General features: G+C 31.3%; 3 protein-coding genes across 3 annotated transcripts; all 3 read right to left on the reverse strand.

Annotated features, from left to right (window-relative positions):
* Positions 1-12,496: 12,496 nt before the first annotated feature.
* On the reverse strand, positions 12,497-12,976 carry LOC129314126 (uncharacterized). Its single transcript, XM_054957497.1, has one exon. It carries the CDS (start codon positions 12,974-12,976, stop codon positions 12,497-12,499), a length of 480 nt encoding a protein of 159 aa, XP_054813472.1.
* Positions 12,977-13,014: 38 nt separating this feature from the next.
* Positions 13,015-14,539, reverse strand: LOC129314373 (transcription factor MYB83-like). The gene is made up of 2 exons (XM_054957800.1): positions 14,186-14,539; positions 13,015-13,222 (listed from the first exon to the last, which is right to left on the reverse strand). Exons 1-2 carry the CDS (start codon positions 14,470-14,472, stop codon positions 13,018-13,020), a joined length of 492 nt encoding a protein of 163 aa, XP_054813775.1. The 5' UTR covers positions 14,473-14,539; the 3' UTR covers positions 13,015-13,017.
* A 7,007-nt stretch (positions 14,540-21,546) lies between these two features.
* Positions 21,547-26,388, reverse strand: LOC129314127 (ATP synthase subunit O, mitochondrial-like). The gene is given in 7 exon segments (XM_054957498.1): positions 21,547-21,897; positions 21,991-22,013; positions 22,016-22,076; positions 22,713-22,825; positions 24,988-25,231; positions 26,126-26,179; positions 26,182-26,388. Coding segments are annotated over 7 exon segments (696 nt in total). The 5' UTR covers positions 26,254-26,388; the 3' UTR covers positions 21,547-21,768.
* Between the last annotated feature and the right edge of the window lie 45,701 nt (positions 26,389-72,089).

Below are 72,089 nucleotides of genomic sequence, written 5' to 3' on the forward strand. Positions count from 1 at the left end.
GGTTATTCGAGAGTTTATTGTTGGGAAATGAACTGTATCACATGGTATGCTCTCATCTTATCTATGAGTGGCACTTTGTTGCTTAAACTATCTTACCTTTGGCTGAGTGAGTTAGACATCGAGCTTGAACTTCGATCTCAATGAAAGGAGGAGATAAGGTGATAGTCTTACATATTTTATTCAGTTAAATTCAAAATTATTTAGAATTTATTCAGATTAAATTGTTTGGGAATTGTATTGCATGCTCCACTTAGCAATCGCATAACCAATTGCATAGCATGCATTATGACATAATAGTTTTTGGTTATGGGACCTTTATGTTTCATTTCCTGTGGCTAACAATTTTTACAAGAGCAAGTCAAGTGATGGCTAAGGGGCTTGCTTGTAATGGGTATAGTTTTTGGATTAGGTCTGGAGGCAAATTGGGCCATCTGACACTAGTGCAAAAAAAAAATTTCATCACAATTAATAAAAGGTATTTTTCGCGACAAAAGATAGTTTGTAATAAAAGGTTATGTGGTAGTAAATGAAGAATTTTTGCCACAGGTCAATTTGGGAACTGTGGCGAAAAATGAGTCCATACGAGAATAAAGAGACATTTATGAATCGAAATTCCTTAGACACTAAACTCTCCAATTTAACCTATTGGTTTTTAATAAATCGCCAATTTTACTAGATTAAATCCAATGCAAAATATCATCTACTTATCAAATATAATCAACTATACAATTAACAAATAAAAATTATGTTTTAATCAAATAATTAATATATCAATTACAATAAAATTTAGGCTAAGGTATACATTTAGTTCTTTAACTTTACACAATATTTTATTTTAGTCTCTTAACTTTATAAAATATCTTTCTAGTCATTTAACCTTAACACTGTTAGTTTTATCTTAACAAATTTTTACATTGAACTTTTAAATATTAACAAAATATTATCAAATGTTGACATATTAAGTTTAATTTTTTTAAAATAATAATGATTGACACAAAACATATCATTTGAAACTAAAATGTTAGGATTAAAGGATTAAAAAAATACTTTACAAAATTAAAGGACTATCTTAAAACTCTATATAAAGTTAAAGAACTAAAGGTATATTTTAGCCTAAAATTTATCACGAGTTGTATTATTCATAAGTTAAGAATAATACCACACTAATTCTTTAGACTTTATATAATATATGAGAGAATATGCCTATTTTTTCTTAAAAGAATGACAAAAAACCCCATAATTATATGCAAATGTTGTAATTGCTACAAGCCTACAATTAATTACTTTTTTTTTCTAATTGGCCCCTCTCTACAATTAAATGCTATGAGTAATCATCTTTGATTTTGTATTGATGATTCCCTATTTTAAGTTATAATTATGGTTTTTTTTGTTACATTTTGGAGAGTCATCATTGAAAAAGAGAAATATTTTGTTGCTTTCATAAAGACAAATTAACTAAGTGCATCGTGTGAATTTAATATAATATTTTTTAAAAAATGTTTAAAATTATTAAAATTAGAGCAAGCAAAATATTTCACTCATAAATATTGTTCTTTGATAAGTGAACATCAAAAGCTCAAGTGAAAGAGAATAAATTATGGAGGAAGAGATCAAGGATAAGAAGGCTCATTGATGCCATAGCACAAGAGTTTAAGTGCCAAAGCATCGATGTTGAAAGAAGAAAATCAAGTGGATTGTGTCTCCGAAGCCAAGGCACAATAGCTACGGTGCAATGGCATTACTAGAATTAAACTGTAAATACCTCTCGGGTGCCAGCACAATGGAAACACACAGTTTCACTTTTGTGTAGGAAAATCCTACAAGACCCAATTTTCTTTGGTAGAGAATATATATTTCGATTACCGTAGCTGTGGGACTAGGAGAGGAAGTGTTGGAGTTTTGAATCTTGGGAACGAAGAGGGAGTGGAGAAAACGCGCCTAAAATTGTGATTTATCTGTTTTTCTTCCTCCTCCTTTATGCTGTTATAGTGTTTTTATTAGCTATATATATAACTAAATCTCTTTGTTCTAGAGGATTATAAAATTATTTGTGTAAATAACTCTTGATTTATCGATTAGTTGTTGAGAAATGAAGTATTAATTACTAGTTCTTGAACTATTTTGTTCTTGTTTAATGTTTGGCCACTACTAAGTGAAATTTGGGCATTTGGGTTAAATCTTGAAAGAAGAAAATCAAATTGAACCTTAGAATTAATATGATTAGTTTAGCTAATTTTGCCATTAGAATAGGGATGTATTTAATGTAGACATAAATAATCTTCATGGGTTTAGGTCTCTAATTAATGCGATTAAATAAGTAAGGTAATAATTTGCTTTAATTAAGTTAAATATAATTTTTAGTAATCAAAAATGCTTTTGATTATTCCAGACTCTTGAATTATCAAAACTAAATTTCAAAATAATTAAAACAATAATGAGAGAGTGAGGAAGAAATTAGAGAATTAAGACTCTAGGACACTCTCTTTTTAGGTTTGTCGCACAAAGACACAGAAAAATTATAACTTTTTGACATGTTGTATTATTTGCATACACTTTTTGACGATTATATCCACATAATTATAACTTTTTGACATGTTGTATTATTTGCATATATTTTTTGATGATTTTCTTGCATTATGGCATCCTTGGAACTCAATTCTCACATATTTAGGTACTTTTAGGCTTTTGGAATCAACTTGGGTTCATTCATAGCCTAAATGTATTTTGGTCATTTTGACCATTTTTAGGCAATTTTCAGACATTAGCTTATTTTTTATCTTTTATCTTCCTAAAATCAATGGAATAAGTTTGAGATTCAAAATCATTCTAGATTACAAAGAGACATCAAAAGATATAAGTTATAGGATGTTTCAAGATAAAGACATTAATACTCTATTGTCATGTTTTATAATCTAGGAGCTTGTAATTACTCTAAGCATTGGGAATTTTAACCACGTAGCCCTTAATCACCCTTTGATCATCTTTTAAAAGTGTTTAGTGAATTCTAATCAAGTGTGGAGCATCCTATAAAAGCTACATGTACATCCAAGTTAACCTAGCTTGAATGGTGGCCACGTTCATTTTTGAACCTCCTAACCAAGTTGTTAAGTAGTTTCAAATATTTTATGGCTTTAATTACCTAAAACTTATCCTATTCTACTCATTTTATAGCATCACAAGCTGAATATAAGGGTTTTGGGTCTTGCACACACTCATTAACTCATTTTTCACATCACAATTCACACATATTCTCTCTCACTTTTTTAAAATTTTTAGCACCACTTTATCTGAATTTTTTCTCATTTTCCTACACTTTCCTAGCCACATTCCTTCATCTTAAGCAAGTATTGGAACTATAGAAGTCATATCAAGGAGGATTCAAGCTTGGATTCAAAGAGAATTTACCATGAGAGACTAGATTCTCAAAGCAAAGCTAGATTTTCAAAGCTTTTTAAGAAAGATGAAGTCACATCTTGAGTTCTTCTAAACCTTTTCTCTTGCTTTCAATATCTTTGGATTCTTCTCTTCTCCTTATTTAATTCTGTCATTCATGCTCTTGATGATTAATTCTAGGTCTTAGATTAATTATTATGGCTAAAATTCATGTTCTAAAAAGGAGAGGATGTGTATTTAATTTTTGAACTAGTTGTGCACTCTAAGTGTTTATGTTTATGCCTCAAGATTTTAATGAATGAATACATATTTTCATTGCAATCTCTTGCTGTTTAGACATGCATTAGCTATTGTTTAGGACTTAAACTCTAATTAATATCATAATCTTGATTGATTTAAAGTATTAAATATGATCAAGGCAAGAGCTAGAACTAGTTTTAAGGATTGAATCACAAATTGGTGTATCTATTTGGGTGGTTTGTGCATTAGCTTCTAAGTAGTTACTAGGTTCTAATCACAATCACCTAGTCTTAATGGTCATTAAGACATCGTCACACACACCAATTGAAGAAGACAATTGAATCTAAAATAAGGTGAGGAAGAACAAGGATGGAAGTGGTAGAATCTAACCTTAGGAAGCTACTTTGATACTTGGTTGATTTCTACACATTTTTTTCACATTAAAATCAAATATAAACATCTAATTTCATTCTTAAACTCTCAATTCCAACTCTGAATTTTTAACTTGTCATGATCATTGGTTTGATTTGGTTGCAAATTGCTTGCTCCTTGAGGATAGAATGACCTAGGGTGCTTTCACTACTACACCTTAGTTTCTTTGAGAAGCTTAACACGACTTAAGGCTTTTCACTTTTTCAAAGATTTAACTAATGAATTAACTTCTTTTTAACTCTCTTCCTTGATCTTTGTACAGTTAGGTAAATTGAGTTTGATTTTGAATCAAAGGGAGTATAGCTGAAAACATTAACTTCCAAAAATGGTTGAATTTAGTTTAGAATAGTGGAATTTAAGGCTTGTTTGTTTTCTATTTTTAAAATTTTTTTATTTTTAAAAACAAAAAAATTTAAAAACTTGCTTGGTTAAGTGTTTTTGATTTAATTAAGGTACTAAAAACTAAATTGGTCATTGAATTGACTAAGGTCAAGAGTCAAGGGTTAAGGGTTCATATTGGGGGTCAAACCGATCTAATAAAATAATATAATTAAAATAAAAACACATTAATTCTTAATACATTTATCCATATTCAAGACTTAATCTCTCATACAACATACAATAATAATTCTAACAATAATAAAACACAACATTTCAAATATTATTGATCCTCATAATAAAATTAATACATTTTAAATGATATATTAATTATGTTACATAAAAATACAAAAAATAAATAAATTTCAAATAATAACAATATTAAGGTAAAAATATACAAAGTAACATTGTTAACATGTGTGTGTGTAAATACATGCAAGCACAATTATACAAAAAGGAGGAAACGGGTAGTCTTTTTTTTTTTTTTTTTTTTGGGCCAAGGAGGAAACGGTAGTTCAAAATTGAGAAAATGATAATAAAATTCTCTTGGATTATATGAATGATAATTTGGTATTTCCAAATGCCATAATTTTATTAAAATTTTAGAAACTTCTATGTCAATAAATTTTAAAGAGAAAATATCATTTTACCCTTATTGAAAATAACAATCCTCAATTACAATTTTTGCTTCAAAAATAATAACTTTTGTTCCGTGAATCACAAGGGTTGAACAAGAAATGATAACTTATCAAATGTAATTTTTATTATTGCAAACAAGCCCCAATTATAATTTTTGCTTAAGAAATAACAAATTTTGTTTTATGAATGGCAAGACTTAAACAAGAAATCACAACTTGTCAAATGTAATTTTTATTATTAAAAAATAAGTTCTCAAAATAACAAACCCTTAATCATAACTTTTGTTTAAGGAATAACAATTTTTATTCAAAGAATCGTAAGAATTAAATAAAAAAATTACAACTTCTCAATAAGGATACAATAATCTTTTTAATTTAAAATTTAATGACATAAAAGTCCCTAAATACTTCAATAGAATTATAATATTTTGAGAAATTAGATTGTTATTTATATAATTTGAGAGATTTTATCATCATTTTCTCTTAAAAATTAATGCCCTTGCTTGTTATATTATTTTATGACATTTTATATTTAAAAATTTAGACATTTAGTCTACTTCTATTCATCTATACCTAGGCCATCATGTCTGAAAATAAAAGACATAGAGATGAAGAGTGTGATTTAATTGCCTAGAAGACAATGAGTCTATTTCACTGTTGTCCATCTTTTCTCTACTTTTCAAAATTCACACCCAAAGTTAAAAGAAAAGCAACATTTGAAGACTGAAGATAGAACTGATAAACCGGGTAGGCTAAGCTTATTTGGATCAAGCTGGCCTTTAGACTTGACTAAAATTACCAACTCTTTATACATATAAAGCTGAAAATTTTAATAGTCAGGCTTATTCGAGCCAGGTTTAATTTGAGCCAGGCTTATTTAGATCAGACTTAAAGTACCCTACCTTCTTTAAAAAGCTCATATAGTCAAGCCCAACTTTAACTTTTTTCAGGTAAGTTCGAACTGACCTATCAAGGTTGGCTAGACTTACCGGCTCTAACTGAAAAGGTAAGAGAGAATGGTGGAGATAGCAAACCAAGTACCACGGAGATGACAAAAGTGAAGAGGATAAGAGCATGATTGATGACAATAATAGACCCATCACAACGATGGCTGCAGACCCATGATGAAAAACGAGAAAGAAGCTGGGGAAATGGAAAGTTTAAAAATGCCAAGAATTATATGCTAAAATGAAGGGAAGGGATAGAGAAGTATTGCACCCGAAAAATGCGACGTAGACGGCACGAGAGTTGAGGTTCTGGCCTTCAAAAAGAAGACCGAAAAAATGGGAGTCGCCACCAAAATTTTGAGAAAAATCTTGAAAAATCATTTAAAGGTGGATAAGGATGGCCTACGAAATTAGAGAATAGGTTTGGGAGGTTGGTTGAGTATGGGGAAGGTGTTAGGCACCCCACAACACTCATTTGTCAGAACGGTTACCTGAAGTTTGTTGTGCTATATTAATATAGTTTTAAAATTATTTTAATTATCTCTTTTATATTCATATGTTTGATATAAAAATGATAAGAATTAAGTAAGAAATATTTATTTATTTATGAGGGAGGACTTGAATCAGAATATGACTTTAAGGCCTACGTATCCTCTGATGGAGATTAAAGTCCACGTAGTTTGGGCTTGAAAATTGTTGGTGAAAATATTTTTTTGAAGAGAAATTAATTAGAAATAATTTACCATTTTTCAAATAAAACAATTTTTTAAAATTTTGATATGTGTGTTTTAAATTGTAAAAAGTAATTTAATTTTAATTATTTTCTCAATGTTTGAATTTTTTGAAATAAAGAAAAGAATTTTAAAATTATTTTTCATGTTTTATTATTATTTTTTAGAAAATTTAACTGCTATATCTACAGAGCCTTATTAGCTCTTATGATAATATAGTTATTCTAAATATCTATAGAGATTCCAAAATTCTGACGATAAAAGAGTGATTTAATTTCAATATTTTTTTCAATTTTTGAATTTTGAAATAAAGAAAAGAGTTTTAAAATTATTTTTTATGTTTTATTTTTTTAAAAATTTAACTGCTATACCTTCAGAGCCTTATTAGCTCATACAATAATACAGTTATTCTAAATATCTACAGAGACTTTAAAATCTCTCACGATAAAAGAGTGAAATAGTGTAAATATTTTAAGTATATTTTAATGTGTAATTATATAACTTATATTTTTAAATATATAAATCTTAATCGTTATACTTGCGAAGTCTTATTGACTCTCACGGTAGTACAATTATCCTAAAGGTCTTCGAAGTTTCAAAAATCTCACATGACCAAAAGATTTAATTAGACAATATGATTATAATTTAAATTTATTAATTTAATTAATTAATAGTATAAGAAATGTTTATTATTTTTTACAAAATTTATTTATTTATTTACCATATAAATTGCGAATCATGATATCTGTGAGAATTTATTATCCTACACGATAAGGCAATTAATTTAATTCTCTATAAAAAATTCTTAAAATCTCACGTGAAACTTAAATATTTATTATAAAAATAAAATTAATTTTAATGATGGGCCTTTATATGTACAAGATTGATCCTCATACTTGCAGAATCTTATTCATTTACATAGTATGAAATCATTCTAAGTGCCTACAGAGATTCTTAAAATTTTACACAACAAATAGATAATCGAGATATTTACATTTGTAATCAGTGTATAATATAAATTTAGCATTTGAAGAAACAAAGAAAGAACTATTTTGATATTTCACTCCTCTTTTAACTTGAGGATGTGTTCTTCAATATTTTTCAAAGTGGCTTAATGCTCAGATATGGCTTTCAAAAGAAAATAATGAGAGTAGTGGTGATAGCATCTAACAATTACAATAAACACGATTCACATGTCATCTATACCATTAACACCCAATTTATTTATTATGAATTTCTCATATCATATAAATATTGTGATTTCATGGCAGACCTAAAAAGATGTTAAGCTCTCACTATTATTCATAACTAAAGGTGTAATCTGTTTGAGGCTCAAGAAGAATAAATCCTTCCATATTAGATTTCTCCATGAATGCAAATGATAATAATAAGAACAAAACCTTTCCATCCAACCAGATAAATAATCAAAATATTAGACATGATAATAAATAAAGAGAAAGAAGAAATACCTTCAGGGTCTAACTGCAAGACAATGAGAAACAGAGAGTATGCATATTAATACTCGAACCGCGATGGCCAACTATGTCCAGGCTATAGGGATTCAGTCCTCTTGCATGGTTCAAAGGGTACTTCTTTACCACGCTCCTGCTCTTTTTGAACACACGGCAGGAGTTTCCCTTAGTCACCTTGCTTGTTGGATTTAGAGTGAATGCTGTATTCATGCATGACCTTCTCGCCTCTTGGAGCTAGCTCTCTCTCCTCGATTTTCCTCGTTCTCGGTCTCCTTCTTTCTCGCGTTCTCGGTCTCTCTTTCTTCTTCCTTTTCTTCTCGTCTGTTACTCTGTTTTTTGTCTAGCTTTATTTCTCTTCTTCATCTGGTTCTCTTCTCTCTCTCGCATTCTCGATCTCTCTTCTCCTCTCTCCATTTCTTCTCTCTTTTGGTGCTCTATTTTTTTTCTTTTTGTGTTCTGTTTTCCTTGTCCGTTCTCTGTGTCTCCCTCTCAGTTTTTCTGCTCTATTTTGACGTGCATTTTGTATCAATGCTCTCTTCTCTTCCTCTTGCCTTCTTCTTCTCTGCTTCTCCAATTCTTTCAGTTTTGGATCAGCGCTCCTTCTTCCTTGATACTCTGTTCATATTCTCTTTCTCTGTGCCTCTCGTCTCCAGTCTTCCTTTCAGTCTCTCTCTTCTCATTTTTGTTTCTCTTTTTTTCAGTCCCCTATTTTCGATGCTCTCCTCTCCATTTTTATGCATTTTCTCAGTCTCTCCTTCCTCTTGTGCTCTGTTTTTTTCTTCTATTTTTTCGTTCGTCCCCCCTCCAGTTTTTCGATCTCTCTGTTTTTTTATGCATGGCAGAAAGTCTGCTCTCTTCCTCCTCGTGCCTACGTTTTCAGAGAGACCAAGCTTTATGCATGCATGCGTCTCCCTCTGCTCGTTCGCGTGTCTGACTTCATTTCTCTTGCTGCTCTCTACTTTTGCTGTAACGTGCATGCTTTTTTCTCTCCTTCTATTTTTTTTTTTTTTTGTGCTTTCATGTACGTGTGTGCGTGTTCTGCTCAGTGAAGCTTTTGCTCTGCCTCTCTTTTGCTCTTTCATTTGGTCTGGCCGAGAGTCTGCTCTTCCTTCTCTCGTCTGACGTTTTTTGTAATGAAGGACCATAACTGATGGTTAAACACTGAAAAACTAGCATTTAACCTTCAGTTTACATATATATATATATACACACACACAAATGTGCATATATATGTATATTTAACCCCAATTTTTTCAATTGTTTATTTATTTTTATATTTTTGGTTATTTTTGAATGAATTAAAAGAAATAAGATCTTAACTAATAAAAGATTGTCTAGATTAAAATAAAATTAAACCCTATTAATTATTTTCTTGAAAATATAATCCTAAAAAGGATTAAATTTTATTTTTATATTTATATACTTTTTTTAATTATTTATTATTAATTTTATTAAATTAAAAAAAATGTCTGGATAAAATATAGTGTTTACAGAAAGCAAAGATGAAAATGAGTGAAGGAATAAGGAGAAAGACACCATTGGTTAGGCTTAAGGCTTACATCTGATTCTAATCTAATCTTTTAAAAAAATTTTAAAACTCAAAACGACATTGTCTCAGGGTTTTGGAGGAAAAAGTAGTAACCCATTCAACCTGCCCAACTTGTGGCGTTGAATAAATCAATTGAGTTTTCTCGAGGTCATTGGGGGTTGATTAGGATTGATTCCCTCCCTAAAAAGCCAACAAACCAAACCAGACACAAGGCCAATTCTCCGGTCCAGTTTTCCAGACCATAAATTTAATTGTTTTCACAACTATTTTATTTTTTATTTTTAAAATACAAAAATAGAAACATCTTTAAGTTGTTTTTTTTAATATACTATATTTAATTATTGAAAATTACAAGTATCATGATCAATTTCTATTTTAAACCACTACCATAACCACCTATAATCATATTATCAGTCTATCTTTTAATTCTATAACTATTTTTGAATTATATAACCAAACAAATTTTTTTTTGAAAAAATTTTAAAAATTATATTATAAAATATTTTTTAAAAACAAAAAATGAAAATAAAAACGAAATAAGCTCTTAATCTATAATTTCAAAAATTCAAGTGAAAGTAGTTCTTGATACAAATTAGTCTGCTTTCGAAGACCCAAAGTGGCAGTCAACATTTCCCACTATAATAATAATAATAATAATAATTTTATTATTATTTTATAATATTAGCGCAAATTAAATGCTTTTCTCTAGTCTTATTTATAGGATAGTGAAAGTATTTGTTTTAGTCTTATTTATGGCACAACTTTATAATTTTTGTGTTCATTTTGACCATTTTACTCCTATTAAATATTGGGTAGATTATTAAATATTTGAGTATTTTATTTTTTATATATGTATATTTAATAATGGTAAAGTTAAATTTATTAAAATTTTGGACTGAATTGATAAGGTTTAATTTTTTTAATTTTAATAAAATATATTAAAAGTAATTTATAAATAAAATTAAAAATAATACTTAAGACCATTGACAAGTCGTTCTAGTAACAATGTCTGAGTGTGAGGCTCAAGAACCGAACCGGCATTGATATACGTGTGCGTGAGTTGTATTAAATTGACTGCTTAAAAAAATACTTAAAAATGAAACTAATTAATTAATAATTAAGGAAAATATATAATACCTTTTATTTTCTGTATTCTTCTCAATTATTGATTAAATACAATTCAATTCTTATATCTTTTGAATTGAAGTAGTTTAATCATTATAATTTCTTTTTTTTTTTTTTTGCTCAGTACAATCCATTCATTGCAATTTCTTAACTCAATGAAATACGAAAACTAAGTGACATTGAGTTGAAGTTTAATTAAATTGACAATTGAGAGAAATTTTTCGGGACTAAAATTATATTATCTATTAATTAATCAATCCATGCATAGCTGCCTAATTATTGGAACGTGAGAGGATTTATTTATTTATTTGAGTACACAATTTAAATTTAAATTTTATATTCAATGGGCCTATGGTAACATATATTAATTTACTATAATGGGCCTTCGTTCCCTGGGCATTAGTAATACCCAACAACTTCTCACGTTGTTTAACCTTCAGTCCAACAATGGCCTATTATGCTTTTCTTTTCCTTTTTTTTTGGGGTAAAATAACGGCCTGTAAGTGCTTGAAAGGCAACTTAATCCATCTAATATGACCAAAACGAAAAGGGGGAAAAAAATCCCCAGGAGGGAGGGAGAATATGTAGGAACTAATTAGGGAAATAATATAAGGATGTTTTAGTCAAATATAATTAAAATTATGGAAATAGAAGCTTTTTTTTTCAATCTTCAAATATTTCATCAAACAATAGTTCTCCCACTGTCCTTAATTATAAGTCCCAGCTTTTAAATTTATATTTTCTCCAATTATGAGTCTTATAAAAAAACTCTAGGTGTAGTTAGAATAAAATATATTTTTTCTAACTCTTATAAACGGTGAAAATTACCTGTCTTTTGATAATTAATCGGTCTAGATGATTGATTGTATCTGAAACTATGTATGATATATATCGCTTTCTTTCTCGCTTTAAGAACACTTCAATTCAAGAGAAGTCAAATTCAAGAGATCAGAGAGAGAGGACCAAAGTTGCTGCTTATTCGTGGTGTGTGTGTGTGTGTGTGTGTGATCTGATAGACTGATACATCATAGAAAAATTGTACTTTTTTTTTTAAGTAAGCTACCACTACTTGAATAACACCATCTTATTCCTTCAGCCACACACAACACATAAACTAACATTTAAGAAAAATCAACACTACTACTGAACTTCAATATCATACTATAATTCTTCACTTTCCTTAATCATCGCTATTCACATTTCTCTCCTTCATGATTGTTACTGCACCAACCCTACCTATCTATTCCCGAATCTATATATATATATATATATTATTGCTTCCCAAATAAGCCACCTACCACAGACACTAACCATATTGCAATATCACATCTGTCACCTAAAACAAATTTGAATATTTAGTCTCAGACTCGCTCACAGACTATAAAATTTGAAAATGAAGTGAAAAGGGTATGGAGGAATATTTCCTAAGAACTTGGAAAAACTGGTTGATATATATATATAGGCACTGCTTATTATCATTATTATTATTATTTTGGGCAAGCATAAAGAGTAAGCTCTGCCAACAGCAGATACGATCTCTGGCTAAGGTACTGAGGGCAAAGGCAATGATTATTATCATTATTCGACTAACTTAGGAAAAATCATGGAAGGGAAAAGAAGACATGTCTTGCATCAGACCTTCCAAATCACAATGATCTCCCACAATAAGGTTTTCTCCTAAGTGCTCATTAATAATACTATGATTATTGATGATCTTACTATTTGCAAGCCCAAACATGTCCTCTTGATCCTCTTCCTTACTTGAGCTCTGAATTATCTGATGATGATCATTAGTGTATTTGAAGCAAGCATTATTGAAGTTGTTGTAGTGGCTTTTCACACTAACTAGATCATCAAAATTTGGGACACTACTGTCCTCAATGTTACCGCTAGGCTCTAGCAATATTGTCCCATAATCTCCATTACAAAGCCCTTCTTCTATATTGCCACCAACTTCTGAAGGTAAAGGAAAATTACCAGATCCTTCAATATTGTTCATGTCAAGATGATGATTCAATGTGAAAAAGGGTTCAGAAACTAATTGGTCTCCGAAAATGATAGGAACTTGCATGGACGTCAAGGACGATGATGACGTGGAGGAATTAGAATAATTCACGGTGGCATTAATGGGTCGATCATGCTTGTCAAGACATGATTTTTAGGGTCTGATGATGACGTCGACGGGGATGAGTTGTTTGGTGATGAAGTTAAGGAAGTGGTGCTGTTGTTTTTTAGCCTTTTCTTCAATGCGGAGTTCCAGAAATTCTTAATTTCATTGTCTGTTCTTCCAGGAAGACGTGCAGCAATATGTGACCATCTGAACATATATTTGCAGAAAATTAAGAAACAGGTGACAGATCAGTATTAATTAGACATATAGAAGATCAATTCAACATAGAAACAGAAAGTAAACGTACTTGTAATGCAATTAACACAGCCCTATAGAATTTTAAATTATCCCTATCAGAGATTTACAGAAGGTTACAAATTGAAGCAAGACCTATAGCTAAAGCAAAAGTGTAAATATGCTATCTAAAAGGATAAAGTACATTATGAACTGAACGTGGATAGCAGATCAATATGGTTTTTACATGTAAGAAAATGTGAAAGATACTTAATTGCATTACATATTAGTACTAGAGAATAAAAAATCATCAGGGTGTCTCATTTTGGATTTTTTTTTTTTTTTGGGCTGTTGTTAAGAATGGGGAGCGATGCATGGAAGGTAGGGGAGAACAAATGGGCAAAGAGTGATATAAATATACCACATTGTAATCCAAAATCTCAAACTGAAGTTTATTGGTTCTTTCATTTATTATATATTATTTATTAAACTCAATTTTATCTTAAGTTCACCTACATTTGAACAACCTAATAATGTGAAATGTATGTAAATGCTCTTAACAAGAATTCCCAAACAACAGATCAAAGACACAGAAAATTCACATTTCATCTTCAGCTGTTGGTTGTTTTTCATGAGAGACGTTTGTACTTTGATTTCATGTTTGATACACAGAATGTATTTATAAAGAAAAGGGGGATAGGTACATTTATCATTTCCTTTCTAGAAAACACTTTTTTACCTGCCAAAGCATTAGTTCATTGAACAGCTATTATTTACTCTTTATATAGTTTACAATGTGCGGTATCAATAATAAGAAATCAAAACTGTGATGAAACTGAGAATAGGGTTAGGGTTTTTCTTGCAGAACATTTCTGCTCTGCTGTGCGTCACATTCTCTTCAAACCTTGACTTACGATAGTATATATATACATATACCTGTTGCCTAGAAGAGAGTGAAGATGAATGATGAGGTGTTCTTCGTGAGGAGAAAAAGGGCCACGTTTGAGGTCAGGTCTGAGGTAATTGATCCAACGAAGACGACAGCTTTTGCCACACCTAAGGAGTCCAGAGTTTCTGGCAATGTCACTCCAACAACCTTGTCCGTTCGTCAACATGTACCTCATCAGCTTCTCGTCTTCCTCTGGCGACCACAGTCCTTTCCTCAGCTTGCTCTTGTTGACATTGTTGCCCTTCATTTTGTTGTCCTTCCCCATTGTCATCATCAAATCTAGCTCTATATAGCTAGAGACACAGACAAGCAAGCATTAATAAGAAGGCAAGTTTCTTGTTTTTAAGTGATGGATGGCCTTGTGTTCGATTTAAGAGAAAATTACTATATATATGTGAATGTGGGGGGAGAGAGAGAGAGAGAAGGTAACTTCATGGGGTGGGAATGGTGATGATGATGATTCTGATGGTTCCGTGGGGTTTGCTTCAGATATGAATCATATGAATATTATGTGTTTACGTATTGAGGCTTTTGTGTTTGGTTGGTTGATCATGGGTAGAGTACAAAACGGACTCGAGGGGGACCTTCCTTCACAAATTATATACCATATTGCACTTTTATATTATTATGACATTTTTTTTAAAAAAATATCATTTTAGAAAATTAAGGTATTTGGGCTCTTTCCAAGGTGCAATTAATAAGATTTAAAAAAAAAAATACCCTTAACTAGGAGGTGTAATTAATAAATTTTTAAAATTGACATTTAAGTATATTATTTAATAATTATTTTAATCAATATTTGAAATTTTATTTTTCAAAATTTTTTATCAAGAATGTAACTCTTGAGACTTAAGTGTCATTTTTCCTATATTATGTCAGTCTGGATTGTGAATACAGAGGATGCATTTGAAGAAAAATAGAGGAAAAACGTGAATGAATGTTATGAGATATCACTCCATACCATATGCAATTTCATTGTCTTATTATATCATTCTTTTTGAATGCATGATCGCTTCGATTCAATGTACAGAGACACGTACACTTTTGTTGTATATAGCGGAGCATCTAGATTGATTCTTAAGCAAATATTTTAATAACTAAAAGTTGATAAAATAATCATAATAAATAAATAAAGACACAGGATATAAGATATTTTCTTAAAACAATAAATAACTCTCACTTTAGACATATTTTATGCATTATGAGTAAATCAAATTAATTATATTACAATACACTTTATATATAGCATTGATAAAATGATCATTGTAATTGAGAATTTTTTCTGCCATTAATTAATATTAATAATACATAAAGAAGAAAGTAATAAGAGACAGGGAGAGGGACGGTTGATGTTCTTTTCTTTGACTCAATTTCTTGTCCCTTTCCATATAGTTTACTTCACTCACAAGGTAATCCTCTTCTTTCTTTTTTAAAACGTAAGCCCTTTTGCTTCCAATTCACATAATCCCCCCCCCCCCTCTCTCTCTAGGGTTTAGAGACTTCAAACTCACGTGTGTTTGTGTGTAAGATATATATACATACACTTACTTCCTCCATCAATTATAAGATAATTTTAAAAAAATTTTGTTATTTCAAAATATAACACATTTGTGAAAAAATAAAGTTTCATTAATATTTCTTTTCCAATTTACTCTTATCTTCAAGTAGAGAAATTAAAATAATATTATAGTATAATAATAAATGTATATTGGAGTATTTTTAAAAGTTTATAATTTTATTTTAAAAAATAAATTTAGAATTGTCATTACTGTGTTTTATTGGTATGCACAATATTATATCAAATTGTTTTATAATTTGAAACAAAAAGAGTATATAGTATATTATTTCTGGACCATAATTTAAGGTACTTTCTAGAAGTCCTGTATTAAGGCAATCATGTAGAATATTGAATGAGGTATAACTATAAAGATATAAAATTTTTATAAAAGCTTAAGGTTCATCATCTTTTTAGAAAACTATAAAGTATTACTAATGTCCTATATATTGTGGTCTAGGGGAGTGTAAGATAATATATATACTCCCTTTTTGTCTTCAATATAAGGCATACTTTCTTCTAACCATAATATGATACTTTTTAGAAATTCTTTTTGTACAAAATATAGGCATTAGATAGGTTTTATATTTTTTTCTAATTATATTCTTTATTTATTATAGTTTACTCAAGTAATTAATGAGAGTTTTTAAATATGTCAAATGTCATATCTACTCTACTCAAGGGAATGATGATTAAAAAGATGTGAAAATTTTAAAACAAATCAAGATTTTAACAAATTTTTTTAAAATTGTAAATTAGTTAACAATAATTTATATTGTAATCTAGAGAGAGTATGTCTCGAAGAGGAATGGTCATTACTATATAAGTCACTTGATGGAGTAATAATTAAGTATTTTCAAGTTGCCTTACATGAAAATATAATTTCAATTCAAAATTATTTTTATCATCTATTTTTTTGTGCTCTCTCTCATTACTCATGCCATATATTTGACTCAAGCTTCAATATTGTTAAAATTAAATGTAATATATTATGGTATTTTTGAAATTGGAATTTTTTTTCCTACAAAAAAACATCTAAAAGTGTTGCAGGGTTGAGAAGTGTTGTTGATGGGATATGTGTAATTTAAGATAGTGTCTGCGATAGCTTACATTTTTTGCATGTTTTTTCATTAGGGTCTAACTACTTATTTTAACTACCATATACACATCTGAAGCGTTTGATGTCCCCTTCCTAACAGCAATCTCCTTTTCATTCTTTTTTTTTTTTTTCATATCTTGTCAAAATCTTAATTATTTATATAGGTTGCCATAAATTAAAGCATATTAATCACTATAGTTTTAATATATTTATGTATTTTATTTATTTTATTTTAATGTCAACGTGAAACATACATGACAAACAATATTTCATATGTAGGTCGCAAGTCCAATCTAAAGGCTTCACTTTAAATCTGCCGAATTTGTGAATCATCATCAAAGGGATGCCATAGTTTATTATTATTATTGTTATCATCATGAAGTGAGCAGTACATTCAGAGTTTCAGTTGTAACCAATAGGCTCAAACATTAGTAATATTAATCAATATATTAATATAGAATAAGCTAAATTATACATGATGTAACTGAATTTTTTTTGCAAATAACTTTGCTTATCCTTAAAACGTTACATAAACTCCTCCTAAACTTTTAAACAACATATTATTATGCGCAATTAATAAATAAAAAATTAATCTATAGGTTCTTATAATTATTTTTAATTTTAAATTAGGCTGCTATAATATATTTTGTTTGAATTGAATCCTTATAATTTGATCCATTATATTTATTAATTCATAAAAGTTGAACGTCTTGAATTTTTCTTTTGGAAAAAGGTAAAAAGATTTTTTTAATTGAATCCTTATAATTTGATCCCATTATGTTTATTAATTCATAAAAGTTGAACGTCTTGAATTTTTCTTTTTGAAAAAAGTAAAAGAAATAACTTTTATATTTTTATTAAGAAATTATTCTGATATATTTTGTTTTAATTGAATCCAGTTTGATCCATTATATTTATTAATTAATAACGGTTGAAAATCTTGAATTTTCCTTTTAAAAAAAATACATTTTATATTTTTATTAAAAATTATGTAACATCATAATTAAATACATAATATTTATAACTTAAAATTTATATAATTCGGTTGTGTATTCTAAATAATTTTTATACATATAAAATTTTTATAAAAATTAAAAAATGTAACATTGAATTAAATCAATTTTTTTTATTTCTTTGCCAAACGTATTAAATCAAATTTTTTGTAAATTTTTTAAAAGTGTTTTTTTTTGGAAAAATTAGTCATTGATTGAAACTTTTAACTTTCAGGGATTAACATATTTAATAGATCAAACTATAAGGAATTTATTAAAATAAATGAACTACAAAAACCCTAATTTAAAATTGAAAAACAAAGACCTACGAATTAATTTTTTAATGAAATAACAAAAATAATTGATGATAAGAGTTTATCAATCTACACAGACTTAAAAGTTTAGTGAGATTTTTTGTAAAGTTTTTTTGCATAATAAATTAAAACTAATTGAGTCCTAAAAGCTCATCAAGTCAATACATGCATTCAAATTCAAAGAACGCTTAAAAGATAACAACTCTATCAAATCATCTATCAACAAAGTCCATAGGTTATAGGTTAAGTGTTAAATCTATACTAATTAGACCAATTTTTGTAAGCATTTTGTCAAGTTTCAAAAATTAACGAAATAAAAAAAATAAGTTACATTATTATCAAGTTATAAACATAGAAACTCATTCTTTATAAATGAACATGCGACAAGAATATGCCCAAATTAAACACCCTGTTAATCCAAGCTCGATGTTTTTAAAAAAAAAAAATCTATGTTTTCATCTTTTTCCTAATTTTGTTGGTTGTTGCATATGTACGAAGGGAAAAGAATATGGACACATCCATGGATCCTTTTCTTGCTGGCTGCAAAGTTATATTCCCTTTCATTACCTATAATCACTTTTCCCATGCCATTATTTTCCGGGAAAGAAAATCTAATGAATCCCGGAAATGCTGCTATAATCTCTGTGAATTCCCACAATGAGAGTCATCCAATCCAAATCAAACTCATACATTTGAATGTCTCTGTCACTATACTCTCCAAGGGCAGTATAGTTGTTCTCAGCTTCATCACAATCGTCCATCTCTCTATTTTGATAGGGATTTTCATAATTAATTTTCCGGGAAAAGAAAATAAAGAAAAAGAAAGGAAAGTGAGGAAAGAAATATCTGTGAAGCTACTCAAATGTCTCTAAAGCATTGTTTCCGCAAAACTACATTGTCCCTAGCTAGCAACATTCTACTTTGTTATCAAGACAAGAAAATACAACTCATGTACACACATTGTCTTGAGAATATATATACTTTAATTGGTAAAATTAAGGAACAAAATAAATTGTATGGAAATATTTAATTAGTTAATTGATTGCTTAAACTGGTTGATTTGTGGGCTGAAATAAAACATAGATTTAAGAGAGAATGACAATTAGATCCCAGAAATTTGAACTAATAACAGTTAGATTCCCAATAATTTTTTTTAAAAAAAAAATGAGTTGTAAATATTAATTCAAACAATTATCAGTAAAAAATTCATTTTACAGTCTAAGAATTATATTTAATATTTAAATATATATTTTGCTATTGAGACTTCTGAACATGCAATTATTTAAATTAATATTTACAACTCTTTGTTTTATAAAGTTTTGTTAGGAATTTAACTGTCATTAATTGTAATTTCTAAGACCTAATCGTCTTCTCCTTATATTTATTTAATTCTATAAGCAAGCAATTAATTAATTCCTTGAAACTTATCAGCTGGATGCTTGCATACAGTGACCATTATTGGTTAATTGGATCCTCAAATTAATTAATTAGTCTTTGGGAGCCTAAAAATCTTGCACATAATAAAGTTAATTTATGGATATTTTCCTATCTTTTAATTCAATATCCGTGTTTTCAAATTATCATGTTTAAATAAATAATAAAATTTAGAACTTGATTTTTTTTTCCTGGCCTACTAAGCTTAAACTAAGTTCAAAAGGTTCAAAATCTAAATTTAAAGGAATCAATTAACTTTTTAGAGTGGAATTCTTTATAGAGGTTTGTATCAATTTTAAAAGTACATTTGCTTGTAACTTACACTATAAGAAAAAAATAATGTTTTAAGAGTAGCGTGACATTCACATGTAGCAAAACTCTCTTCCTCTTGTATTTCTTATTATATGACTTATGAAACTAATAACGTATTTATTATTAAACCTTGGTGTTAATTACTAGCTTAAAAATAATCAGATCCCCAAACGCAGAAGCCACAAAAGTTGTACTTCAACCGCATCATGAGCCAAAAAAGTAGAAATACTCAAAATGTGAACATGGGAATATTAGTTAAAGTACACCAAATTTGACTGTGGAAAATGCCTGAGTATGAAAAGTATACATGTACACACTCAACAACTTAATATATGAAAAATCAATAATATAAAATATCTGAATTTTAAGGATATATTTCAAAAGTAATATAGAGGTATACATTAATAACAAATAACCATAATATGAAAAATGAAAATTCAACACATTCAATTGAACTAGTAAAACATTAAACTAGTGTCTTAATTGATTTATTAAAATACTTTTATCATAACTGATTTAACTGTAATTTTGATCATCAATTCTTGAAATAAAGTGTCATGACCGATTCAATGAATGATTCATTCTTTAGTATCTTTCAAATAACTAAAATTTTGAGTTTCAAGTTTTGAGTTATTTTAGAAAAATCCAAAAAAAATTAATAGTTTAACTATACAATATTGTTGCATATATCGTATAATATACAAGCTCCATGACCATAACGATGCACTCATGTACAAGTATTCTTTTCTTTTTGTTTTTTGTTGGGTCTGTTATCAGGTCCGAAGTCCGAAGTATGTTTGCATTGTGCAAAGCTGAAGTACAATTTGTGCCAGCAGATTGTGGATGTTGAGGAAACTAATATTTGTTATATTCCGATTACGATTTAATAATAATAATCATTTTAATTTTTTTTAATTTCAACGCAAGAAAACTCCAACCACATAATTGACACCCCCCCCCCCTCAAGTCAAAGGTGACAAGGAAAACCCTCTTAGGAGTTCTAGAAGAAAATGAAATCCATCCTCCATCAAAATTCAGTAACATGGAAGCATTTTGACTCCAAGCATTAGCCTCTGTGATTAAGGTAGGTTGCTGCTATTTTGGTTTAAAGAAAAATCAACAGATTCGCCAGGTTTCCTTGAACAAGATGCTGCTTAAATCTCCAATATTTACAATCAAATACTGACAAGCTTGCCACCTAGGTTTTCCAACAAGTGGAACCTAAGATGGGGTTAAAAGAGGTGGTTTTAAATCTCGTCGATCGTTTCATACTCTAGTCTTTGTTTCATTTCTCTATGGCATACACCCAGCTGGAGAATTTAAAAACAAAAAATTATAACTTTCAGTCCTAACTTTTCTTCTATTACTGATTCAATCCCTAAATTTTAACTCCACTCCTAATATTTTCTTGACTCAATGCAAATCAGTCCCTATAACACTTTAACTCAATGAACCACAATAATTGAGTTGTATTGAATTAAAGTTTAAGACTAAATAAACAAGCTAAACTTGTTTCAGGACCAAATAAGCATCCAAATAATGAAACATGCAAAGTGAACTAGCAAGAGGAGCATCGTATATTTATTTGAAAACTGATGCGCTCAAGACTTGATGTTACAGAAGTAATAATTTGAAAAAATCAAAACTCAAAAGGCCAAATCAAAATATACTAATCCCATAGAAAGGACAATGAGGTATCATGAGAAGTTTGGAAGAGGTAGCTTTTATTGCAAAAAAGATCTGCATTGTCCCACAAATCCAGATCAGAGAAATATATAAAAACAAGATTACTTCATCTCCTTCTCGAACCGTTCATGGTAATTGTTACAGATGAAAGCAAATGTCAGAAGGAAATTGCTTCCTTCTAGATGTCGCCAATGTTTATGGGCTCTCGGAGGAACCGCTCCATCTGGCTTGCCCTAGTCTTAATTGACACATCTAGGACTTTCTGGTTAAATTCTACCACTAAACCACCAAGGATGCTAGGATCAATCTGAAAGACCAAAAACGAGAATCTTGATAATGACCTGAGAAAGCAGTTTTATGTGAGGGAGAGATAACAGGAAGAAAAATAATGACACAATACCTTCTGTTCAATAAGAACCTTTTTCCTGCACCTATGATCTCCTGAAGGGTCTCTTTCAGTTGCTTCTCTTCTTGAGGGAGAAGTGGCTGATCCAACACATGAAAATTAGATAATGCAACTACTACCCAACTGTTTCACAACATCACCTCAAATTCTAAAACAGCAGAATCAAATAGAGAGCTGACTAAGCACTGAAAGGTTACCACATTTAGACAGCTTAAAATACAAGACTATAAATCATGAAGTAGCATTTAAAAGGTTTCCTTCAAAAGCAACTATAGAGATGCACCAACGGATACACTGCAAGAAAATTCATATATATATATATACACACGCATATTAATCAAACATGATCTAATGAAATACTTTTCTCTAAAAGGGCACAGCAGTGACAAAATGGCCGTGAACCATCATGTTTTGGGTGCAGCTCATAATTCACTATATTGAATTTCTATATTGAGAGGTAAGGGAGAAAAAGATGCTTTGAGGAATTTACAACCACCCCCCAAAAAAAAAATAAAAAATAAAAAAATTGATCACTGAAAAATGCCTCTCCTTGTATTCGCTTATAGCATATGTAAGTCTACTAATGTTCATGTACATCATATAATTCTAGTCATCCTTTTAACAAAAAGGATGGATTCAAAAGAAAGTACAAATATGTTGCAGTAATTTTTTCCTCAAGTAAAAATTGAATAAACAAATAAATAAGTGTTACTTACAATCACAGTGGTCACAATGGCTTTCACTTCTCCCTTATGTGCCATTGTCAAGTCCGCAAACTTCTTTGCTATGGTATCTAAATTTCTTAGCCTCCCATTCTCAGCCAAGATAACTTTCAGAGAAACAACCAATAAATCAATATCAGCAGAAAAATAAGGCAAAAATCTTACCATCTTAAAATAAGTTGTCAGATAGTATCATTTATGCATTATTATATATACAAAATATCATACAAAATTCAGAATACAATATAATTATCAAATATAAGGAAGCATCAACAATTTGAATGAATGCTTCATTTTCATTTGATTTTCTGACTTAGGCATTCAAGATCAAGATGGTATTCATCTCGATCATTTTGGTCAAAGTACATCACACCCTGTAATGAAATAGTTGTGCATCAATTCTCCCACGTGCATCAACTGATTCTTCCAACACATATTAAAGCACGCATTAAAACAAAACACGTTCCAAATTTTCAGCAGAAACAGAACAAGAACAGACGAAGGCCTGTGATAATTTTATCATGGGCAGGCGGAGCCCCAAGGGTTAACAACCCAAGCTGCAGGGTTGTGCATTACGGATGAGGGCCTATTCTGGAGTGCTTTCACACTGAAAGAAAAGTTTACTCCCTTAAAAAACGCATATTCTAGGCAATGCAGGCATGGGAATTAAGGATAGATATGCCATGAGGATGACTGTGCACCAAAGACAGATGCATAGAGGATAGAAAGAGGAGGCTAAAGGAATTCGGAGACAAAAGAAGTGATGAAGGTCATCAAGCAGAATGAGAAAATTGGGGGGTTAATTAAGCGGGGTTGAGGAGCTGAAAGGGTCAGAACTCAGAAGCTGGCCATTAGAGGCTATTTGAAGGGTGGTTGTTGAGGGAAAGTGCTACTGCTAGCCTCTCAAAAGCTAGCTTTGGCTTGATATTCTGATTTCATTACATCTATATTGTTCTACTCGGAGTTTTGACTGCCACAAGTTGTCTGTTACTCAGTGTATGTTTCTGCTGAATGGAAGGAAATTTTTTCAGCAATCAGCATTGCTTTCCATCACAAGTTATACATATTTTTATCAATTTTTATTTGAGTAGCGGAAGGTCAATTGCATTGAATGTAGTCAGCAATTGAGGACAGTAAGTGGACGATAAAGGAATACCGCCCACAATATTTTAAAGGTGTAGAGTGCTGGCTAGCAAAGAATCAAGCCAAAATAATCCCAGTTTGACATTCAAGGCAGGTCAGGTATTAATATTAATAATGGATAATGGATAAAATATAGAAGTACAATGGATTTCCTTGGATGAACAGGTTACATACCATGAAAGAATATAAATATCAGAATGAACTCAAAGAATCGAGTATCCAAGCAGGATAGTTAACAAAAATAAAAGGGAATTAAGCAAAATAATATGTCGAGTAACTAGAAAAAACAAGGCCGCATTTAGGATTATCATTCAAAAGAATAAGCAAATTCGCTTGCACCATGCCTATAAGTTGATAAAAGATCCAAATAGCCATCAACCTTGTTCAACATTACACGACTTGTACATTACATATATCTGTTTAAGATAAGCACCATATTTCTAGATTCTAGCAAATTTTGCAATAAATAAAAGCATTCAGGTAACATCCTAAAAATATGTCAAATAATACTAGTATTGGGTACAATTTCAAGTGTTTCTTATCAGCTTCTCCAGACAAGTATAATTTTTACAGCTAGACATCATATGATTGGGTATTTCAAAGAAGTCCTTCCACATGCCAAATTGTTTTCGGCTCAAATAGAAGACACCTATGGAACTTTACCTAACTTTCGTGCCCAGATAAAACAGAACAAAGAATGTCCAACCCATGATTATCCATTTAAGACAAATGGTAAATGAGTCAAACAGGGCTCAAACAAAATTCTTTTGATTTCAAATATTATGGTTTAAACGTGCAAACTCTACTGGATTTTAGTAAGCCAGCAAAAGCAGCTATGGAGACATTATTTTACCCCCCCCCAAAAGAAATGATGATCAAGATTGGGATTAAAATAACAGATCTTGACATTGTGTTGATTAGGGGAAAGATTTGCATTGACTTTTCAAAGAATTACTTTTTTTCATTGATATGTATGAATTTCTCACTGATGCAATAAAGAGCCATAACAAGTTAGGCGTCTAAATGCCATTCAAACCATGATACAAGGTATTTCATTATTCACTTTAGCATTATAAACACAGCAATAACTTTGTCAATGGAATAAACAAAGGGAAGCTTATAATACCAAGGAAGTTCTTCGTAATATCTGAAAATTTAGCATCCTTAGAAATTTCCTGCATCGCCTTAATTCTGGTATCTTTAGGCACAGACAAGTCCTTTGTAAACTGTGCAAATTTAGGACTATTCTTTGTTGCCGCAACAAGGTCAAGAATCTCAGACTCAACCTTTTCCAATGCATTAGCTTTAACTGCTGCAGTATACAAAGCAGATGCATAGTTTCCTGAGCCTCCAAACAAGGCCAGTGGCACCTAGAAAGCAATCAGGAAACGACAAAACAAGGAAGAAGTAAGTTAATGCCATGAATACCATAACACTGACATGTGAAGGGAAGCACAATATATGTTGAATCCCTTACATTTATTTTCAGTTGATAGCACAATTTTTTTTCTTTCAATTTCTCTTGTTTCCGTAATCACAGACATGTGAAGGCTCACAAGAAAGTAGACAGATATATAACCAACAATACCCATAAAATTCCCTTCACAGCATGCAAGCGCGCCAGTGAACATGTTGAAGACCAATATATTCAATTACCTTTACTTTTCTTCCTTTTTCCCTGACGCAGTGGCATAATTCCTAGATTCCTGCAAGCATAATATGGGAAGATAGTAAGACACGGTTTAAGTTATCAATTGGATGAAGATTAGCTTTTTCAAGCTCGAAATGTATGGCTATATGCCTCCAGAGAGCACGATAAACAGTCTCATAAGTTTCATGCCCCAAATTCACAAGACAAGGAAAAAACTGAGAAAAGGGATTTGGAGATTAAACTGCTTGCCATCAACTCACTTCTTTAAAATGCAAAAGGAAGAAACGTTCTTTAAAAGCTAAAAAAGTCATTGACAAATCCAAAATGATCAGCTAGAGCAAAAGAAAAGCAAGGGCCAAAAATAAAATCTGTCTATTCGACCCATAAAAATGTGACAAAAATTAAAACTTTAACTGTAAATCGTTCGAATAATTGGAAAAATTTCTATCGACATTACACAACAAAAAAAAGTTCAAATCCAAAAACAATCAGTGTTCCCCGCAGGCAATCTCAAGAAATCAAATATCGTATAACTACATGGAAGATATGAATAAAGCATCCAATCAAACCATTGCAAAGAAGATGGTTCCAAAAGTTATTAGAGCTCAGTTACCAAGGAACTGAAAGGGGTGATCAGGGATCGGTGAAGTCTGGATCTCTGGGTAGAGATAGCATCGGAACTAAATACGTCAATTTGTTGACGAGAGAGATGCCTGATCTAATTCGGCCACACAATGCCATCTCCGAGAAACCCTAATTTCAGATAATTTTGCGTTCTGTGGAGAAACAAGGAGCCAGACTAGAAGCTTTGCTTGCGACGAATTACGGAGGCAGAACAGGAAGCAGTGAATGTAGCCCGGAAGCACGCGATTGCCCTAACGGTGTATAGTTTTTCCGTCAAACCGAAGCTAAATCTGGACACGTGTAACTTGGCCATTTTAATTTTGTTAATTCCGTTTAAAAATTGATAAAATATATTTACTGGCTATTTATAGCCTATAGGTCATAGGATACGAGAATGGAATGAAATTTTTTAAAAAATTTAGATAAAAAATATTTTGTATAATAATCTTAATAAAGAAATGTAGTTGACTGTATCATATACTTAAAACAAAAAAATTACACATTATTTTATGACATGTCCGAAAGTGATAAACTTACACACTTATTAAAAGATAGCAATACAAAAAGAGGACTTTATGCAATCATCATTTTTATAATCATATTCTTTTTTCAAATCTTTTTTATCACATTATGTGAAATCATTTTTGTTCCAATAAGCCTAGTTTCCATAATGGCACGAAATTGCTCCTCAGTCCTCAATCCTTCCTTCAATCGAATGGAAGATTACAAGTTTCAAACTTGAGATGTATACATAGTGTGTGCGCGTGTTTAGTTGTTCCAAGTTGCACTGAAAACAAAATGTACAATATAATCATTTTTTGCTAATATACAATAATGGGAGCATGCAAAATATATGACGTATATTATAAAATGTCAAGTAAAATATAATGGGGTAATTTCCAGTCCATTTCCCCTGGAATTTAATGCTTTAAATATAATGTTGATGGTAATTTTGAAGCAAACGACAATAACGTAGGGTTGTGTGCAGAGACTGGAACAATATCACAGAGCAACTGGTTTCAATTGACACTGTATCATAGAATCTGACGGTCAAATTTCAGTCCTGATGCTTTGAGGTTTTAGACTCAAAAACAACCATGTATTATTTATTGCACATTCATCTTCATATATAACTAACAACAATTTTAAGACAGATGAAACAAGACACGGTTGAGCCGTAGATTGTTTTGAGTAAAAGCCCACTTGTTACTTAAGAGACACCACATAACTAAACTGCAGACATATTAATCCTACGACATGCGACCACTGATAACTATAGCCTCATGAAATTGCTACTCCGGTGGAGAAGCCGCCGCCGGTGGTGGTGATGGTGTCGGGGGCTGCGGCGGCGGCGGTGGGGGAGGATTATTGGGGCGGCTGCGTAGTTGCGTGACCACCTGTGGCGGAGTCGAGGGAGGCGGTGGGGCCGGGGCCGGTGTTTGGTGGAGGAGGATTGGGGTGGCTATAATCCGTCACCGTCTGAGTCTGAATTCCGGTGATCACCGCCACGTCTCCGATCCCCGGAATATGCACGGGGCTCCAGTGCACCTCCATTATGTATCGTGTCACCGGCATCTGCACACGTTTCCACCAGAAAGGAAAAGAACAATCACGATAATCTCAAAAACTTCTTGACGAAGGGTATTGAGTACCAAAACCCAGTATCCTGGTCGGGAGCACCGATCAGGAAGCCATTAGCGTACAAAAGTTCATACATGTATATGTAACTAAAATTTGAAGCAAATACTGAGGAAGACAAGATCGAATCCAAACAGAGCAAGGGGGAAAAAATTTACCTCGTGCGCTTCGAGTCTCTCCTCGCTGGTTCACTCTCAGTTTATGCGAGTAGGTTGGTCAATGGTTCTTTATGCAGTGGCAATTCGGTGGCAGTAACGGGATGGTGTGTGACTTGGGCACGTGACTCGTGGGTTAAGGATTAGGCTTTAATGCGGCCACTCGCTTCTTGTGCAAGAATGCAAGTTTTGTCGGATCCTTGATTAGCATCATAATTCAGATCATCCAAATTTTAATTTAAATATTCCAAATTTAATAAATTATTTTATGCTTTTATTTATGTTTATTAAAAAAATTTATAAACATTATAAAAAATTTTGATAAATCTTTTTATCATTAATTGGTTCAGATTTAATTTAAAAGGTCTAATTTAATCTTAAATTTTTATATATAACTACCTAAATATACTCTATACAATCCAGCTTACATATATACATTGACCTCATTCAAATAAGACAGCAGCTGCTTATAAATAAAGAATTAAGAAAAGCCTTTGCCTTGTGACTCAGCCATAATAGAAGAGTTGATTGCCTTAATACAAGTATAACTAGAGCGTAATACATTATGCAAGAACTCGGAAACTATTAAATAATAGGTTAAAGTATTTTTTTTTCAGTTTTATGCAAGGTTTTATTTTAATTTTTAATTTTAAAAATATATTTTTAATCATTCAACCTTAATATCATTAGTTTCATCACAAAAAAATTTATATTAAATATTTAAATATTGACAAAATATTTTTAAATGTTGACTTATTATGTTTAATTTTTTTAAAATACAATGATCAGCAAAAAATATTTTTGAAACTAATGGTGTTAGGATTAAAAGACTAAAAATATATTATATAAAATTAAGAAATTAAATAAAATTTAATGTAAGTTAGACAATCAAGTGTACTTTGGCCTAAATAAATTACAATTTATTAGAACATTTTTTTTTACTAGCACAAAATATTATTTTAATGATATCAATTTTGTAACAGGCAGACAAGGAGTTGGGATAATAATATATTAGATGGCCAGTTGTGGTGCCATGACTAGCATTGGGCAAATGGGTTACAAGTCAATTTGCGGGCTAGCCCATACGGGTTGGCATTTTTTCAGGTTGAGTTGGGCTAACCTGTCAGATAAAACGGGTTGAAAAACTAACCCAATCCATTTTCTAACGGGCTAGCCAACCAGCGGGGCTGGCCTACAAAAAATTATCAATTTTTTTAATAATTTAAAATATAATATAAATATTTATTTATTTTATATTTTAAAGCAAACTAGCAATTAAAAAAACTTGTAAAATAATAAAATAAATATAGAATTCAATCAAGTAAATTTATTTTGCTATATTTTTACTACCAATTATCTTCTTACTTAGGTGTGCTATTTTTGTTACTGAGAAAGAAAATTAAATATAAACTCATATTATTTTTCTCAGTAAATTCGTATTTATAATTTCAATCAATAAATTTTATGAGATTAATAAATAATATATATTCAAAATATTTTCATAAAAACTAATAAATCATCTTCACAAACTATAACAAAAATTTTATTTATAAATTGTAAAAAGAATTTACATTATATTTTAAATATAAAGAATATATTTGAGAGTCATAAATTATATATTTAAGAAATATTATTATTATTATAGATTTATAAAAAGATATAATATAATTAAAAAATAAAAATTTATTTTTTTAAAATATGCTAGCTGGCGGGCCAACCCATTTAGCTCGCGGGCTAACCCATTTTAGCTCACTAATTTTGCGGGTTGAGCTAACCCAGTCTATTTAAAAAATGGGCCAATTTTTTTCAATCCAACCCATCAAATTGTGTGGGTAAAACGGGCTAGTCCGCTAGTTCAACCCATTTGCTCGGCTCTAGTCATGACCCTGGGTCATGGAGAGCACATTTTTAAAATTAATAATTTAAAAATAATTTAATAATTTAAAAATAATAATATATCCTATGTGGCTTTATATATTGAAATGTCAAGCAATCATCTCACTGTCAATGTTAAGAAAAATATCTTTTTGTTATTAAATAATTATTCATCACTAGATTTTTTATATGATTCTGTAACTAATTTTTCATAAATTTTATAATAAAAAGGCTTTTTCTATTGTTATTGTGGCAACCAATAATATCATTTTAATTTCAAGAAAGCATAAAATTTTTTAAAACTCAAACATCTTTAAAGATGAATTAAGGAGTGTAAAATATTTAAGTCAATGAGTGTAAAATATTACAGCATACACACTCTCCTTATCATTTTTCTAAATTGAGGTGGTTAATAACTATGCTTCTTTTTAATTTTTTTGAACTAAAGTATGCTTTTAATCCTTTAACTTTATATAAGGTTTTAATTAAATTATTTAATTTTGTAAAATTTTTTTAATTTTTTAACCTTAATATTGTGTGTTTTAAATGATTGTTTTTGTGTTAATTATTGTTATTTTAAAAAAAAAATTAAGCTTAAAGCTTAATATGTTAATATTTAAGAATATTTTATCAATATTTAATAACTTAATGTAAAAATCTGTTATAATAAATTAATAGTGTTGGTGTTAAAGCACTAAAAAAGTTTTTATAAAATTAAAAAATTAAAATAAAATATTGTATAAAATTAAAAAAATAAATATATATTTTAATTATTTTTTTAAGTATACTCGCTCTATGTTGAGAGCAAGCCTTCATTATGTTGACATTTCCGATGCGGAACGGTAAGCCTTTGGTGCGCAAGCCTCACCATGCCTTTTACCAATGCCTTTCTTTAATGTTACGATTTTTGATCTTCCTCTACTCAGTTGTAAAAAATTTTTAATTTTAAATATGATTATAATATTTTACATGATTTTTACCGTGATTAAGTAATAAAAAAATAAATTTGAGGAGATTGAAATTAGAGATTAAAATTAAAATTGACATTAACATTTTAAAATTACAGTTGGTGGTATCAAATAATTAATCTATTTAAATTTCAGTTGGGTATAAATTAATATGATTAATTTTAATTATAATTAATTATGTTAATTTTAGTTATACAAATGAGCATAAAAATATTACTTTTAAAAATAAATTATTGATAAAGTTATATATAATATTATTAAATTTATTAAACTTTATTTAAAAAAATATTATTATTTAATAATAAAATTAAATTTATAAATAATCTCTCAACTTCTTTTAAAATGTAATGCTGATTCAATAATTAATTATTAAATTTATTGGCTGTTAAAATTATTTTTATTAAAAAATTAATTTTAGATCAAAAAATCAATTTCATATCCCATCGTAGGGGGTATAGAATGTTTACTTTTATTTTATTTTATAATTAAATATATATTAAGAAAAATTATATTATAATATTTCTTATAATTAATAAAAAAATTGTAACCTATAACCATTTTCTCTAACGCGATAGAACCCCGAACCTCCCTGCCCCTTGCCGGCTGCCGCATCCATCTTCTCGTCTGCATCTCGTCAACGTCAATCGCATCTGAGTTTTCTCATGGTGTCAATCTCACCGGCGATCACCTTGTTCCTCCACCCATCTCACTACAGGACCCAGTTCTGCACTAGCTCGTCTGAGAACGCTGGCTTCGAGTCACCAGCGTCAATCTCATCCGAGAATGCGGGCCTTCCATTTCGGGTTCTCGTCTGCGTTAGTTCTTCACAGGATTTCAACATGCCCAAGCGACATAGGAAAAAGGTGAACTATGTAAGAAGAAGAAGAATGAAACAACAGAAACTCACAGGCTCAGTCTTAGTCGTTTGTTCCTTGTTCGCCGGTAAGAGAGGAAGTCGCCGCCGCTGCCGCCGCCGCGTGTCCGAGCAAACGAGGTGAAGGAGAAGACGACGAGTCTGGGCATTATTGAAGAGGGTGTTTTGGTCATCAAAGTTTCAATACCAGGATTAATTTTGCAATACCGGGGGTGGTGGGTTTGATTATTCCTTGGGTGGAATTACTCTAGCCCAATCCCAGTCCCTACCTTCCAACGCTGCGTACCAAAACATACTCGATCCATCAGCTTCCATTTTTGCTCTAAGCTCCTTTCCTTTAGCTCGTGCCTTCTCACCTCCGCGGTCTGCCTTCAGCTCTTTGCGTTCCGCTAGCGCTCGCAAGCCCTCAGCTATAGCTCCTTAGCTTGAGCCCTCAGCTTCAACTCTGCCTCCAGCTCCTCCTTCAGCTCGTCTCTCCACCTTCAGCTTGTCTTGGCAACTTTATTGTGCGAATTTTGGAGCTGATTCCTATAATGGTAGTATTTTGTTATGTATTAATGCCAGACCCCAGCAATTCCCTGTCTCTTTTATTCCCCCTGTTCCTTTGTTGTCTTTTATTCTTTTTTTTTAAATTAAGAATTACGAGTTTGGGAAAGATTTGCTGGTTCCTATCATATTCTATATTTAATCCCCATAACTGGTGTTCTTAATTTCAGGTTTTTGGGGCCGATTGGAGAGATGTTAGAGCTAATTTACTGCTTTGTGATTATCCGATAAATTGCACGACTGGTTTCATGGTTAATTGAATTACAAAGAATGAAAAATTCTATGGTAGAAGGTGACTCTTCTCTCTCTGCTAAGGTTTTTCCCTTTTCTATGCACTATTAGTTTTATGCAACCCATTCTTAGTTTTAAGATTTTTTTTTTGGGTTCTCGAATTTCTCTACCCTTGAACAGATTTTGGGTTTTGGACGTTGGGCTCTTCAAATATCCATTTGAGTAATATGACTCTTTGGAAATCTACATTGCTCATAAATGATTGTATTTATAAACCATTTTTTTATGGTTCACTCCACAAAGTTGGTCTAACTACGTTATGGGGATCGTTCCAAAAGTGGGTGTACTTTGAAAAAGGGATTATACTCTGTCTCATGAACATCATTTTTGAGCTTTTGTATCTTTCTTTAACGAATGTTTGATGTGTGAGAAAGTGAGGAGGAGAGGGATTTTACAGAGAATAAGAAAGTAATGAGAAAGAGGTGAAAGAGATGTGTAGTTGGATTTTTGTTAGGATAGAGCTTGTCTGTCATGGAGATTAATCTCTTTAGATACATGCTGATGAAAATGAAGTTCAATATAATGAACAGGCTTATGAGTTGTCAATTGATGGGCCAGTGGCTACATTTGGGCTCAAAAGGAATGGGCTTAATGGAAAAGAATTAGGTATATGAAGGGGTAAAGCATTGATGGAAGGGAGAAGAATTTTGCAGTCCCTTGCCTTTTGTAATTCCTCCTTCATACTCCCTGAGCATTCTTCTTTTTCTGCGCTGTGATGTCCTTTTCTTTTCTTGTTAATTCTTCAGCAGTATGGTACTCTTATGTCAGTGACTATTTTCAGTGAATATTTGTATACTATATGTGCGTGTGACTGAGAAATTGAGGCAATAACACTTGAGGAATCTTCATTCAGCATATTTTTTTGTGTTATTTGTTCGTTATCAGACTTGGAGAACGTTACAGAGGTGCTTTCATTGTGAGACCTATTGGTGGAAATCAAGATACAGATGGATAGATTGGAGCATTCCATGGCTGAGATGCGTCAAGCCCTCTCAGAGCTTGCGAAGGTTTCTCACAATGTTGAGATACTGACTCAATGTTCCGCCACTAGGTCTTCGAACTCAGAAACGATCACCACTGTAATGATGTTTTCTCTTGTGTCAATTTCATGGCAGAATTCTGATTCCACCAAAAATCTACATCCAAGTTCAGAACCAAGTGACACGCTCGAATTGCTAGTAATGAGTCCGAAATTGCTGTTGTTGATCGAGCCAGAAATGGATTGCATCTCTTTATCTCCCATTGATGAAGAGGTAGACACCCATGACTGCACAATCTTCGTGCCCAGTGAATCTGGTTCTGCCTTAGATTCATCTGAAGAATCGGATCCCTTCTCAACTCGTGAAGCAGAGTTGCCCACTGTCGAAAATTTTGCTGTACATTCTCTTACCATGACCCAAATACTAGAGGCTGTTACTATGGGTTGCATGATAAGTGTGTCTGTCAGTGGTATCCTAAGTCTAATGGAAGAAGCACTGCTAGATGATTTCCTCAATTTGGTACCATCAGCAATCAAGCCAAATTCTACTGATGAGTCTCCCCCTTCTTACTCTTTATCGTTTTTCCATCCTCAAGGACCAAAAGGATTAGTTGCTTTCATTTCTCCTGGTTATTTGTGGGCATTATCTTCTCAAATTTTGTCAGAAGATGGGGGCCTGGGACAAATTTCCTCCAAATCAAATTATTATTTGCCCTAACTTCTTAGTTGGATTTTGATAGATGTTTGTAATTTTAGAGTAGATGAATATAGAAGAAGGTAGGTAGAGAGAGGAACAGAAGGGTAAAAGGAGAAGAGATTAAGAGATATTAGAGAGAAAAGAGATACCGAGAACTGAGTTTATGAATCTGTCATGCCTTTACATTCAGACATCAGGGATTTTATATAAGGACTTGTAGGAACCCAACAGCTAACCTAACGTCTAAATCACCCTAACTAACTAATGTCAACATTATAAAATCATAACAATACCCCCCTCCCAAAAGACCTTTGCCTCTAAAGGTCATGCTGAAATATTGGGGGGAAAAACATTAAACTCTTAAAAGCTATTATTCATTGTTCTCTGTCACTGTTCACTGCTATTGTGCACTGTGTTGAATAAATGGAAATAATGAGTTGAGCCCAAAAGCATTTTTAGTAATCCTCCTCTGTACCATTGAACAACAAACAAGTGGGTAGGGAGGAGTTGAAGACAAAGAAAAGCCCAATAACAAATTTTTCAATGGGCTGATTATAATATGTTGTAGTGACATTGGGCCCATGCAATTATCCCAATTCAGAAGCTGGTTCAGGTTCAGTAAGGATAAAAGGTACAGCTTCTGCGTCTGAAGTTTCCACCTACGTGGCAGACTAGCTTTTGACTTTTTAGGACCTATCCACATGACCTTCTCAACAGAAAAATCAGGGAGTAGTTCCTTTTTCTTTCTTGAACCCATGTGACTATCGGTGTTAGTTGCCATCCACTAAAACTACAACCACTTGATATGAAAGATAACTGTCTTTGACGCATGCTCCCATGTGTGCAAACCCCCAAAAAAAAACCCACTGAGGCTTACCCTCACATGCCCTCCCTGCTGTGAAAAGTTCACCCAGTTTTTGTAGCTGTGAGAAATCTAGAGTCTTTAAATGGGTGTGGGTAAGACAAACACACGTTGATAAGAAGACAAAAGGGGATGGGGATGATGGAGCAAACAACCATGAAGCATTTGAAGTTACAGAATCAGACTGCAATGGAGAAACCAACGAAGACAGCAACGATGACACCTGAGGAACAAGAGACAGCAATGGAGAAGCTTGTGGTGGCGGCAGAAAAAAGTAAATAGGTAACAATGGGTTGATCAGAAATAGAGACGAAGAGAAAGTTGGAATAGAAGGTGGCGATGGCTTTGCAAGTGGGCAACATTGATGTTTTGAACAGTGTTGGGTACCCAAACTGAAGTCAAGACTAACGGTTTTATCCACACCAACAGCAAAAGAGCTTAAGGAGTCATGTTTAAAGATGATTGAGCCTACTTTACTTTCCAACTCGCACAAAGAAACCTTCTTGAAATCACTGCAATCATCTTGCAGTTCTTGCACTGGTAAGGAAGGCCAACTTCAACTTCCCTTGTTATAGTTACGGAATCCCCATGATTTTGAATGCCATTCTTAGCTTGCTAATTCCCACAATCTTATAAAGGTGTACCTACTTCATCCTTCTCCAAAAACTCTTGTGATCAATAATTATCTTGAAGTGCTTGTGCCTTCTTTTCTATCTAACACATTAGCATAATTTCTTGCATTCATGCAAGACTTCTCGCTCCTTGCATCATTCTTGGTTTGAAGAAATGCACCAGTTCTGTAAGTTCTAGCTTGAGCCCAACCACATACGCAAAATCTAAATATTTTTCTTGCAATCAGAATCCATTGGTATGGCTATCAAAGAATTTATTGAATTCTTTCACGCTCCCTCGTTGATGAAGCCACATCTGGTGGTCATCCTCATATTCCTGGAATGAATGGTGTGTCATGGCCGAGGATGGCTGTCTCTGGTACCACTGATAGATGTTTGTAATTTTAGAGTAGATGAATATAGAAGAAGCTAGGTAGAGAGAGAAACAAAAGGGGTGAAGGAGAAGAGATTAAGAGATATTAGAGAGAGAAGAGATACCGAGAACTGAGTTTATGAATCTGGCATGCCTTTACATTCAGACATCAGGGATTTTATATAAGGACTTATAGGAACCTAACGGCTAACCTAACATCTAAATCACCCTAACTAACTAATGTCAACATTATAAAATCATAACAAATTTATTTGCAGGTGGAATGTATTGACTGGAAAACTCTTATCGACTAAGGGTTTTGGCTTTACTCATCTCTTCTTATCTCTGATTTTGGAGCCCTACATTCCTCAATCAGTTAATGAATATTTGGATATGCAATTGGTTCATAACACTGGAAAAGTTAAAAGGAATTGTTGCTTAAATTTGTCTATTGAGATATCTAAATTACTTGCTGAGTTTGAACTCTGCTACATAAAACCTGTTTTTTCCACTTTTGGCTTTGATCCTGGAGATGCAAAGAACAATTGTTGCTATATTGGACACATTATGCATGCTATGTTTTTGCTCAGTTGCTGTATTACAACTTATGCTACAACTGCTTGCTTTTCACCCTTGGTTCCATTCCTTAACTCGGTATTTGGTTTGGCAAATGATAAGGAAGATGGGTGTTTGCATTGTGGTGATGACATGGGTTGCATACCAACTTCCGCTTCAAGTGACATACTTATATAGTATGTGCGTATGTAAGTCCTACTAGTCTGGCCCCATTTTGTATTTCGGCGTTTGATCTTGGGACAATGGAGTTACAAAATATTCCAGTTGTGCAAGATGAATTTATAGTAAGCTCATTATAACATCTTACAGCACACGTGCTCCCTACCATTATATTAAATGTCCCTCAATTCCTTGATTGGGTATCCTTTGAATATTATCATCTACTATGCACATATTTGGACTTTATTCCTTGTGCAGACAACCTTGTTCCGCTCTGGTCCTTTAGCTACCATTATTACCTATGGCATACTTGTGCTTTAATGATGTTAACTTGTGGAATTGTGTCTACCTTAGGTACTATTCAAGTTGTCATTGTTCGGTATCTTAAATGGGAGCTTCAAGTCATTGATACCATGACTGCACTGGATGCAAAATTTTGGATGCTATTAAATAATGTAATTGCCAGAAGTGGAGTTGAAAAATCTGTAAGACAAGGTTATGCAAAGGGCTCAATTTTTAAAATTGCAATAGTGAGTTGTCTTTTTGCTAGCATGCCACTTCCTAGTCATGGTTTGTGGGAATTAATAACCCATATGGGTTTGTTTAAGAATGCCAAAAGCCTATTCAAGATTAATTTCACTATTCTTGTGCCTGACATAATAGGATTACTTGCATCAAGAACATGTTCTATGCTAAGAACCTCACTTTTACTGTCATAAACAATTTGAGCTTGGCTACCATTCATGGCTCCTTCCGCCCGTTGGGTTCTTGCTCTGTTGTACTCTAGTAGAGACCCTGCAAGAAAGGAGTTGCTCGTGTTATTAATTGGTCTGGGTTGCCCTTTACTTGAAAAAGGAAGAGGGACTCTAACAGATGAACATTTTCCAAGAGTTTTGAACATTACTGATGGATATATTAGGTAGATTTTCAATCATAACCCAATGTTACTTGAATACACTCATTTGTCTTTTCCAGGCTTTGTGGCTTTGTGGCATTGTGTGCTTATCCAAGAGATGAGATGTGAATTGTTCATATTTTAACTTGGACGGTCCACATTTAAAAAATTATTTTATATTAATTTATTAAAATAAAAAATTATAAAATTATAAAATAATTTTAGTTTATTTGATTTAGATTTAATTTAGAGGATCGAATTTAACATTAAAATTTTTATAATTGATGTATATTGATTATTCATATTTACTTTACACAATCCAACGGTTTAGATATAATATTTGGACTGTACAAAGTACATCTAAAAAATTTAAGATATTCAATTATAAAAATTTTAATATTAAATTAGACTTTCTAAATTAAATCTAGATCAGATTAAAAATACAAAATTTATTAAAATTATTTTTTATTTTTTTATTTTTTTATTTTAATAAATTAACATAAAATAATACTTAAAATTTAGATGGTTCAAATCTTATCCAAGAGATCAGTAGGGAAACTATTCTCGTTCCTCTCCCTTTCACGTTTGCCTTGAAGAAAAGTTTGAATATGAAGTTGTAAGGATTATTTATATTAGTTTGAATATAAGTGTCCATCCTTTTTATTTCAAGGAAGCTCTAACTTTTCAACTTATATTAACATTAAAAAATCATTTATTTACAAAATTAATTTCATAAATATTTTCTAAATAATATTAACCTTCTAATGATATGATTATTTTGTAGAGTAGAGCAATTTTTTTGATTAAAATTTTCTTATAGGATAGTTAATTTGATGTTATGATGAATTAAAAATAAATGTTAAGGTTGTTAGGGATATAATAAATATTATAGAATATTTTTTTTGATGTTGAAATTTAAATTTGAGAATTTTTGAGTTAAATTCTATAGCTATATGATTGAGTTTATGTTAGTTTTGAGATGTTGGGATGCATTTCTGATTATTAAAGGTTTAATTAAGTAGAAATTAATATTTCTAAGGCTATGGAATAGTGATTTAAGACTTGAGGATAATTTTTGAATTATAAATTTATTTTGGAGGAATTTTTGGAACATGAATTGATGAAATTGTAATATTATGAGTAATTTGAAGTTTAAATATAGTTTATTAGGGTATGAGAATTCTATAAAGAAATTTTGAAAAGTTAAATAAGGTACTAACCTTGAATAGTATTAATATGGGTTTTAAACATAAAAATTTTTAACTGTTGAAATTAAAGCTATATATTAATTTCAATGTGAAATTAATATATAGTATTATGGAATAATTATATAGATTATTTTGACAAAAAGAATGATAAAAGAGTTGTGTGTGCGTGCGTGTGTGATTGGAGGTGTGTTGTTTAGATAAAAGTATTGATTAATTATTCATTAATTAGGTCAAACATCTTAATAAGTAAATCATGTGAAAAGCTGCAAGAATATGTATGTTTTCCTTTAAAAGTAAATCATTAAATCATCCCCAACCTGTATATATACATTTGACCTTATTCAAATAAGACAATATCTACTTGTAAATCACTACCACAAAATTATCTAAATAAGACGTTTCATACTTGATGGTTATTTAAAATAAGTAATAAATTAAAAGGTGAAAAATAATTGACGGTTGTTTTGGACTTCCCCATATCCTACATCAGAGACATTAGTTTCCACTACTTTTAATGCATGTGTGTTAGGTAGAGCTAGGCACGGGAACTAGAGTCGATAATAATGGTTAGGCCTGAAGGGCTGAGTTTGAAGGCCCTATTTTGATTAGTGTAACAGCCCTCCGCTCACCCCGCCTACCCGAGGTCTTTTGCGGCGCTAGACACTCCCCCTAGGCCCCACAACAGGGCGACCCCACCCCTTACGGTGAGTATCAGGAGACAAAGGCTTCCCCGCAGTAGTGTGCAGGATTATTCCCCTTGCGGAGAGCCTCCCCAGGTTCGATCCTCCAACCTCTCCTACATAACAAAGTTGAGGCTGAACCTGGTACCGTTGAGTAACTCAACGGTACCAGGTTCAGCCTCAACTTTGTTATGTAGGAGAGGTTGGAGGATCGAACCCTCAATGGTACCAGATTCAACCTCAACTTTGTTATGTAGAAGAGGTTGGAGGATCGAACCTGGGGAGGCTCTCCGCAAGGGGAATAATCCTGCACACTACCGCGGGGAAGCCTTTGTCTCCTGATGCTTATCGTAAGGGGTGAGGTTGCCCTGTTGTGGGGCCTGGGGGGAGAGTGTCCAGCACCGCAAAGACCTCAGGTAGGCGGGGTGAGCGGGGGGCTGTTACACTAAAAAAGTTGACACTCTCCCCCCAGGCCCCATAACAGGGCGACCCCACCCCTTACGGTGAGCATCAGGAGATAAAGGCTTCCCCGCAGTAGTGTGCGGATTATTCCCCTTGCGAGGAGCCTCCCCAGACTCAAACCCACAACCTCTCCTACATAGCGAATGTTGAGGCTGAGTCTGGTACCATTGAACCACTTAACTCAATGGTACCAGACTCAGCCTCAACATTCACTATGTAGGAGAGGTTGTGGGTTCGAGTCTGGGGAGGCTCCTCGCAAGGGGAATAATCCTGCACACTACTGCGGAGAATAATCTTAGGCTCACCCCGCCTACTCGAGGTCTTTTGCGGCGCTGGACACTCTCCCCCAAGCCCCACAACAGGGCAACCCCACCCCTTAGGGTGAGCATCAGGAGATAAAGGCTTCCCCGCAGTAGTGTGCAGGATTATTCCCCTTACGGAGAGCCTCCCCAGGTAAGATATTTTTTAATCGAACATCATTAGGCACACACACTCTACCTTTATATCTCCCCGCAAAAGATAAATTGTTACCTCCCACATGCCATTAGGCTAAATTAAATTACATTTGTCCATCTTTATACTCCCAACAAGTAAAATAAGCAATTTAGTCAATTTTCAACACAAGCCAGTTATTTGGCCTTATAATCTTGCCATTTTAACCAATCCAAAGTAAACCAAATATTAAAATTACAGTCATCCAAATTGTACCAAAAATAGAAATAGTTTGAAAGGCATGATTACATTTATATATTCATATAATTGACAACAAACAAAAAGCCCTAATATTGGCAATATAACACATTATAAATCATAAATTAAATACCCAAAAGAGACAGTGGATCTATACCACTAAGCCTTTGGGACTCCTCCATGTGTCACTCGTGGCTCTTACATACCATGAGACTAGTTCGAAAAATGTGAGTCTTCACTCTGAGCAACAGACATCCACGATCACAAAGATTTGGAGTACTTTTCGTAAGTTTAATCCTCCTACTTTCGATGGAAATCTTAAGCTAGCGGTGGTTGAAGAATGGATAGATCAATTGGAGAGTATTTTTTGTATGGTTGTCTGTAAATGGAGCTGTACTTGATTGTCAGAAAAAGAGTGTGTCACTCTCAGCTCTTACTGTAACCCCTGTAGAGTCCCAAAGTCCTATGTTGTTGTCTGCCGCTCAAGTAGAACAGTGTATAAGAAACGGCTGTCAAGCTTTTATGATTTTCTTCTCAATCAAGGCAGAGATTGAAGAAGGTGTAGATCAGATTCCAGTAGTGAGAGAATTCCCTGACGTCTTTCCTACTGAAGTGATCGATTTACCTCCAGAACGAGAGGTTGAGTTCTCGATTGAACTCGTACCTGGTACGGGGCCTATTTCTAAGGCACCCTATAGGATGTCTCCGTCAGAGTTAGCTGAGTTGAAGAGACAAATTAAAGAGTTGTTAAAGAAGGAGTTTATCAGACCGAGTGTATCGCCATGGGGGTCACCGGTATTGTTTGTGAAAAAGAAAGATGGAAGCCTTAGATTGTGTATTGATTATAGACAATTGAATAAGGTAACTATCAAAAACAAGTACCCTTTACCTCAAATTGATGATTTGTTAGACCAATTAGTCAATTCAGCGGTGTTTTCTAAGATTGATCTAAGATCAGGGTATCATCAATTGAGGGTTAGAGCAGAGGATATCCTTAAAACTGCTTTTAGGACTAGATATGGGCACTATGAGTTCCTAGTGATGCCGTTTGGGTTAACAAATGCCCCAGCTGTCTTCATGGATTATATGAATCGAATCTTCAGGCCTTATCTCGATGAATTTGTTGTAGTCTTTATTGATGACATACTTATTTATTCTCGGGATGAGGTGGACCATGCTAGACATCTTAAAATTATTTTGGAGATATTAAGAGAGCACAAGCTCTATGCCAAGTTGAGCAAATGTGATTTTTTGCTTAAAGAAGTTAAATTCTTAAGCCATGTTGTTTCAGAAGAAGGGGTAGCAGTGGACCCTAGTAAGATAGATGCAGTGATGAAATGGGAAGAACCTTGAAGTGTGACAGAGATTAGGAGTTTCTTAGGTCTTGCAAGCTACTATCGTCGTTTCATTAAGGGTTTTTCACAAATTGTAATGCCCTTGACTAAGTTGACCAGGAAAGATGCTTCATTTATTTGGACGAACGAGTGTGAAGTTGCCTTCCAGGAGTTTAAAAAAAGGTTGACCACCACACCGGTGCTCACCTTACCTGTTCCAACTGCTCCTTATACCTTGTATACTGATGCTTCTAAGAAAGGTTTAGGTTGTGTATTGATGCAGGAGGATCGAGTAGTGGCTTATGCCTCTCGACAGTTGAGACCTCATGAGGAAAATTATCCTACTCATGACTTGGAGCTTGCTGCTGTGGTATTTGCCTTGAAGATTTAGAGGCACTATCTTTATGGTTCTTCTTTTGAAGTCTTCAGTGATCATAAAAGTTTAAAATATTTGTTTGATCAAAAGGAGCTCAACATGAGACAGCGTAGATGGATTGAGTTTTTGAAGGATTATGACTTTGAGTTGAAGTATCATCCAGGGAAAGCTAATGTAGTCGCCGACGCTCTGAGCAGAAAGCCTGTACATACTGCTCACATGATGGTCAGAGAACATGAATTATGGAGTAGTTTTCATGCAGTAAATGTAGAAGTAGTCGAGAATCATTTGGCTGCTCTACACATTACTGAATTTGAGAATAATTTTTGGGAAGAAATTAGAGTTGCGCAACAGAAAGACGATCATTTGAATAAGATTAGGGTAAAGATTGGGGCTGGAAAGGCTGAACATTTTGATGTGACCAATGATGATGTCGTGAGATATAAAGGTAGAGTGTGTGTGCCTAATGATGTTCGATTAAAAAATATCTTACCTGGGGAGGCTCTCCGCAAAGGGAATAATCCTGCACACTACTGCGGGGAAGCCTTTGTCTCCTGATGCTCACCGTAAGGGGTGGGGTAGCCCTATTGTGGGGCCTGGGGGAGAGTGTCCAGCACCGCAAAAGACCTCGGGTAGGCGGGGGTGAGCGGAGGGCTGTTACATTAAAAGCTTTAATGTAACAGCCCTCCGCTCACCCCGCCTACCCGAGGTCTTTTGCGGCGCTGGACACTCTCCCCCAGGCCCCACAACAGGGCGACCCCACCCCTTACGGTGAGCATCAGGAGACAAAGGCTTCCCCGCTTCCCCTTGCGAGGAGCCTCCCCAGACTCGAACCCACAACCTCTCCTACATAGCGAATGTTGAGGCTGAGTCTGGTACCATTGAGTCAAGTTGACTCAATGGTACCAGACTCAGCCTCAACATTCGCTATGTAGGAGAGGTTGTGGGTTCGAGTCTGGGGAGGCTCCTCGCAAGGGGAATAATCCTGCACACTACTGCGGGGAAGCCTTTGTCTCCTGATGCTCACCGTAAGGGGTGGGGTCGCCCTGTTGTGGGGCCTGGGGGGAGAGTGTCCAGCGCCGCAAAAGACCTCGGGTAGGCGGGGTGAGCGGAGGGCTGTTACAATTAGGGTTCAACTTTGTTATGTAGGAGAGGTTGGAGGATCGAACCTGGGGAGGCTCTCCGCAAGGGGAATAATCTTGCACACTACTGCGGGGAAGCCTTTGTCTCCTGATGCTCACCGTAAGGGGTGGGGTCGCCCTGTTGTGGGGCCTGGGGGGAAAGTGTCCAGCGCCGCAAAAGACCTCGGGTAGGCGGGGTGAGCGGAGGGCTGTTACAATTAGGGTTCAAGCTTAAAAAATTGGTGATTTTTTGAGAAAAAGCTTCAAGGCCTGGCCCTGATAGGCCTTGAAAAAAGGGCTTAGGCGGCCCTTTAAACCCTATTGCCTAAAAGATCGATTATTTTTCAAGTATTTGTTATTAAAATAATTGATATTGATTCTTTTACTATTTATTTTAACACGATATTGATAGATTTTTTTATTAATTTTTTAAACACACTTACTTTGTAAGGTTTATTTTTTGGTTTTGATTAAAATTATACTTTATGATACATAAGTTTTTGTATTTATTGAATTTGATAAGATTGATTTGGATAGAAAATTTCTATCTTCATTTTAAAACTTGATTAAGATTCTAGATCTATATTTGTATTTATTTATTTTATTAAATTTTTATTTTTTAAAGTTAAAAAAAGGACTACGGATTTGACCCTAAGCCCTTCAAATGAGATATGCATAAAATTATATCCCTAAAGCCCTAATATATAGAAAATGCTTGATTTTAGCCATAACCCATTTATCATACAAAATAGAATTCTTTCAACACGCGCATATTTTACACAAAATCATTAACTTTCTTAAAGATTTTGACATAACCTTCTCTAAAAATAGGACTTTCTAACAATTCTACAACATTTCTCAATACAAGATAACAATAGGGAGCTCTACTCCTATAAAAAAAAAAACCAATATAGAAAATCAAGATAACAATAGGGAGCTCTACTCCTATAAAAAAAAAAAACCAATATAGAAAATCAAATGAGGATCCTAACTATAATTTATGTGGAGCACTTAAGATAGAATTTACAAAATACAAAGTATCACATATAAATTCATGTTCTATAATGATTAGGAATTTAATCAAAATAATGTTTCAACTCCATTTTAAAAGTATACTCCTCATTGATCATCTGAAAGTCTAAAGCTATCTATACTTTTTGAGACTAAAAATATTTTTAGTGAATAACGTTTAAGACTAAAAATATTTTCTAGTAAATAATATCCCAACATTTATGAAATTTAAAAAGATAAAATGAATAAATAAAATGATCATAAAATTTAAAGAGATAACAATTTCATATGAAATATTTCATAAACTTTGAAATTTAAAAATTCTATATAGCCTTAAATAAAATCTTAATCATTAAATTTATAATGTCAAACTTTGAAATTTATCACTTGATCTCAAGAAGACAAATAAATAAATAAATATAGTAACATTTACTAATTAAACTAATAGAATATGTAATCACCAAATAAATTAAAAATTACGTTTATGGAGACTTATCAGAACAATTAATAAAAATAGCCACATAGTCTATGATAATAAATAACCAAACGCAGCTTATGTCATGGAAACAAACGTGGACATATAGTATATGAGGGTAAGTAACCAATGCAGCTTGAGCTATAAAACAAACGTGAACAATCCATGAAGGTAATATTAACTAAGCACGGCTTAAAGCCACAAAATCAAACACAAGTGTTAGATCCATGAATAACATATGTAAGAATAGAGATCACAAAAATCAAACTAGTTAGTAATTGACCATGGCATGCCAAAGGCTAACGGGACTGTCATTAGCAACTAGTGTTCTGTATAAAGTTTCTTTTAAATTTATTTTTAAATATGCAAGAAAATTATCACTTTCAAAATACAATTCTCATTTTCAAAGTCAAACTCGCATAAATAGTTTTGAGCATTAAAAACTTGCCAAAATAAAATTTCATAACTAATGTCCATGTTTGGCATTTATTGAGTAACTAAAAAATTATCATAGTTGATAACAATAATCTCATCAATTTAAAAAATATCCTTCATAAGGAAAAGCATATTCACATGCCATAATTCAAATATTATTCAACATCTCTTTATGATTTCCCAAAACAAAAATAATTTAATTAATAAAGGATTAATACTTAATATAATTTTTATTAAATGATCAACGTAAAAAAAATTGGTAAAATAATTTTATTGATAAATCAGTTGAGACGCCATCTACTTACTTGTAATGTTTCCAACTACAAAATTCACCCTTTAAAACTTCAATCAATTCTTCCTTCCTCTAAACACCCTATACAATATAAAAAGATAATTTAATGACATTTATTCAAGCGTGTTAAACTCTTTTCAATACAATTTATATCTTAGTTCCTCTAATCCCTACTATACTTTATATAAATACTTTCGAGACCAACACAATAATCATACATAAAATTATGTTTTCAGCTCTTTTCTAACATAGACAACCAGATGTTTTTCACAATTTAATTCTTGACCATAGTTCTTTAGGGTTACAAAGAAACAACTTCACTTGTTGGTTAAAAATGTAAATCCAATAAACATACACTAAACCTTTTTTATTAAAACCTTATCAAACACTTCATGTGCACTCAAAATTATAACCCATAAAGCAACAACTTAATCTATAAACTATCAATCATACATCTCCATTCATGAACACAGTCCATCAAAGTTTCCTCAATGAATTTTTGCTTAACATGTTTTCCTACAGTAATGGCAAAATTAATTGTCTTCATCTTGCTTATCTTCTCATAAGGAGATAACTATAAAGAAATAACTCAGTCAAAATAATTAAATATCCCAATCTAATATTTTTCAAGCAAATAACATGCTAATTCCTCACTTTCATTACATCACCCGACCACGGAGCTTGTTTCTTTATTCTATCTACTTATCTAAAATTATTATTATTATTGTTAAAATTATCATCTTCATTAATCATTTCATTTCTATTACCAGCTTCGGAGAAGAAGCTAAAAGTTGCAAGTAAGTTAGCGAGCTAGTTACGTGTATATGTGCAGTTTCTTATATTAAATGTGAGTATGAGTTTGCAATACATTAAAAAGAAAGTAGCAGTAGCCATATATAGAAATGTCCTCTTAAGCTTCAATTTTTTAGTTTGCTCAAAACTTCCTCTCAACACATTCATTCATGAAAGGTGAAAAGGGTAGAAAAATCAAAACCTTTGACCACCTAAGCTGTCACACACGAAACTGATGCAGAGAGGAACAGAGGTGAGGTTCAACTCACCAATGAAGCAAATAAGGAATGAAGGAAGAAGATCAGTGCTTCGCCGAGACACATGAGCATGGCAGCAACACAAATCAAGGGAACAAAGCAAGCCGACAGTGATGCAAGGGAAGAGAAAGAAGAACATCGACGAAATCATCACGGCAACGGCAGATCTTGACCCACACCCACTGGTGACGAACAGTACAGCGAAGGAAGGAGGAGGAAGGCGATGATGAAAGACAAGCCCTCTCTCTCTGGTTTTGGAACGATCGAGAATGAGGAAGGAAAGGACTGAAACACAGCTCGCGTGCGGACAATCGAGCTTCTGATTTTATCTGTCTGTTGTACAATTTTTTTAAAGGGCAGAATTTAATAAGGCTGAAACTGAAAAGATATTGCTTTGCTAGGACTCGAGCTGAGCACCTGATAAATTGTCAGCACAATTCCCAGTGGACCACCATCCATTTTGGACATACTTTGACCAAAAATTTAGTAAACTATTTTTAAAATATCTTTGTAAAAATTATAATTTTTCTTAAAATTCATAAGTTATTACATTCATCTCCTCTTAACAAATTCGGTCTCCAAATTTAAAACTGCTCTTTCCTCGTCTTTGAATAAGTGTAAATAGTTGACATGCATCTCACGTACAACTTCCTATGTAGCTTCTCCTTGGGCATGATTGTATCAGCATACTTTCACATTGGCAATCTCTCTTGATTGGAGCTTCTAAAATTTGACTGCAAATCATTCCAGTCCTCGTTTTGTAAGAAAGATTACATTCTAAAATCTAAAATCACTCGTTCACTATTACTAAATAAGCCACGGGAAGAAAAGATGGGACCACTTAATTAGTACGACTATTGAGAAAAAAATTCCATGTGTTAGCTTTTATATAAGGGAGAGCATCTAGTGTGCTTTGTTTGCATCTGAGACAAGGTATCCATGGAAACAACGATAGAGATCCAGTTGAGCGTACTGTGTGCGTGCTTGTGTCAAATATCTCTGTTGTAGTCACAGAGAATTGTGTGTCCGCATTAGGTGACCCTGGAATGCAAAGAGATGGACTGAGGGTTTCATTTGAAGCTTTGAACTTTTGCAATGAAGTTGGAGAGAAGCCCTTACGTGGGTAGCCCAAGAGCTACTGACTGTTTCGATCTTTCAAGTTCAAGTAGGCCGAACAATAACATAATTTCATTCATTAGCATAGTTCATGAGATAAGATGAGCTCCAAGCCTCTCTCTATCAATAATGGAAAAAGAGAGATGGTTAAGCAAAAGAAATCAAGAAAATAGGACAACAAATAGAGCCTTGATGAGACGCGACTGAAAAAAGAAATCGCTAGTGACATTGGCAAACTCACCATGATATAAGCCAACACCAAACTGGTTAGAAGCTGGAAAGGGAACGCCAGATATTTGATGGAGTGAAAATATAATAAATGAATGAATGGCTAAAATTGAAAGGTTAAAATTAAAATATAACAAATGTTTCTCCTTTTTATTAAAACTGTGCATTTTGTGCATTTATTAAAACAGTTGTACAACCACTTTTAAAAATCGCTATAACATCCATTAAAATAATAATTATTTGTAACTATTGTTAAAAATATTTTTTATTCATTATTAAAAGGCTATCCTATAATACTATGTTCTATTATTGATGAACTTATCATCATCATCATTAAAATGGTCTGCTCTTCATCTCATTTTCCTGAACTCTCTGTCATGCTCATATTTGTTCTTTAAATTGTCCTCATCTTTACCCGGATTCTGGTAACTGCATGCAATTTTTTCAAGAGTCTTGAAAACGAGGACATACTGAATTGTCGAAGAGTTAGGCCATCTAGCTTTAATTTTCCTGATCAAGTTTTCCCCATCTCTTGTTGTGATAATTTGCACATGCAATATAATTCAAATAAAATATTTTTCTTTCATTTCCCTTGTGTCACGCGGCATCTACTTTCTTCTGTAAATTGATTTTGACCTTGTAATGCTTGCTCACTAAGTTTGAAGTCCTAATTTTGCTCTTTCGGTCCTTATGAACATACAATTGATTTTTTGGTATTAGTTATTTTTTATGATTAGCTAACTTATTATTGTAGTTTCTTCTTTAAAAATTAATTAAAGTTGTTGCATATGTAAGTTTACTGTTTATTTGGAATGCATACCTGATGCACATGTTATTTATTTTGTACGTCTAGTCTGTGCGCATAGTTAATGAATGTTGTTGATGGCCTGGACTTGTCCTCACACTTTCTTGCATTTTCAAAATCAATTTTAATTGGGTCAAGAATTTTAGGGCCTTTTTTGGGTCAAGTATTTTAAGGCCTTAGGCTTGCGAATTAGCCCATTATCATGTTGTTTATTTTGGAGACGTGGATGTGTAAATAGGAAGGTGTTAAATTTTGTTATATTTTAGGGAGGTTCATAATTTGAATAGAATGGTGTATTTTCTTATATCTATATTTGTTGTGCAAAACTTGTGGATATTATATGTTTTTCACTTAAATTATTTATGCAAGTCATTATTTTCACTTAAATTTTAATGCCAAATGAAATTTAAAAAAATAAATTTGTGACAAACTAAAAACCAAATACAATCTTAGTCATTTCATGAAAATAACCTTTCTGTGATAGTTTTCTCTCTTAGCACATTGCTTTTTTTTTTTTTATCTCCTTCAAAAAGCTACTCTTTTTAGCTTCTTTAAATAATCACAGACTCGGATTATTTTTACAATTCTAAACAAACACCAAAAAGTTTGCTATAAGTGATTATTTTTTGAAAAAAGTGCTTTTTAAAAAAAAAGTTTAAACAAATGAGGCCAAAATTCTATTCTTTTTTCGTATCTTTTTCATCACATTATGTGCAATCATTTTTGTTCCAACAAGGCTAGTTGTCATAATGGCCACAAAATTGCTTCTCAATCCTTCCTTGAATTCAATGGAAGGTTACAAGTTTCAAACTTGAGATGTATTACAAGTTTCAAACTTGAGATGCATACATAGTGTGTGTGCGTGTTTAATTGTTCCAAGTTGGGAAAATAAAATGTACAATATAATCATTTTTTTTGTTAATATACAATACCGGGAGGATGCAAAATATATGACGTAAATTACAAATATGTCAAGTAAAATATAATGGGATTATATTCCAGTCCATATCCCCTGGAATTTAATTGTTTTAAAATATAATGTTGATGGTAATTTTGAAGCAAACGACAATAATGTAGGTGTTGTGTGGCAGAGACTGGAACAATAGCACAAAGTGACTAGTTTCAATTTGACACTGTTATCATAGAATCTGATTGTGATCTAGAGCTCAGATTGGAAGAGTTCTTCTATTCGGACATATGCAGAGACACGCGTACGCATCTAGATACAGGGGCGAAACTAACCTTGAAAGTTGTGGGGGCCAATTTTTTTTTTTTCAATTTTTTTTTTGAAAAAATAAAATTGGCCCCCGCAACTTTTAAGGTTAGTTCCGCCCCTGTATCGACATACGTAAGGTATGTACAAGAATTCTTCCAATCTGAGAGAGACTGAGAACGGGCGAACGAGAGTGCGAGAGAGACTCGAAGTCGAAGAAGAAGAAGAAGGCCGAGGGGTGAGGGTGACTGCCACTGGTGAGCCATGAGTCCGTGACCGTGAGCAAGAGTCCGAGAGAGTAGAGACTGAGAGAGAGTACTCGAACTCGAAGAAGAAGAAGAAGGCTGAGGTCGAGGGGTTAGGCCGTGAGGGTGACTGGCGTGCTGAGCCTGAACCTTGCCGTGACCGACTGACGGATTACCATGTCCCCATGAGCGAGAGACCGAGAGTGCCACTGTGCAAGGGACGGAGATAGTAGAGACCGAGACCGGGGTGACTACGCGAACCGGAACAGTGACTGATTCAGCGTCTTATACTTTGGAGTTAGATTTGACTGTCAAAATATAGTTTTGATGCTGAGGTTTTAGGCTAAAAAACAACTATGTATCGCACATCTCATCTTCATAACAAAACAACAATTTTAAGACAGAAGGAACAAAACATGGTTAAGCAGATAGATTGTTGAGTAAAGCCCGCATGTTACTTATGCATTGCATGACTAAACTGTAAACATAAACATATTAATCCTAAGACAAGTGAATACTGATAACTATATAGTGTTGATCGCTCCTCCGGTGGAGAAGCCAGTGGTCGTGGTTATGGTGATGGTGATGGTGGCTGCGGTGGCGACGGCGGCGGCGGCGGTGTGGCTGTATAGTTGTGGGACCGTCTGGGGGACTGGCGGTGGAGGAGGATTGGGGTGGCTATAGAGGTGCGTCACCGTCTGAGTCTGAATCCTGGTGATCATCGCCATGTCTCCGATCCCCGGAATATGCACGAGGCTCCATTGCACTTCCGATATGTTCTGTATCACCAGCATCTACACACGTTTCGCCAAGAACAAAGAAAAAACCAATCATGAGAATCTAAAAAAATCGAGGTAATTTTCTCCAGAAGGGCGAGAATAATATTGAATAGCAAAAGCCATGCTCAGGAGCACTGACAAGTGCAGAAGTTCATACGAGGAAACTGAGATACATGTATATGTAACTCAGATTTGAAGCAGATAATAAGAAAGACAAGATCGAATTCAAACAGAGCAAAGCAAAATAAAAAATTTACCTTGTGTGCTTCGAATCTCCCTCCTTGCTGTTTCAGTCTCTCAGTTTCTAAGAAAGTGAGAGTAGTTTGGTCTCAGCGTCTCGGGGTGCGGTGGGGTTTATATATGGTTTGGGCCGGTCGGACTGGGACCGGTCTGGCTCGTCAAGGATCTGGTAACCGGTCTAATGAGCCAATCGGTTCACAATATCACTCCAGAGAGGGGGGAAAAGAACGGAGCAAATAAAAGATGAGGAAGATGAAAAGAATTGAAAAAAATATAGAAGAGAAGATATTTTTTAATTAACCATCACCTTAAATATAGTTTTCCAATCGTAAAATAATTATCAAATCGGGCATGAAAAATATGAGATGAGATGACTGCCGCAATGCCGAAGCTTACTCAGACGCCGGCCACTAAGAGAAGGGAGAACAGGAACTATTTTTTCAGAATATTTTAAATATAATAAATTAAATTTTTTAAAATTTAAATTGTAAAGTAATTTTTTATTATAAAAAAATTTTGAGTGTCTATGTAAGAAATACAAAGAAAGCTTTCTTTTTTGATCATTTTCTTACATGTGAAAAGGCGAGAAAAACACATATCGCTTTTCTATGGGAAAGAAAGCGATATGTATCGCTTTTTTATGAGACGATCATAAAAAAGCGATACATATCGCTTTCTTTCCCATAGAAAAGCGATATGTGTTTTTCTCGCCTTTTCACATGTAAGAAATACATAGAAAGTATTTCTTACATGTAAAAAAGTTTTTATGTATTCCTTTCTTCTCAATCATTAAATAAGATGAATGGATATGATGAGTCTACTCTCCATCTACTTTACCATTGATACTGCACATGATTCACAGTATGGGGGAGCAAATGAGCAATGCCTAATGCTGCCGCAATGAAAAATTTCAGATACTGTGTGGAAACATCTAACCTTATCCCTGAAAAGAAACAAAAGTTGCTGAGAAGACTTTGTTGGGCGGATCCGGTTCAACTAAATGTTAAACTCATTTCACTGAAAACTTTGCTTCCAAAGCATATAAATTTAGATGATTTCTTATAGCGAATTAATAACTGATCTGTTTGTTTTTCTATTTGAAATGTTTTTTTTTTTTTAAGTTTCCTAAGGCCTACTTCGAGTATTGAGCCAAGAGCGTATTTGAAATTCCAAAAATGCTATCCAAACGGACACGTCCTATTTGACATGAATTTTGTTTTTAAAAAATAATTACCAAAATTCTAAAAGAGTTATCTTTTCTTGAGTGTAAGAGAAAAAGTTGCAAATTTTCTTTCAAATCTAATATATTTTTTAACTATCACTCTCAAATTTGATTTACTTAAGCCGCTGAGCACCATAGTTCTCATCATTCAGGAAAATCTGGGCCATTTAAATTTTAATTTGGATGGTCTAGATTTTTTCAATTTTAATTTAATTTTATATTTTATAAAAATAAAATTTATAACTTTTTTTATAAATATATTCATCATCAATCTGGACAGTACTAATTTAATTTAGATGGTTCAATTTAATGTTATAATTTTCATAAATTAACTATGTAGATGCACTATGAATAGTCCAAATTTAATATTAAATTTTTATTTGCAAGGTCTAGATTTAAAATTTTTATTTTATATTTATTAAAATAAAAAATTATTAAAAAAATTAATATTGAATCTGTCTTATCCAGAATTTTCATAAATTGACTATCTAAATTTACTTTGAACAGTCTAAATTCAATATTAAATTTTTATTTGTAAGGTCTAGATTTAAAGTTTTTATTTTTATTTTTATTTTATATTTATTAAAATAAAAAATATTAAAAAATTTAATAAAATAAAAAATTATTAAAAAATGTAATATTGAATCTGTTTTATCCAAAGTATATCTAAATAGTCAGTTTATAAAAATTATAATATTAAATTGAACTACCCAGAATCTCAGATTGATTATGAATATATTTATCAAAAAAATTTATAAATTTCGTTTTTATAAAATATAAAATTAAAATTAAAATTAAAATTAAAATTAAAAAAATATAAACTATCTAGATTAAAATTTAAATGATCTATATTTTCTTAAACGATGAGCACCACATTGCTTAGTAGCCTGTGAGCACCGAAATCGGGTCCAATGGGCTAGATGAAGCAAGAATGAAGAAGGACAACCTTGCTTTATTAAATGACTTTGATGCTGACAAGTGACAACAAAAGTGGCTGAGACTTTTTATTATTCAACAATTGTTTTGTTTCTTTGAAATTCATGTACAGAGCACTTAATACTTGTACACATTTTTTTACTAGTCAAGCTTCTAATGTCATAAGTTGTTTTTGCTACTACAATCAACCCTCACCTTCTTGTATTGAGGTGGTAAATGGTGATAAGAAGCTTATTATCACTGTAACTTGATTTATACTCCGTCTTTTGAGCAATGTTATCTAGGTTTATGGGAAAAAAAAAAAAAAAGGATGAAGGTTTTTGACTTTTGGCCTTCCGGATGTTGATATCAGTAACAATTCTTCCTTTGGTCAAATAAAAAAAAAATCTTCCTCTCTCTCCCCGTTATTGTATTATTATTTATTTTCTAAACAATGCATAATTTTTTAAAAAATATGTTGATATTAATATTATTTAATATGTTGTGTAACATCTTAATTTTTAGATAATGAAAAAATTATGAAATTTGAATCTTATTGAGGATAATAAAATAAAAATTTATATTATTTTGAGGTTTAAATTTAAGATTGAATTTATATTTGAGGTTATTTGAAATTAATAACATGGTTAGATATTTAATCATGAATTAAATTTAAACTTGAAGTTATATAAAAAAATTTATTAGTTTGCTAAGACATAATTTAAGAATTTAAAGAGTGTGTGTGTGTAAGAAAAAGAAAAAGAAAGTGTAATAACCTGTTTGGCTTTTTGTTTTTATTTTTTTAAAAAAATTATTTTGTAATACACTTTTCAAAATTATTTTTCAAAACAAAATAAATTAAAAATATGTTTGGTTATGTCAATTAAAAAATAATTTTAAAATTAAAAATTGTGAGACTCGTGTCTCGTATCTAAATCATTTTCCTCTTCAGAATGGTTTCCCCGCTCATCTCTTAGATGATTACCACATGCTTATCTAAGAGATGAGATTTGGACCATTTAAATTTTAATTTGAGCAGTTCACATTTAAAAAATTATTTTATATTAATTTATTAAAATAAAAAATTATAAATTATAAAATAATTTTAAATTATTTGATCTAGATTTAATTTAGAGGATCAAATTTAATATTAAAATTTTTATAATTGATATATATTAATTATTCATATTCACTTTACACAATCCAGCAGTTTAGATATAATATCTGGATTGTATAGAGTACATATGAAAAATTTGAGATATTCAATTATAAAAATTTTAATATTAAATTAGACCCTTTAAATTAAATCTATATTAAAAATAAAAAAATTTATTAAAATTATCTTATAATTTTTTATTTTAATAAATTAATATAAAATAATACTTAAAATCCGGACAGTCTAAATTTTAATCTGGATGATCCAAATCTCATCCAAGAGACAAGCAGGGAAACTATTCCCAATTCCTCTCCCTTTCACGTTTGCCTTGAAGAAAAGTTTGAATATAAAATTGTAAGAATTATTTATATTAGTTTGAATATAAAAGTGTCCATCCTTTTTATTTCAAGGAAGCTCTAACTTTTCAACTTATATTAACATTAAAAAATTATTTATTTATAAAATTAATTTTATAAATATTTTTTAAATAATATTAGCCTTCTAATGATATGATTATTTTGTAAAGTAGAGCAAATTTTTTGATTAAAATTTTCTTATAGGATAGCTAATTTGATGCTATGATGAATTAAAAATAAATATTAAGGCTGTTAGGGATATAATAAATACTATAGAATATTTTTTTGATGTTAAAACTTAAATTTAAAAATTTTTGAGTTAAACTGTAAAGCTATATAATTGAGTTTCTGTTAGTTTTGAGATGTTGGGATGCATTTCTGATTATTAGAGGTTTAATTGAGTAGAAATTAATATTTCTGAGGCTATGGAATAATGATTTAAGGTTTGAGGATAATTTTTGAATTATAAATTTATTTTGGATGAATTTTTGAAATACGAATTGATGAAATTGTAATATTAGAAGTGATTTGAGGTTTAAATATAGTTTATTAAGGTATGAGAATTCTACAAAGTAACTTTGAAAAGTTAAATGAGGTACTAACCTTGAATTAATGTTAATATGAGTTTTAAGCCTAAAACTTTTTAACTCTTGAAATTAAAGCCATATATTAATTTCAATGTGAAATTAATGTATAGTATTATGGAATAATTGTGCAAATTATATTAATAAAGAGGAGTTGTAAAGAAAAACTTATTGTTCAAGACACAAGATAACTGGTGAGCCGTGAGTTCATGATCGTGAGCGAGAGTGCGAGAGAGTAGAGACTCTTGAGAGAGTACTTGAACTCGAAGAAGAAGAAGGCTGAGGTCGAGGGGTGAGGTTGTGAGGGTGATTGGTGTGGTGAGCCTAAACCTTGCCGTGACCGACTAAACTATTACCATGACTCCATGAGTGAGAGACCGAGAGTGCGACTGTGCAAGGGACAGAGAGAGTAGAGACTGAGGCCAAGGGTGACTACGTGAACCAAAACAATGACTGATTCATCATCTTATACTTTGGAGTTAGATTTGACTGTCAAATTTCAGTTTTGATGTTGAGGTTTTAATTAAAAAACAACTATGTATTGCACATCTTATCTTCATAACTAACAACAATGTTAAGACAGAAGGAACAAAATGGGTTGGGGGCCTTTAATGTGCCCCTCTTTAATGCCTATTGTAATGCCTTAAGTTTTCAATTTTATTTTTTATTTTTCTTTGGATCATTGGATTCTATTTAAAATAAGAGACATTTGGATATCTTGAAGTCTCAAAATGATAAAAATTGGTATTTTTTATGATTTTTCAAAAATAAAAGCTTATAATTCTAATATTTTTCTTTAAAAAATTATAGAAAATACAAATCTTTATCATTTTAAGACTTTAAAATATTCAAATGTCTCTTATTTTAAGTAGAATTCAATGATAAAAAAATGAAAAACAAAATTGAAAACTTAAGACATTACAATGAATATTAAAGAAGGGTACTGATAAGTGCATACTTTATAATTAAATGGGTATAGATTTTAGTTTGAATTTGATTATATTTATTAAAATTTCATATCTATTTAATTGATATTTATATATTTTTCCCTCATCATTTAATTATAAGATAAAAAGAAATTTTAATACAAAATCCACTCATATCTTTTTATCTTTATATTTTGCAGAGAAAAAGAATAAACCAAATGGAAGGAAAGAAGGAAAAGAGAAATATATATATATATATATATCAAAGTCCCACATCGACAAGGAAAATAAGAAGGAGCCTCCACTTTAATTATAAATACTCCCTCCACCAAGAGGAAAGGCATCCAATCACGTATCTGAGTACCTCAAGAATTCTCTCTAAGATATTTGGAACTCGTAAAAGCATTCTGAAAGCTAAAAGCGAGATCATTGAGGAGTTTCACAAATTATAATTATTTCTCTTCTACTCCTTAATTTTCTCTGTGATTATTTTCATGATTGAGGATTTTAGAACGGTTTTATTTAATTTTATTATGTGTTTTTAAATTACTCAGTTGGGATAAGGATGTAGCCCAATTGGGGAGTTAGTTTTCTATTTCCTTTGTTTTGACTCTTTGCATTTATATTTATGAATATTTTTGCTTTTTCCCAATTATATTTATTTCTCTTGTTCTTTATATTGATTTAATGACTGGCCACCATTTAATCAAATCTATGGATAATCTTGATGTACTGGGAGGTGAAGAGAGAACCTAGATCTAGAGAAATAAACATAAATAACTAGACTAGAGATAGTTCTAGAAATTTATGGTGACTTAAACTATAGCTTCACGGTTTAATTAGTTGTTTGGGTATCGTGGGAACGAATTTAACACTAATTAAAAAGGGACTAATAATTCGGGAGAATATTAGGACATTTTAGGAATAGTTGCCATTATAATTGATCCGAGTCAACTCAAAGGGTAGAAACTAGCAACCTATAGGGTGAATCCTAAATCCCAACGCTTCAAGTGATTGCGTTTTTTCCATCATTATTTTCTTTATTTATTTTTATTCCTTATATTTTTATCAAAATTATCCATTTTATTTATTTTTCTTGAACTATTAATTATTTAAATTAATAAAAGTATAACTTTCTTGTGGGTTCAACACCTAAAATACTCTAGGTAATTTATTACTGTGCGATCAGGTACATTAGAGCCCCAGCTCGAACAAAACATGGTTAAGCAGATACATTGTTGAGTAAAGCCCGCATGTTACTTATGCATTGCATGACTAAACGGTAAACATAAACATATTAATCCTAAGACATGTGAATACTGATAACTATAGAGTATTGATCGCTCCTCCGGTGGAGAAGCGTGGTCGTGGTTGTGGTGATGGTGATGGTGGCTGCGGCGGCGGCGGCGGCGGTGTGGCTGTATACTTGTGGGACCGTCTGGGGAACTGGCGGTGGAGGAGGATTGGGGTGGCTATAGAGGTGCGTCACCGTCTGAGTCTGAATCCTGGTGATCATCGCCATGTCTCCGATCCCCGGAATATGCACGAGGCTCCATTGCACTTCCGATATGTTCTGTATCACCAGCATCTACACACTTTTCCCCAAGAACAAAGAAAAAACCAATCATGAGAATCTCAAAAAATCGAGGTAATTTTCTCCAGAAGGGCGAGAATAATATTGAATAGCAAAAGCCATGCTCAGGAGCACTGACAAGCCATTAGCGTACAGAAGTTCATACGAGGAAACTGAGATTCGTGTATATGTAACTGAGATTTAAAGCAGATAATGAGAAAGACAAGATCGAATCCAAACAGAGCAAGGCAAAACAAAAAGTTTACCTTGTGTGCTTCGAATCTCCCTCCTTGCTGTTTCGATCTTTCAGTTTCTGAGAAAGTGAGAGTAGTTTGGTCTCAGCCTCTCAGAGTGCGGTGGGGTTTATATATAGTTTGGGCAGGTCGGGCTGGTCAACGAGCTGGTACTTGGTCTAATGAGCTAATCGGTTCACAATATCAGTAAAAGATGAGAAGATGCAAAGAAGTAAAAAAAATACAGAAGAGAAGATATTTTTAATTAACCATCACCTCAAATATGGTTTTCCAATCATAAAATTATCAAATCGGGCATGAAAATATGAGATGAGCGCGCCGCAATGCTGAAGCTTCCTCAGACGCTGACCATGCACTTCGAAGGAAAAAAGACGAAGGTGGCCTTTCGGATATCGATGCCTTTCGGATATCGATACCAGTAACAATTCCTCCTCTCTCTCTCCCCCCATTATTGTATTATTATTTATTTTCTAAACAATGCATAATTTTTTAAAAATATAGTTATATTAATATTAACATTATTTAATATATTGTGCAACACCTTGATTTTAAATAATAAAAAAATTATAAAATTTAAATCTTATTCAAAATAACAAAATAAAAATTTATATTAATTTAAGATTTAAATTGAAAAATAAATTTATATTTAAGGTCATTTAAAATTAATAATATAATTAAATATTTAATTATGAATTAAATTTAAATGTGAAGTTATATAAGAGATATTTATTACTTTGGTTACGTGTGTGTAAAAGAAAAGAAAGAGGAAGAAAGTGTAAGGATTATTTTTTTATGTAACTTTGGTTTCCACGACCCTGGGTGTGACGGCGTTGGCTGGCTGCGAAGGAGTTTAAATATAACATTGTGGGACCCATGTCTCATGTCTCTATCATATTCCTCTCCCTTAGCTATCACGTTTCCTTGTCGTTTTCCCGAGACTCCATCCCTTTGATTCCGTCAAGCTCCAACTTTTCAGCTTATATTAACATTAAAAAAAATTATTTATTTATAAAATTAATTTCATAAATATTTCTTAAATAATATTAACCTTTTAATAATATAATTATTTTATAAAATAGAGTAAATATTTATTAAAATTTTTTTATAAAATAGTTAATTTAATGTTATGATCAATTAAAAATAAATGCTAATGTTGTTAAGGATATAATAAATATTATAGAATATTTTTTTGATGTTGAAACTTAAATTTGATAATTTTTGAATTAAACTGTAGAGCTATATAATTGAGTTTATGTTACATCTGAGATGTTAGGATGCATTTTTGATTATTAGATGTTTAATTGAGTATAAATAAATGTTTTTCTGAGGCTGTGAAATAGTGACTTGAGGCTTGAGGATATTTTTTGAATTCTCAATTTATTTTTGGAATATGAGTTGATGAAGCTGTGATATTAGGAGTGATTTAAAACTTAAATACAGTTTATTAGGGTATGAGAGTTCTAGAAATGAATTTTAAAAAGTTAAATGAGGTACTAACTTTGAATTAGTGTTAATATGAATCTTAAAACTTTCTAACTCTTAAAATTAGAGCCATTCATTAATTTAAATGTGAAATTAATGTATAATATTATGAAATAATTATATAGATTGTATTAACAAAGAGAGTGGTGAAAGATGAGTTGTGAAAGAAAATTTATTGTTCAAAACATAAAGTAACTATTATTAATGTATTGTGACCAGGGTGTGTGTGTGTATGATTGGTTATATGTTGTAATATCCTGATTTTTAGATCATAAAAAAATTGTGGAATTTAAGTTTTATTGAGGATAAAAAAATGATAATAATATAAATTTATATTATTTAAGATTATTCGGATATAATAATATGATTAAGAATTTAATTATGAATTAAAAATTTAGGTTTAAAATCATATAAGAAATGTTTAGTTAAGATATAATTTTAAAATTTAAAATATATAAATAATTTTTTGTGTGTGTAAGTAAAAAAAAGGTGAAAGACTTTTTTTTTTAAGTCCCACATCGATTAGATGTGGAAAGAGAAAGTGTCCCCTCATATATAAAAGAAAAGCACACGCATTAGCTGAGGCAGAAAGGAGGCATTGAGCAATTTGTAAAAATTATAACTAATGACCCAAAGATTTGAATAATTAAATTCAAATCTATAGTTTTTTTAATATAATTGTGAGACCCATAATCTTATTTTTATATTATTTTTTTCCTATCTCTCTCTCCCTCTCACGTTGCTCTATCTTCTCGTGCAAGGGGGTTTATTTTTTTTTTTCAAGTATGCTCCAACTTTCTTATTTAAATTAACATTTAAAAAATTATTTAATTACAAAATTAATTTTGTAGTTATTTTCTAAATAATATTAGCTTTCTAATGATATGATTATTTTGTAGAGTAGAGAAAATATTTTGATTAGAATTTTTTTATAGGATAGTTAATCTGACAATATGATGGATTAAAAATACAAGTTAAAAGTTTTTAGAAATATAATAAATATTATAGAATATTTCCTTGAGGTTGATACTCATGTTTAAAAATTTTTGAGTTAGACTCTAGATTTATATGGTTGAATTTATATTGAATCTGAGATGCAGGGATGAACCTCTAATTATTAAATATTTATTTAAATATGAACAGGTATTTCTGAGGTTATAGAATGGTGATTTGAGACTTTAGGATAATTTTAAAATTTTTAATTTATTTTTAGATGAATTTTTTAGAATATAGATGGATGAAATTGTGATACTAAAAGTGATTTGAGGCTTGAATATAGTTTATTAGGGTATGAGAATTTTAGAAAAGAATTTAAAAAGTTAAATGAGACATAAACCTTAAATTAGTGTTAATATGAATATTAGGTCTAAGACTTTCTAACTCTTTAAATTAGAGTTATTTATTAATTTCAATGTAAAATTAATATATAATATTATGGAATAATTATGTAGATTGTATTGATAAAGAGAGTGGTGAAAGAGGAGTTGTAAAAGGGAACTTGTTGTTCAAGACACAAGGTAACCATCATTAATGAGTTGTGATGGGTGTGTATGTGATTGATTATGTGTTGTTTTGTTGTTTGAAAAAATTATAAATTATGAATTATTGAAAATAAATACTATTATATACTTGTTTGAAATTATTGCTAAGCGGGTAAAAAATTTGTTTTTATTTATCATGATGAGATATTATTATTCGATTATATTCTTGTTTAGATATTTAAATGATGTATGACTTGTCAGGGTATTTTAATATATGATATTACTAGAAATTTCTGTCTGGTTAATTATTATCATGTGGTAAGCCCTTATTGGACCCAATGAGTGGTGTGTAGCTCGGTCCAACTCACCTTTGGCTGAGTGATTTGGTGTCCGAGCATGGCGAAAGGAGGATATAAGGTACAGTCATGCAATTAAATACTTGTTTGGTTTGTTTGGAAATATTGTTCGGTTAAATATTTTTGTGTGTCCATTTAGCAATCGCATGATTAGTTATATCCATATGCATTGTTACAAACGAATTTTTGATTATTGGGACTTTTAAGTCTTATTTTTTGTGGTTAATATTTTTACAGGAGCGAGTTCGGTCGAGAAAGCACTGGAGGCCTAACTTTGGTATATGAGACACCATCTTTTACGTTACCTCTTATTTTGAATTATGTAATGTATCTAGTGCCAACTTAGGATATATCTTATTTTGTGGAGCATATAGACTCTAATCCTTTTTATTAACTGCATTTATATGACCAAGAGGATCATGTTTATCCCTCTTGATTCTTGACTTGATTTGAATATCATGCCATGAGGATCCTGTCTGTCTCTCATGGTTCTAATTACTTTTTAGGATATTAATAACATAAGTAAATTTACTTGGAAGTATTCAGGATTGAGTAAAAAGGTATTCATAATATGAACAAGTGTACATCCTATAATTATATTCTGTGAAGAATAAGTGTTGGATTATGGTGAATGTTATGCAAACCCATTTTGGGTATTGTTGGAACCAGTATTCTTTAGGAAGTATTAGTACTTAGTAGTTAAATAAGACTTGTGGTATATTGTCTTGGACGTACAATTGGTTCACATAACAACATTAAAAATTTGTATTTAGGAATTATTTGGGATTATGCTACCTTAAAATAGGCTTTTACATCAAATGTTGATTTAAAAATTATTATTTTCTTTGATATGAATTGTTTTACATTTTTTTTCATTAAGTAAAATTTTATTATAAATGTATTTTCAATTATCATGATAGAGTTTATTCATTATGTTAAATTCTTTCTACTGTGATAGGCTATTTGTAAAATATTTTATTTATATGATAAACTCTTTTATATCATAGTAGAGTTTTGAAAAGAAGTTTTATTTATTATCATGGTAGAATTTTTTTTACCATGATAAGGGTTCGATGATGTAAAAATGATTTATTGAACTAATAATTTGTGAAAAATCGATTTGAAAATTTTAGGGTGTTACATGTGTTGTTTGGAAAATTATGAATTGTTTTGAAATAAATACTTGTATATATTTATTCAAAATTATTGTCAAGTGAGTTAAAAATTTGTATTTATTTATTATGATGAGATATTATTGTTTGGTTATATTTTTATTTAGTTGTTTAAATTATGCATAATTTGTCAGGGTATTTTAAAATGTTGTGTTGTTGAGAATTTCTGTTTGGATGATTATTACTATGTGCTAAGCCCTCATTGGACCTAATGAGTGTATTTAGCTTGGTCTAACTCACCTTTGGCAGGGTGATTTGGCGTTTGGGCATGACGAAAGGAAGATATAAGGTGGAGTCATGTAATTAAGCATTTGTTCAGTTTGTTTTGAAATATTGTTCGATTAAATATTTTTGTATGCTCGCTTAACAATTGTATGGTTAATTACATTCGCATGCATTATTACATATTAATTTTTAGTTACTTGGACTCTTAAGTCTCATTCCCCATGGATAATATTTTTATAGAAGTAAGTTCGGCTGAGTAAGCATAAGAGGAGTAACTTTGGAGTATGAGACACCATCCTTTACGTTACCTCTTATTTTGAATTATATAATGTATTTTGTACTAACTTAGAACATATCTTATTTTATAGAGCATATAGACTCTAATTTTTTTATTAACTGAATTTATATGACCAAGAGGATAATGTTTATCCCTTTTTATCCTTAACTTGATTTGAATATTATGTTATGAGGATCCTATCTATTCCTTATGATCCTAATTGCCTTTGGAATATTAGTTATGTTGTGAACAAGTATACATCCTATATTTATATTTTGTCAAGGACAAGTGTCAAATTATGATGAATGTTGTGTAAACCCATTTTGAGTATTATTGAATTGGTATTGTTTAGAAAGTGTTAGTACTTTAACAGGACTCGTGGTATATTATTTTGGATGTACACTTGGGTCACATTCTTACATCAAAACTTGTATTTAGAAATTGTTTGAGATTCTGTTACTTTGGAATAGGCTTTTGTAATTGTAACTTGGCTCATAATTTGTATTTAGTAATAGGCTTTTACTATAACATTATTACTTACTCTTAAAATAAATTTATTATTTAATATAATAACAATAATAATTTTATAGTATGTTAAATTGCAACCATTAAAGTTGAAATTTAAGAATATAATAAGAAAGATAAAAGGAGGATAAGAGGAGACATTGTTAGTGGGAGGAGGGAAGTTAACTCCTTTAAATTCAAGAACAGGCCCCGAGATTTTCACTAACTTCTATCATTATTTTGATACGGGATTTTCTTTTTGGTATAGTTGATTAATATATATATATATATATATAATGTGAAATTTTAATTCAAGTTTACCTCCCTGTTCGATAGTCCATTCAATTGCTTATTATATATTATTGTATTTGACTCCTATTAATTATTTGGTCAATTTAAAAAAGTTCAAGATCATCACATGTTGCTATCCAAATACCGTACATTTATAATATATAAACACCCAACACTCACTAATGAATGTATTTTGTATTGGGGAAAAGATAAGTAGAAAAGAGATGATGAATGTAATAATGAAATGTGCACATCATACATAATCAAATTCTTTTGTGTATATTTATCTCTTTCAAATAGTCCAATAATGCATGAATATAGAGGATTCAATAAAGTTTATTTTGAGGTCTCCTTAAAATGTCTAGGTTCCACTAGAATAAATGCTCTTTCCAACTAAACTTTTTAATTATGGTACAAAATCTAATCAATGTATGTAACCGTACGTGTGAACATCAGAACATGCATAGTATGGGAATAACATAGAGATGTGGTCACGTGAGTAACTTGAATAAATTAATGGTAAAAGATATATGCTACTCTCGCAGACTTTATTTTTTTTGTTTTTTTGGTTTTTACTAGTAAGGCAAGTTACAAGCAAAACATCGAAAAAGATTCTGTTACTTGTATTTAGTAAAAACCATGAAATTGTTTAGAAAGTAAATGTCTTCTGCTTTTGTAATCACTCATAATACATTCCATAAAATGATAATATTTTTTATTCTAATTTTATATAATATATTAATAATATTAACACCAATTAGTTCTCCATCTTCACTAATTATTCAAATATTGGGCTCATTTGTTTAGGATTAAAAAATAAGTAATTTTTAAATAGTTTAAAGATATATAAAAATAAATTTATTTTATAGAAGTTTTATAAAAAGCAGATATTATTTTATATTTTGTTATAATAATATAAAAATGATTTTAGTAAGTTATTCTTAAATTTTATGATATCTTCTTTAATTTTTGCTTGATAAAAATAATTTATTATTTAATTATTTTAAAATTTTATGATATTTTTTGTTCCCATTCATTTATGATTCTATTTGTAAATACTATCATATCTCTATCATCAACTAATTTTCACAATTCTATTGATAGCATGTCCATGTTTTTTTTTTCTTTCTATTTGGAGATGAATGGGTCACAGATCTCATTCATATGGATGTTAGAACTTTGGAGTGAGTGAAAATATTGCTGTTGTGCTCTTTCATGATGATGCTGCAAGATGAAACTATAAAAGACATGTTGTACCAGTGAGTGAGAATATCTATGGTGGAATGACTAAGGTTGAGATCTTGGAAACTCATGAAAAATCTATTACAACATTTAATTTACCAGACTATTGAGCAGATACCTAATCGAATTGAATATTTCCAGACATTTTTTTTTATGACTAGTATATTGACATCTTAAAAATATCACCTTCAAAATACCATCTTAAAGGAAAAAAAAAATTGAGTTCCCTATTTGACGATTATGAACAATGTTAGAAGGGAGTCAACAATTTATTTAACAAATTTAGATACACACAGTGCTTGAATTTATTTTATTTTTACTTATTGATCAACAACAATATAATGCATTAAGATGGTAATTAAAAATAGATTCAGTCTATATTATATAAGTAATTCTTCTAGTCTTAAACACGTGCATCACATGGGATCTAGGCGAGTTCTAATTATATTTCAGTTTTATTACTCATTATATGTAAATAAGCATGTCATGTGCCTTCATTAATTACTTGGCATATTTGTATTATAATTGGCTTTTTTTCATTTTTTATTATTTTCTTCCAAATTTAATATGTGTTTTTTAAAATTAGTCTCTTAGGATCCAATAGCCTAGGGTTGTGCAGAAGCCTTCCTATCCTGTTCGACCTAATTTGACCTAAAAAGGTTTGGTCTTGTACAGTCTTATTCAAAATTAGTCCTTTAAGATTGAAAAGACTAAAAAGATCATATTATTTTTTCGGGTTAGATTGGACAGGAGACTGAGCATTTGGACCACTTGATCTAGTCTGATCCTATTAAATTTATTTAATATGATTATAATTAATTTATAAATTATTTATAATAATAATTTAAGACTATTAATAATTTAATAAGTCTGGTTCCTAGCACGGTCGCACACTCAAAATAATAATTTAATAATCTGAACCACTTGGATTGTAATTGAAATATTTTTTTCTTGTTGTTGGAAATTATTATAAATTTATTATGATTATAAGTGTTTTTATTACCTTAATTAATTTTATAGAGAAAAAAAGAAAAAATAAAAGCTGACTACTAAACTAACAGGACCAATCTCCTAATCCTATAAACCAAGTCCAGTTCTGTTAATCTTCGTATTATTACTGGACCAAATTGAATTACGAGTTGTCTAACTCAATCATTTTTATAAAAGAGATCAGACTTTAAATTAGGTTAGAGTTTAATCCTATCTAATTCTTTGTGTAGTCCTACAATAGCCTATTATAGGCTTTTTGGGATTAAGGGCGTGCATCACTTTTAACTCATGAGAAGTACTTCCCTACTTTTGGAACGTGCATGGAATGTTAATTGGAAATTTTATGAGGGCCAAACTGGCGTTTTGAATACTCCTTAAGGCCTTAGCTAGCTTAAAATTCTTTTAAATATTCATTATTTGTATGACAAATTACTTTTTGAGAATAATTTGAACAAGTTTTGCTTGTTACTTACTCCCTCTGTTAAAAAATATAAGGTATTTTTAATTAAATTTTACCCCCAATAAAGTAGTTATCTACTTTTAAATTAATCTTATCTTTTCATATTTATCTTTATTAAATACCCTATAATAAATATAAAGTCACTATCAATAGAAGCACTTTTGAAAAAAAGGCAATAATTACTTCTTAAAAGATTAAAAATGCTTTATATTTTTAACATCTCCTCAAAAGATATCTGATATTTTTAAATGGAGGGAGTATTTTTATGACCACTGGCGGCTGTTCTACATTTATTTTCTGTGATATTCAGTGTTCTAGTATTTCGTTGCTTGTTGAGAGTTATAGATTTTCAAATTTAGTTTGTGAGATCTGTCTCAATAATATTATATAACTTATTTATATAAAAGTATTGATTAACTATTCATTAATTATGTCAAACATCTTAATAGGTAAATCACGTGGAAAACTGGAAAGAATATGGATGTTTTCCTTAATGGGTAAATCATTAAATCATCCCTAGCCTGCATATATACATTTTCTTTAGAGAAATTTTAGATAAAGCTGGTGCACAACATCATTTATAGTCTATGCAATAAAATTGCACCAATTCAATCAATTAAAATTTTATATGTTATTATTTTTATAATAAAATGTTTGGTTAATTTATTGCCTTTTCTTTTTCTACCATCATTAATATCAAAATTAATTAATTTATATTTAATATTATCTTGATGTCATATTTTATTTGATAGATTATAGATGACATGATATGTCAAGTCTATCAAAAATTTCTCTAAAAGAAAATGTATATATGATCTATCAAAAAATTTAAATATTAAATTTGGACAATTAATATTAAATCTAAACTGTCCAAATTAATGAACAAATTTATTCAAAATTTTATAATTTTTATTTTAATATAAATTAAAAATAAAATATTAAATTTGAAGCGTCTAGATAAAATTAAAATGGTTTAAATTTTAGTTGGATGTAGTGAAGCTCCTCGGAGAAAAGCTTTGAAGAAGCAAAGCCAAGTCTGAACTTTTCTTTCTGAAACACCCACAAAAAACTTAAACGCACAACATGAATAACTTCCAGATCCAAACCCGTACCTAGTCATGATCACTCTCCCCATTGACGTTCATCAATTAATTAATCAAAATGTTGTCGATCTTAAGATTTCAACAAATCTTTATCTATATTCATCCTGCATCTTCACAGATCTCCACTCCTTGATCTTCATTAGCAATCATCCATCCTTTTCAAATCACAAAATAAATATTTCAAAAAACACCAATACAAACAAATAAATGACGAACACACATCAAATTCTATCATTATTTATAAGTCGTTTGTTTTTTGAAAATATATATATATATATATATATAATATGATACGTAACTACCGAAAAATAGCGTATCGGCAATGGAAATTGGCAATGAAATTACTTTTTGTCACTAATCCTCTGCAAATTTTCTGCTAATTCTGTTGCAAATATTAGCGACGAACTTTTATTGTCGCAAATGTTCTGTCACTGTTCCATTGCAAAAAATTTTGCGATGGACGTTTCCATCGCAGACCCTAAGAAAAGCATATTCTTGTTTTGCCATAGATTTACTAATAGAATATTTTCGTCACTAATTTTCATGGCTAATCCGTTTTTAAATTCCATCACTAATTTACTTCCCACGGAATATTCTATCACAAATTCCGATGGAAACTTGTTCGGTCACTATCTCATCATTAATTTATTATTTTAATGATTTTAACATATACATTGTTTTACAATTTAAAAAATTCAGAAAATAGTTAATTATAATCTAACATATCTCTATAAAGTACTATTTTTTGAACGTGTATAATACATGTATTTTATACTTTATTGTATGACAATCACTATAAATTAATTCAAGATAAAGATAATTCTCTTTTACTTTCTTAACATAAAGCTTCTTGACATGTTTTGGATATTTCAAGATTATTTCATTGTTGATTTAATTTCTATTTGTTTAATATATGTCTCAATTATGAAACATTTCAATATATATCGAATTGATTTTAATGGTCATAGTAAAAATTGAAATTACAAAGCTGTGCTTCTCTTGCTTGCAGCCAATTAATGATGAAATTAGTTATATATGTCTTAGTAATATATTGTATTTATAATTTTATATTATAATTAATATAATATTTAGTATTTGATTATAGTAAAATTTTTAATGTAAATCAAATTTGATGTTAAGTTTTCATATGGTTATTGATTCAAAAAGTTTGTCATCTCACAAAGAAGGAATTGCATGTGCTGATATGCTGGCCTGAAATGCTCACTATAGCTCCTTTTTAATATCTTGGTATGATGTTATTCTTCTTGAGTATCTCTGCTGTCATGCATGATAAAGATTTATTTCTTCACACTGTTTAGTTTTATTTTATAATCAAGCTTTTGCTTGCCTTTTTTAATTATAATAAGTTTGTTATCAAGATCTTCATACCTTTGGGCTAGCATGCTTGAGAGCAATTATTTACTCTTTTTTTTTAGCAATTTTTTTGGACCAAGAGAGCCATTCTTTATTGGATCTACAACTTCATGGATAGTTTCGATCACTCTCACAATCTGAGTCACATCACCATTTTCACTTATAGGGGAAACTACAAGCATCTAGAGAAAAAAAAAAATTAATCAATTACTTCACTCAAAATGTTCTTTAGTACTCGATTACCTTAATTATGTTTTGATTAAGAAGCAATTGTTGCAATGGTATGTTGATTTTTTTCTCTGTACTTGTCCATTTTTATTTTCTTTTGAATTGTAAGATTACTTTTATGCCTTTTAGCTAATATATTCATTTGATTTTCTTTTCAAAAAAGTTTTCATATGATATATATATATATATATATATATATAAAGTTTAAATTTATAACATTACAAATCAATTGTCTCATTGCCAGCCTATAGGGGTGTCTGCAGTTTTTAATTGTAGATATTTCTAAAAGTAATTATTTTGTAATTATAATATAAAAAAATTTAAAAATAAATAAAAATTTGTAAAAAGTATTAAGTTTGCCCATTTGGGAGTGTAGATCACGTGACCTACAATTTACAAGTCAACATTTTAAGCCATCAGGCTAAAACAACTTTATTTGTTTGTTTGGGAATAGGCAAATAATTGCAAAACCAATTTGTTTTCCCCCTCCCATTCTTGACTTACCATAATCCTATCTGATTTTATTTTCACTCTCTCACATCTCTTTTGTCTATCTTTGCCTCCTAATCTTGTTCACTCTCTCTTCTTCTTCGTCCTCTGGCTAAAAAAATTTTATTTGTCAGTTTGGGTAACTTTTTTAATATAAATATAAGCAAATAATTGGCCCAAATGGAAAACCAATCTGATTTCCCTCCCATTTTCATTTCCCTCTCCCATTCTTGATTTATCATAACCCTATCTGATTTTATTTTCACTCTCTCACATCTCTTTTGTCTACCTTTTCCTTCTAATCTTGTTCACTCTCTCTTCTTCTTCATCCTCACCGCAGCTTTCAATGCCGCACATCTAAATCCATCACCACCCACTTGCTTTTACCAGTCTTGCTTGCTTGATTTTGGGTTGAAGAAGCAAAGCTATTTCCCAAGTAGAAGAAAAGGAAGAGGAAGAACGAGCTAATTTCTAAGAAAACCTAAGTGTGAATGTGCTATTTCTACCACTGCCGGAACATATTTATGACTTCTTCCTCTTCTTCTTTGAGTGTTTTTAAAAATATTTTTTATGAAGTTTTTGAGCTTGATCTAGTTTTGAGTGAGAATGTGGATTTTTTGTGAAGTTTTTAAGCTTGGTTTGGTACTAATGACATGCTGAAATATTAGATCTATGTCTATTGTTTAAGAAAAATAATAGAAGATGTGCAATTATATATCATATGGTACTAATGATATATGACATCTTTGACCTGTATAGGATATGCATATAACAATTTTGAGGCTGAAATTATAGCACATCTAAAGCTTAATACAATGTTGCTTTGATCTATCTATCCTTTGAATTATATAAAGCTACTATGTACTTGTACAAAAAAAACATACATTAAAGCCAAGTCCTTACACATTACTTCTCTATATCATATCACATAGCTGTTTCTTAATTAAATCAAAGTGTCTCACAGGAATGAATTGTGGGTCCATCTCTTAAGATGGACTTATCTTTTTATATCTATGTCTTTTTATTTTACTAATTATAACTTATTTTACAAAAAAGGAATGACTAGACTTTAGTCCATTTAATTTTATATACTTATGTAATATGCATATGAATTGTTTGACTAAGTGATGGAAGCTTATGTTTTTGTCTCTTACTCATGTAATTCTTTAATAACTTATGCATTTAATAAATATTTTCTAGGAATGAAAGAAAGCAAATTTGAGGGTATTGGAATAAATTCAAGATGGATTTCTTTAGGTGTTGTTATTGTGGGCTGCTAACTTTGGGGAATTGAATATTTCATAGTGGATCAATTTTGCCTTGCTTTTGAGTGGGGATCAATTTTATTCCAAGCTCATCTTACCTAATTTTGAATGCTTTGTGGGATTATATATGGCACTTGAAGTCTCCCCCAAAGTAAATCACTTTCTATGGAGAGCTCTTAACCAATCTCTTGCTACCAATAAAACACTTTATATTAGAAAATGCAATCCAAACCTCATCTACCCTTTATGTGAAGAAGCCCCTGAGACTATCATCTCCTTTTTTGGAAAGTGGTGTGAATCTATGTTTTTGCATAACAGCTTCTTGAATGACTTGGGAGAGGCCTATATTACCATTCTATATTGGAACATGTGAAAGATGAGACGTGCTGCTATTTTCTATTTGTCAGTAGTAATGTATGAGAATATTATGTGGCCTTTTTTGTCATCATTAATTGGTTCTTGTTGTTCTATTTATCAAAGTTTTCCAATGATCTCCCAGAACAATATAAAAATTATCATCACACGCTCTATATGACTCTGTATGTTTTATCACTCTATTTTAATAACATTAGAACTGACAAGAAGTTTTAGAAATTATTTAAATGGTACAAATTAGGATCAGAAGAAGCACATGGGCTATTCTATCTAGTTTTTGAATGCTTTCATTGCATTTTAGTATTTGATTCTTATTCCCAATTTTACTTTAATTGTGGCTCATGTTATGACTTAATTATATTTAAACTACTTTGTTGTATTTCTTTTTAGACTTG

The sequence above is a fragment of the Prosopis cineraria genome, unplaced genomic scaffold, assembly GCF_029017545.1.
Source record: "Prosopis cineraria cultivar Desert tree isolate PC_DT_omini unplaced genomic scaffold, ASM2901754v1 PC6, whole genome shotgun sequence".
NCBI classification, from domain to species: Eukaryota; Viridiplantae; Streptophyta; class Magnoliopsida; order Fabales; family Fabaceae; genus Prosopis; species Prosopis cineraria.

Excerpts from the sequence above, each read along its gene's own strand:
- LOC129314126 (XM_054957497.1), bottom strand. The coding sequence starts at position 12,976 with ATGCAAGTTCCTATCATTTTCGGAGACCAATTAGTTTCTGAACCCTTT.
- LOC129314373 (XM_054957800.1), bottom strand. The coding sequence starts at position 14,472 with ATGATGACAATGGGGAAGGACAACAAAATGAAGGGCAACAATGTCAAC. Across the intron at positions 13,223-14,185 it reads CACTCTCTTCTAGGCAACAG|ATGGTCACATATTGCTGCAC; the intron begins GTATATGTATAT and ends ATATATGTTCAG.